The sequence below is a fragment of the Hyaloscypha bicolor genome (genome assembly GCF_002865645.1).
Source record: "Hyaloscypha bicolor E unplaced genomic scaffold K444scaffold_10, whole genome shotgun sequence".
In the NCBI taxonomy this organism is placed as follows: Eukaryota; Fungi; Ascomycota; class Leotiomycetes; order Helotiales; family Hyaloscyphaceae; genus Hyaloscypha; species Hyaloscypha bicolor.
The window spans coordinates 367,636-439,724 of NW_020194512.1; the positions used below are offsets into that span (position 1 = coordinate 367,636).

The window sequence follows — 72,089 nt, forward strand, 5'->3', positions numbered from 1 at the left end:
TATAAAAAAGTTAAATATTAAGTTTTTAATACTTATAGCTTATAATTTTATTATTATAAAGCTTTTTTTTCTTATAATTTATGTATTTTAAAGTTTAATTTTTCTTTTTAATTTTTAATTTACTTGCTTTTTCTTTACTTTATCTTCTTTTCTTATATTTCTTATTTCCTTTCTTTTAACCTTATACTTATATATATATAAATTAAAAAGAGAAGAATAAATATTTTTAAGTAATAATAAAAGTATAAGAAAAGGGGGTATAATATATAGTATATAGGCGTTTGCGACTTTTGGTGGGGTAAGTATATACCACCAGGCCTTACCGCCTTTGCTTATCAATCAAAATTGGGGACAGTCAGACTTTCAATTCGCACTGTCCGGAGACAGTTCGGAAGGACAGCGGGATCGTCCTGCCGTCAATATCCTTAATGTCCATCTGCAGACGAACCAATGTACGGAAGTCGACAATCTCGGCCAGGAACAACCAATGCCGCCGTGGTCGGTACGTAAACCCGTCACTGCTTGTATAGAACTCGGGACTAACGTCGTTCTCGTCTGGTAAGTCATCGAAACCCGGGAACGTTGCCCGGTTACGAAAGTCTGCCGGCTGGCCGGGTCGTTTTGGCTTCTCCCTCCTCCATAACCAGTCATCTAACTCTTTCGGGTCAAGTCCTTGAGGAATATCATCCACGGCAGTCTTCCACTTTATCAATATCCCATATAACTCGTACTTCGAGGGATCCTGCGTCAGGGCCTTGTATTGGAGTACGTTAGGGCTGTCGTCGCCTTCGAGGATAATCCATCCAAGTACCGCCCGCTTAACAAAAATTCGTACCCTGGCGAGGTCTCCATTGGCGATAGCGATTTGTGCGGCGTCGAGGAATGCCCTTGGCAAGCCGTTGTCATCCGGCCCTTGTTCATTGTAAAGACGGATCTGTTAATTAATATATCGAAGCTTTTGCAATGGGGCTGACAAGATCCCCATCAAGCCATCTCCCCCGATGAGACTATCCAGCTTAAGGATCTCATCCAGCCTTCTATTGCTTTCTTGACTCTGATCTGGCGGCAAGGAGCAAAGACGATACGAGCAGGTAAACGCAAATTTTCTTCGAAGAGCTTCTTGGCGGTCTTTGCGGCTATTAAGGACTCCGAGGTAGTAAATTGTAATCTCCTCACCTTTCTCGATATCTCGCAATGCATGGACGGTATACCGCTTGATACTATCGTTCCAGCTCTTCTGGGCGTTATTATCACAGGTATAATTAATACGACATGTATTAAGGAAGATACCCCCTTCCCTTACATTGTCCCCAAAGGGGAGAGCGTTCGTTCGGATGATTCCAAGGTACCGCGAGCCAGGATCGTCGGCATAAATGTTATACATAGAGAGGAAGGCTTGTCGTTGGTCCGCGGTGAGTGCATCGACTTGCCTGCGTATGGATACTGGAAGGGTCTGGCTGTCAAGTACAGCTTCGGGCACTCTGACAATGGGCTCTTCGGAGAGGATGCGTATACCCCTATGGATCTTTCGTATGGCGACGAGTCCTTTGCCCTTCCCAAGGACCTCTTGAAGGGCATATATTGGCTCACTCGCCGAGCTCGACATTTTCGTGCATTCTTCCTTCAGTCTAATTCCATATTCGAGGCGCAGTAACCTCGCATTTTATCGTATGCTGTCGAAGAAGGGGGAGAGTTGAATGACACGTTACGAAGGCGCTCTGTAAGGCTTTAATAGGTGCTTTCCCTCCCCCTCTCCCTCCACCCGCGCAATACTGGCCCTTCGCAGCCTGTAAAACATTATTAGAAGAGAGGATTGGCTAGGTAGAAGAGGATGCGTTGATACTGGACGACTGTGACACTGTTGGAGGGAGCTTACGGTACTGGTCGATGGTCTCGATTCTTGCGTTCTCAGTCAACGGTCAAATGGGACATCACTCCCCAGAATGGGCATGGAGGAAAGTATTATTACTCCACATGCCTCGCAACCACGGATTGTACTTGCCACTTTCAAATGCAACACAAGATCCTATTTTCCAAGACGACCGCAGTGCTTGGTCTCGCCTACAGCGCTGTCAACTGGCAGAGGTGGAACACTCCCCGAGACGCAGCTGCGAACTGGTATCAAAGATTTGAGTTAAGAGTCTGGCCTCGATATAAAGACTACTTGCTAATGACTTGCAGGCGAACCATAACTCTATCTTCTTCTATTGCGCCGAGAATGCTACGAATATTAATTATAACTATCCGATTTCCTGCCTCCAAAAACCAAATCCGAACTAAAGGAAACGAGAAATGATTGTCTATCCTTTTGTGCAATAGTCTCATATCATCTGCGCAACTGGCGCCCTCCATGGTACTAGTACATTGATTATCCGCGCCACTTCTGGCTCTGGCTCATCTGGCTCTGGCTTAGTACTCTTATGCTTCCGACCACGTTTTCGCCTGCCGTTTATGACCTCTTCCGCAGTATGCGCCACTTCTGGCTCTGAGTCTGGTTCTGTGTCTGGCTCTGGATTATCTGCCTCTATTGCAGTACTCTTACGCTTCCGACCACGTTTCCCCTTGCCCTTAATGACCTCCTTCGCAGTATATGCTGCTCGTACTACCTCGATATCCTCAAAGCTTATTACCTTCGCCTTCCCGAGTACGAATAACTGGATTAATCGGCGAACCTTAGCTTCGTTATTTATTCTAGTTAATATCTGCTTTTGATTATAGAGAAGGGTATATTTAGCGAAGGATATCTGGGCGGTATTAATAAGCTTCTGTATACGCCTCTCTAGGCATTATATACTCGTTCCATTAAGTATATGAGTATCCTATTTAATTAGATTATATAGTAATGCAAGACCCTCTACTAATACTGGCGTTACAGGCATTTATAGTACTTCGTCTTGATAATAAGAACCTACCCTTATCTCATTGGCCCTGGGAATAGTTAATTGAGCGGGGGGCTTCGGGATTACCCTGAGGACTCGGTCGGGGTTAAACGGAAACAAACTATAGGCCGCCTATACGGCCGTAATATTTCTCTTTATAAACGCCTTCTCCCTTATAGGGCTATATAGAGAGGTGAAATATTGCTTGCCGACTGTATTTGCCCCTCCTTGGAATAGCCTCTTAGTCTTGTTACGGTAGGCTGCCTTTAAGGGGGCAAATACTCCGATATCGCAGGACTGGAGCTTATAGGCGGTATGGGAGGGGAGGCAATACAGGATAATATTGTATTTGAAACAAAACTCTAGGGCTTCAAGGGTCTCGTATGTCCCGAAGCCGTTACAAATCAGTATCCGGGGTTTCTGGTTAGCCTATTCTCTTATTTAGGGATTAAATACATATTTGAGCCACTCTAAGCTGATTTTAGAATCGGTATATCCAGATTCGGAGTATATATAGTACTATCCAGGGATGGGGAATATAGTCCAGTTGCTTTAATAGGTTATAGCTGGCTAGATAATTATTAGTAATAAAGACCTACCGTTTATACTAATATATTCGATAGTAGTAACTATTATATACTTGATACCTGTACCTCTATAGTCTCGCGGGTTATTTCTACTTATTAAGACCTTAATAGAACCAAGTATATATAGTATAACTCTAGTCTCGTTTATATTATAGATATTTTCGGTAAGAATGGCCGGATCTTATAATACCTCTATAATTACCTTAAACCAATATATTATCTTATTATAGATATTATTCTTATAGTATTCCCAGGCCATTACCCTTACTCGTTATAATCTAAGTACTAAATAATACTTCTGGGAGCCTTGAGGCCAGTTCTTACTTAGAGGCTTGGCTGCTTTATTTATTAAATACTGGCGGGTAATACTAAAGGCGAGAGTAAGTAGGTACTTGATTTATATAGGATTCCCGAGATTAGCTATTAGTTTCAAATACTTTTCGAGGGCTTTCTCCTCCAATAGAATAAGATACTATTGGCCCTGGGCCTTCTCTTTTCTCAAGGGCCGCCTATAATTGCAATAGTAAAGAATAGTTAGAGGAACTCTACTATATTTTGATTTAGTATTATATATTTAAGGCTCTCCTGGCAGAGAGGCCTCTACCAGGGCTATACTGGTATAGTCGCTTATAAAGTATTACCTCCGTACCTTATATAGAAATGGGATGGGGATTGGAATAATTTAATAGCTTTATATAAAAGCGGATATATATGTAACTGCTTATGGAAACTTCTAGAATAATACTATATCTCATATGAGCTTTAATACTATATTTTATATAAGTTTCGTATAATATCTAATATAATATAATTAATTTAGTATAGCTATAAATGCAATATTATATAAGTACTTTCTTTACTTATTAAGATACTTAGTATATTATATACCTCCTCCTACTTTATCCGGATAAATCCGGTACTAGATTTCCTTATATTCTATATCTTTAAAACTTAGAGCTATATTCTTTCTTAATAAGAGCTTTATTCTAGGGTCCCGAAATTTGGAAATAGGCTAATAGTTATAATAAAATAGGGGGGAATAGTAGAAAGAACTTTTAATACTACTAATGGGACAATTAATAATATTACTATAATTATAGTATTTTCTTACTCTAAACTGAATTCTTATAGAGAAATAGCTAAAGAATAGGAGCAAACTAATTATAACTTTATATATTTATATAGTAGAGATTTGAGACCCCCAAATTATAAAGTCGTTCCGGTATATAGGGTTTTCTACTATATAGGAATAGATATTAGAATACTACTATGAAATTATTTAGCTAATCCCTACTAGCTAATACCTAGCTATTAATTGTCTTTAGTAACGAGATACTGGGACTAGGGCTTCGCTTATACTTTCCGTCTAATTCAAGACAGCTTTAGAGTAGATGAAATATATAGAATAGATAATATAAGTATTATAACTATAATAGTTAAAGAAGAACTTAGAGATTAGTAATTGAAAAGGTAAATAGGGAAAGATAAAGGAAGAGGGAGTAATAGAATTTACTAGCTAATATTAATAATAAGGACTTAGTATAGTATTGCCCTTTAGCTTTAGGTTAAAAAGATACTAAATAATGAAATAGATATATAGTATAAACTTTATATTACTGGCCCCTCTTATTCTTACCTGAAATTCCTGCCGGTATAAATCTGGCTAGAAAAGTTCTATATTCTCCGTTTTGGCTAAACTAGTAGACTATTTAATAAAGTATTTCTCTATTCTTAATATTATTAAAGGTAGTAGTAAAAGTACTAACTATAGGTAAGAATTCGGCTTTAGTAACTCTTATTCTTCCTAGAATATCCTTTATTTAATCCTGTATCCGAAAAATAGTCTTAGTAAAGTAGTTTCCTCTCGAGAATTATAGGGTAAGCTCAAAGGATACTAGGTCTATTTAAATAAAAATTAATTAGAATAATATCGGATTGGAATATTTATAAAAGGTCCTTATTACTTTGGCTATCTAGAGAATAATTACGAAAATATTAGCTAGGATTAAATTGCCTTTTTTAGTCCGTTTCCAAAACTTATTCCAGCTAATTACTTGAATTATACCCAAGTAGTATCTTATTTTATATAATTTTTATTTCTCAAGAATATAAGACAGTTTAAGGAATAATAGATCTATTATCTTGAGCTCTATCTGACCGGATTTGTTTTCCTTTCCTTACTTTCCTCTTCTGGTCTAGCTTACTCTTCAGATTCCTCGGGAATTATTAAAAGAGTTTATTCCTCTTTATAGCCTCCCTTTCTATTTCCGGCCGTAATAGTATTCTTGAAAACAGATATAAAGGTTAGGGCTATTATAAGATTATAGTATTTTATTATACTTTTCTAGAATATTTTTAACTAATCCTATATAAGTACCGGGTTCTTAAAAAGTTATAATAATTTTTAGTAAATAATATAAATTCCCCCAACCTGGAGCTTTATATTCGTAAATAGTTATAATAGTTCTCTATTAACTTATATATTAAGGGAATAATATATTACTAATTACTATTAGACCTCTTTATTACTAAAAGCAGCCTTTAAAGAATTTATAAATATAGAAGCAGCTTGGGAATCCTGGACTATAATAGTAGTTATATAGCTATAAAGTTCCTTACTTATTATATTAGTATTATAGAAAAGAGGTAGTAAGGCCGGCTTATTAGTTAATATATTATTATTAGATTCTGGACTAAATTAAAAGATCTCAGTAGTATTATCTTAATTAAGGAAGCTCTAGTTAAGATTCGGACTAGTATATAGAAGCGAGACCGATCTATAATTCAATAGCTTATTATTACTATAAGAAGTCGAGTCTACTTTTACTAGGATATATGAAATAGTAAAATTAGAAAATGGAATACTATATTATATAACTAGTTTATAGTCTAATATCTTAGTATTATTAGAGGTTTCTTCTAGCTACTAGAAGATATAAGGAAAAAGAATAATAAACCAAAATATCTTAAGGAAGCTCATGGTATTTATAAGTATTATAAAGTTACGGAATATAAATAGCTTATTAACCCTAGTACTTTTATAAATATTTTATAGTATATCTAGCTAACTATAATATAAGGATATAATATTCTTAATAAGAATTACTTTACTATCTAGTTAATAGACTTTATTCTTTTATTTTACTGAGAATAAGCCAGTATTAATAGAATTTTCGGTATTTAGTTCTTTATATCTAATACTTACTATAAATTATTTATATATAATATATGAAAATTTATCTTGGATTCTAATATTTAGAATTATCCGAAATTCCCTATATTTAATAAGATTTATTACCTCTTTCTTGGTATCTTTATTACTTTTATAGAGCCTTACTATATATTAGAGTAAAGTAAGGATTAGCTTCTTACTAATATTATATAGTAAAGTATTATTTCCTATTTCTGAATCTATAAAATCTATAATCTAATAGAAATCAGATTAGATAGTCTTATTTTGAATAAAAGAGATAATTCTATTCTGACTTTACTTAAGATATATATCTTAGAATATTCTTATAAAGGTCCGTATTACTCTATCTTTATTTTTATATCTTGATATTATTAAGGTAATAGATTATAATATTATTCCGGATTATATAAGTTGGTAGTACTACTATAGTTTATTAATTATAGAATATTATATTTAATAATTTAATTATATATTCTCTTATAAGTCAGGCTATAACCGGATATAAATTACTACCTCAAGAATTCCAGGTGGAAATTAGAGTAACCTATCAGGGCCCAGATTTGGAGATTTTCTCAAAGAACGGAGGCGTAAAATAGAGGCTAAGTATTAGAGGTCTGCCAGAAGTGGCTCTCTTATGGTGTCACGTGACACACCGCACAAAATGGCTTCAAAAGCAACGCTTGAGTTAAGGGATTAGTTACATAATATGATACAGTCGCTTGCAAAATTGGCTTCGCACCCTTTCGCTTAAAAAAATTGTGAGCACTGACCACCTCATCTATTTTTGGTGCTGACACCGTACTTCGTACAGGGATCTTTAAATGTTAATCAGTATTTAACTGCATATAGCAAGAAAGGCTGGAATCAAGACAGGTGATTGGTCAGACTACCCTGAGATTCTAGCTAGTTCGCCGATAAAACCCCTGTAAACAGGTGACAATTAACATTTATTCGGGCTGTAGGGAGTACCCCATTTGTCATCCCGTGTACTACTTCGTACGTACGGAAGTACGTAGTACTCTGCAGCACCTCTGTTAAAGGCTGCTACTACCCCCCCCCCCCCCGGCGCAAAGCTAAGGTCACGTTACAGGTAGTACAATTGATACCCAGCCACGTAGCCTGGATCCAACCTTCATCCCAACTTAACAAAATAACTTTGCATACAGACTTTGCGACAAATACTGTATTTATTAAGAATAACCTGCTGAAGTTCTCGAAATCTGATCTGACTGATGCGTCTTCTAGAACGCAATGGAGCTTGCCAGCTCAAGTGCGCTGGCAAAGTGTAGCCACGTGCAATTGCCTACAGAGACACATTCTTGCTACCAAGGCAATTATCTGGGGTCTAATATTAAATCTATCAATTCTTCACCTATAGTACTAATTTTTATCGAATTTAAAGAAGGTCGAACTTTTGATGGGGTAGCACGTGGGCCACGTGGCAGCAGAATCTGAAACACACGTGACTGTGGAAATGGGACACCTCGTTTACGAGTGGCCGGCGTCGCGCTCCGCATTTCGCGCGACGCCAAGCCTCCTATATGGATCGGGACATAGAAGCTTTAATGCTTTGTCTGGTACATGACAGTGGCTCTTTTCCCCGGCGAACCGCCTCATCCCGGGACAGCTTCATTCCTCATGAAGATTTCCAAACTCCTCGACCACCTCTGCGAATCGAAAACACTCCAATGACGCTTTTTCCGAGCCTGTTCAGCTGCGTATTGCAATGGTGTCTTCCCAGAAAAGTCTCTATTATTAGAGCGAAGCTTTGTTTTATCGAAAAGAAATGCTAGGGCTGTCTCTGTAAGGGAACCCTCAAGTGCAGTATAATATATGAGTAACCTCTCCTTTATATCCAGTATTTCTATATCCACGCCGAAATCTATTAAACCTCTAAAACTGCGATATTCATTTTCGAGCGACTGGCCAATAAATATGCAAGAGCCAATCCTTGGTTATTTATGGTCAAGCCATCTGACCCGCTCTGTAGTAATAGTCGACAAATGCCATTATTAATATAGAACCGTGAGTTGATTAGATAGGAAGCTAGTGGCGAATTTCCGTTAATATCTCTGTCCTTAATATTAACTCCCTTATCTAAAAGCAACCGGACTTTCTTAATATTAGTACCATAAGTCAATATATAATATAATGTATTTCTTCCCATTTTGTCTCTTAATATAGATATATTGAGACTATTAGTATCGGATATTTCAAGAATATGTAATAATATCTCCGTGTTTCTACTTGTTATGGTATAGTAGAATGCGTTTAGCCTATCTTGATTAATATATAATATGTTAGTACCGTAACTGAGAAGTACTTGCACAGATGCGGAGTCGCTACGTTAATAGGCAAGGTATAGTAGACATTATTTTTTCGAGTTCTAAGCAGAAACTTCGGTACCTTTTTCGATTAATATACTAACTATAATAGTACATTTTGGCTCTCTATACGGAATATGATATAGTACTAATGCTCCTTTATTATCTTGTATCTTGAGATTAACTTTTGGATAATGAAGTAATATATTGACTACGGTAATTCGCTTTATAATAATATTGGTATATGTTTTATTAGTATTGTTATCTTTAGGGTTAATAAAATCTAGCAAAACTTTAACTCTCTAGTGGTCTTGTTTCTAATCGTTATTATAATTTGTCCCGTATATATTCTTATATAGTATAAGATAGAGAGGTATTTCTCTATAATAAGAGACGGCATTTGGGTCTATACCATAATTAAGGAAGAACTATACTATTTGGCAATCTCTAATTAATGCTGCATAATATAAAGGCGTAAGTTCTCGAGTATAGTACCGATCGATACTTAGTATTTCATGTCTACCGTGCGGCTCATATATTGTCCTGCCCCCATAATTCTTTACTATCCATGCCTTTCTATAGATGGCAATATTTATTGGCACCCTATTTTGGATAAGTAATTCTGTAATATCCTGTCGATTAAATCTAACCGTATAATATAACGGTGTTATATTATTAATATCTACTAAATTTGTTGGCGCACCGAGCATTAGAAGCTTCTTTACGATATCAGGTATGTAATTCATATTAATAATCGCATAGTATAAAAGACCCTTTAGCCGAATATTAATAGTTGTGGGGCTGGCGCCGTATCGTAGCAAGGAATGGATTGTTTCTATTTGGGCTTCTGCGATCGCATATGACAGAGGGGTCCGGCCACCGTTATCTTTCGAATCCAGGTTAATACGGCTTGTCGCCATTAGGAGCTTAACCACAGTCTGATGTCTCCCTTCAGCTACGTAAGACAGTGGCGTCCGGACATATTTCGCGTCTTTGAAATCAGGAACTACTCTGCCAGTATCGAGCAGCAGTTTGACGACGGCGTCGTGACCGTACATCGCAGCCAATACCAGCGGTGTCTCGGAGTCATTATCTTCAGGGTCCGGGTCGACACTGTCCTGGGCAAGAAGTAACTGGACGACCGCTGCGTATCCGAACATTGCAGCTCTGGACAGTGGCGTTCGGCTGAAATTATCTCTTGAGTCTGGGTTAACGCCATCCATAGTAAGAAGGAGCTTGACGGCGGATTCGTATCCGTTTCCTGTAGCATGCGACAACGGAGTTTGGCCTGAAATGTTCTTTGAGTCGAGGTCAGCAATGCCCTGGGCAGAGAGAAGTGCGATAATGGCCTTATGCCCACTTCTTACCGCCTATGACAGCGGTATTCGAAGGTCAGAATCTTTGAGGTCTAACTTATGACCACGTATAAGTAACTTTTTTATAGCGTCCTCGAGTCCAAGGTATGCTGCTAAATGAGATCCTGTTATATATCTTAGAAATTCTTGGCTGTAATTGGCATGTGATGGGTACTGCTTGGTAGCCATAAGCGCTTGAATAGAGGCTTCCACCTTTGAGTCGCTCTCGAGAAATTCCATTATCATTTGACTTGTTAAAGGAGCCTTGCGAGCATGGTGCCCCCAATTTCGTACCGCATAGTCATAAATTGCATTATCCCGTAGTCGTGCCTCAAACTCTTCATCCGTAGGACAAAGGCCGCTTTTAAAAGTATCGAATAAGAGATAGGTAACGCAAGTGTTCGCGATGTCCGTCTCTGCATCAGGGAACCAACGTTTTTGCGTTAGCTCGAAGTATTCCTGCATTGTGTAATGGACTAATCGAATAATCCCACTCTCCTCATCGATTGTAACTAACCCCAGGCATACAGAGACCATGTCTCCGATTTCCGGGAGATTATTGTTATCGAGTTTTGCCTTACCAACTTCTACTGCAATAGCGTGTTGAAGTTCTCTTATAGTAAGCGGCCTCTTTGCGCAGGTGATCCATGAAAGTACATTCTTGGCTAGTAGCTGGAAGCCTGCCTGCTACCCATTGATTCTTTCCATTGCTTGCTCGTATGCCGAAGATAGAACTTCAAGCTTCTTGTCCTCGCTAGCTCCTGTAGATTTCTTCTGGAACTGCTTTAACGAACTCTTTATAGCCTTTGGTATTGTTTTGTCTCCAAGCGAGTCCAGATAGAGCTGTACTAAGAGAAACCTTAGGTCGCATTAGTAAAGTTACCTCGTATAGAGAGCTAGCAAGAAACCTATATTCCCTTAACGGCCTGTACAATTTGTATTATGATTTCCTCTTATAGCTCTGGTTTTCTCAAGACAAATATTGGGAGCTATAATATACGGCTATTCAAATATCTCCCTATATCTTCGTTGCTAGTAAGGATTTCAAGTGAAAGATATCCCTTAAATAACTCCTTAATATCTGGGATTGGTTACGAGATCGCAAAGAGTTTTGCTCCAGTCTTGGCTTGGAGGTTAAAGATATTCGATAGGAATATTAACCGGTATTCATTAGATAATTAGTATTCGTCTAGTATATTAATAACAATATAAACCCTTGAATAATAGGTAATAACTGAACTTAAAGTCTTCGAAATCTCGTCGAGTAAGGATTATATTCGTTTGTCTTGGTATTAGTTATATAAAGTCTTTATACTATCCGGTACGGAGGCTTGCTCCTGGATGAACTGCTTTAGGAGGCTTGCTAGCAAGTTATTGATCTTCTGCTCGTCTTTATACCGGAAGTTGTAGTATATATATATAATACTAATACCTGGATCTACTTGGTATTTGGAATAGAGATAATCGACTATAATTAATATGAGGATCGTCTTCTCTGCTCCGGGAATTCCTGGACAGAATAATATTTGCTCGTCCGTTTCTAACTATATATGGAACTTTGGTGAGTCTAGAAGCCACTGGCCGGTTCCTGGTTATCGACTCTTGAAGTAATTACTGTATTAAGGGCTATAGTTAATCTGGGTAAGCCAGTCTGTAATAGTTCGATATTCTTGACTGGCTGCTTTCCGTTAATTGGTTACTTTCACATGTATAGTATTAGTAATAAATTTAATAATAAAGCTATATAAGTTATTTGAGCAAATATTAATAACTCAATAATAAGATCGAGGAAATCCAGGTGCGGTACAGGCCTGGTATTCCGATATTCGTCCTCAAATATAATTTTCCTTTAATCTAGTGAATCGTATATAGAGCTCCTTATTATTATCTATACCCTTAACTTTCTGCTCTCGACCATTAACAGGGCTAATAATACTCAACTCACTAATCTTAAAAGCATTCTTATATAGGTCTTTAATATTGCTTCGTACTAGCTTGAAGTTGTCTTAATCCCCGAGGATTGACCCGAATTTATATACTCTACTATAGTCTGCATTCAACTTTATAACGTTCTTGCGGTCGCCAGGTATACCAAATCGTATACTCTCCGCTAGTACGATCTAATATATAATTCTGATTAGTGAATATATCAAGTTTATTATAACCCTCAACTTACGTTATCGAATGCCTCCCAAAATAAGATAATATCGTACTTTAACAACTGGTGCCTCTAATATTCTTATATAATCTCTGAGAATATGCTTCCGTTCTTGAGTGTCTCTAATACGTTATTGCCTTTCTGAAATCCTATGGCCGTTATAATCTTCGCTATTATACTCCCCAGGCTCGCTAGTATCTAGTCTCCCCTATAGTATAGTATAGCAAAGAATGCTAGCCCTGTTATAGTATCTTTAATCGGTATATATTTTGGATTATTTTATATATTAATTAATGCCTGCTTAATTAGCAGCCCGCCCATACTATATCCCAGAAGCAGAATTGGTCTTGACTCTATATAGTCTCTCTCTATTCTTATCGACTCGAGGAATTCGTTTGCTTTGCCTATAAATATATCTTTATCCTTCCCATAGACCGCCGTAGAGTTATATTTGTAGAGGAAGATATATATCTCGGGGATATATTGAGGGAGGTTATTGCGGAGCCAGAGGTATCCTTGGGGACCGGAAGGTTTGTACTATGTATCCCAGGTGTGGTTGCGGTTGTTCTTGCTTCGGGGATTCAGGCGGTAAATAGCGATAATGCTAGATATTATTAGTATGGTCGGGTGAAAATAATTATAGTATACTCGACTCTTGCTATACTGCTTACTGTACTCTCGGTATTCGGGTATGGGTATAACTGCCTCAGAGGCTATATAGCTTACGATATTAGTCAGGGATGAGTATAGAGTCCATAGACTAACCATCTTGGTATCGTTTTAGCGAATGCTTTGCGGTACACCGGAGATAGCTTGGAATTGATCAAACCGGCGATTAAAGGTTATGTGGCCTAGAGTATTGCGGACGTCTGCTGTGAAGGAGGATGAGATTGAATGGCAGAGCCTCGTACAGGTGCGGCGTTAAAGGTAGCGAAGTGACTTGTACTGTATCGAAACCAAGCCTTTTCGAGACATTAAGCATAAGCTTGAAGTTGAAATAGGGGAGGGAACACTGAAGGAAGAAGATCGCCGACCTCAAGTCGACAAACCATGTTGCCTGCGATTCAGCCGCACGAGGCTGCTTTGACGCCTTACGTAAATCGTGATGCCAAGAAGGTCTGTGCGCCAACAAAAGTACAGTCACGTGTAATAGGATCTGGCGAGTGTAAAGGCGTGCTATCCCTTCGTCTGGCAAGAAATGGTCCGTACTAGCGGCCGCATCATGCGGATAGCCTGATTGGAGGAGATGGTTGTATTCTTACTTAATAAGGGATATTCGTGTGCGGCCGCTAGTACGGACCATTTCTTGCCAGACGAAGGGATATGCTACGGCGCCAGCACCAAATATGGATGACGTGGTCTGTGCTCACAATTTTTTCTGGCGAAAGGGGACGAAGCCGATTTTGCAAGTGACTGTAGCATTTCTAAGGTCTTACCCGATGTATAGTTCCAATACCCACCCCACTGTACACAGCGGCCTATAGAACTTTGCGGCTCCCGGTACCTTGAAAATATTATATAGGTACTCGAGCTGCAGGTTTAGTAGAGTAACTCTTCTGCAATTTATTAATTAGTACAAGCCTATATATCAGAAAGTTTTATTAACTATTCTAACTCTCTGGCTTTCCTTTTCCATCTCTAAATACTAACTCTAGATAAAACTCAAGCTCAAAGAGGTAAACCTTCATTTCCAAGAGATCTTATCGTAACTTTCGAGTCTCTTTACTTGCCTTTTGGCCAATATATACTATATTATAATTAGTATAATAAATTAATAAACTCGCCAGTTTACTTAAAACTATAATACTACCTGGTACCATTTTAATAGTTAAATAGATCTCTTTTTCTATATCAAGTCTTATATTAATTAGTTATAGCTCGAGAATCTAAATTGAATTAGAATACAAATAAGATTAGAGATATCCCTACCTATACTATATAATAATAACCTATAAAGATATGAATCTATTATATTCTTATAGACTATATTATTATTAGTCTCCCAGAAGAGATATATATAATAGTAGCTAGTTCTTTATATATAATATTCTTCTAAAGCCTAATAAATATATAGTAATATTCTAGTAATTCCGATCCCGCTAGTAAAGAATAAGACTATACTATAAGTTCTAAGTTGGATTTCTTTACTATAAGGACTATTAACTAAGGCGAGTATCTCTAGGGTTTCTTTACTTGCAAGTAGTACCGTAAACCCTTCTCTCCCCCTAATTATTAGGCGGATAACTATATTACTATTAATAAACTTATATAATAAGAGGTAAAAAGGGTATTACTATATATAAGAACTCTAATTCAGGTATAGTATACAGATTTTAATATACTAGCCGGCCTTGAAATCCTAAAGCCTTAGGAGTATAATAGATATAATTATAATCTTACTATCTCTTTCTACTATTACTCATATAAGCTTGCTTCTAATCCTCAGATTCCGGTATATAATTCTAAAGAGCTAAAAATACTATATAATTATTAAGATACCGGAAATACCTAATAAATATATTATAGGAATTGTATTTCATTTTCTTATTCTTATATAGATCCAAACTATTACTATAATTACTACTACTAAGAACTAATAAGTAACTATAAAGACCTTATAATAATAACTAATAGAAATAGTAAATATTAATAAGAATATAATAATAATTATTGAGAATACCTGTAGTACTAGTTAGATTATAGTTATAATAAGAGAGGCAAAATAGACTATTTAAGTTATTATCTAAGAAATAATATCTGCCTTTTCTATTTTTAAAATAATAGTAATAACTAAATATACTAGAGCCTTAATAATTGAGATACTAGCTATCTAATAATAAATACAATTATAATCTAATAATAAAAGGCTACTACTTTTATATAAAGAGTTTATATAATATTCAAATAATAGAAATATAAAGTTTATAGTTAATACTAGCCCAGATTAATATATAAGTATCTATATACTATAAATATTAATAGTAATACAAATTGTATTTACTATTAAGATAGTAAGTATTAAGAATATTTCTAAGAATATTATTTTTTTAGAAATAGATATATATTTATAAAGGCTATATTAATATTTCTATATTAGGCTAGAGATATATTTTATAGCCTATATAATTATCGGGAGCCCAATAAGAGTACCCGAGAAAACTATATACTATTAAGTAAAGTCTATTTTTCTTTAATCTCTCAGAAATCCTTTAAAAATAGAAATAAAAATAATTATAATATTAATTAAATATTAATAATAAGAGTAAATTACTTCTATTACTATTCCGAACTATATTAGTTCTGGAATAAATATAGATATAGAAGTAGTTAATAGTTCAAATCTATAAAATTAGAAATATAATTATAATAGCTATTTAAGATTACTATATAGTATATATAAATAATTATTTATCTTCTATAATTCTCAGATTTCTTCTTTCTTAAAATAGAAAGGCTATAGAATTTACTAGTAATAAATATAATATATATTTTATTATTTTAGTTAATAAGAACCGGTTTTTGGAAATAAAAAGAGTAGAAAGAAAAAGGAAAAGGAGATTTATATATATATTTCTATTATATCTATAACCTATAATTACTATAGATAGGGAATTATTATAATAAGAGAATATTATACTACTATAATATATATCTAAAACTTTTCTACTATTTAATAAGGAAGTAATAGAATAAATAGTTAAGTATAAAGGAAAGTAGTTTAAATAAAGTAGAGGAATTAACTTAAGAAGATATCTATAAGAGGTTCTTAATTCTTTATTACTTTAATTAATATATTAAAATATTCCGTCTTTAAAATAAGAAATATATTCTAAAGTTTTAGATCTAATTCGAATATAAGATTATATCCTATAACTGATTTATATTATAATTATAAAATTAATTTTTTTAAAAAACTAATAATTTAGTTCTAGAGAAAGAATTAATACTATAAAAATAGAAATAAACTTCCAAATAACTTAATATCTATTCCTATATATTAAAAAAACTAGTATACTAAAAAATTAGATAAATTTCAAAATTCACAAATTACTATATTAATAGAAATAGTATAATAAATCTATTACTAACTTTAAATATAAAAACTTTTTATAGTAGTATAATGGGAATTTTACCCCTATTAGTCACGTGGTTCTATTATGTGACCTCCGGACTTCCGTATAGTCCGTAGTCCGCTTATATTACCCCTCTCTCTTTCTTAGTTCTTAGAAATCAATTAACCTTCACTCTCTAATTTCACACCTCACTCGTATACTGTAATCCCATACTGTGGAAGCCTATTCTTTACTTCTATATTACTCTGTATTTTATATCCCTATTATAGTAATTGGTTTAAAGAAGATATTATAGAGAAAAATCCGTAATACTTGTAATTTTATTAGTTATTTTTAGTATACCGGGTTTTTTACTATATAGGAATAGATATTAGAGTTATTATAGCTATATCTATTATATATCTACTACCTATATCTCTAAAGAGTTCTATTTTCTTTAGATCTATCTCTAGAAAGCTATAATCTCTAAAGAGCTATATTTGCTTTAGTATAATTACTATAGAACTACTTATTCTTTAGTATAATTATTCCGGAGCTATAGCCTCTATAGAACTATAATTTCTTTAATATAATCTCTATAGACTTTTTGTCTTTAGAAAGCTATATAATATAATTTCTAAGAAGTTATTTCTTACTTAAACCGGTTCTAGCTATCCCGATTTTAAAGGAGCTAATTCTTATCCCTGAGAGGTAACTACCTAATAGGAAGCATTTCTGGTATTTAATTATTAAGTTAATTATAGTTATCTATTAAGAAGCTATATCTAGTACCTTAGTTTATAATAGCTATATTTAGTTATATATTATTTTAGTTATATATATATATTATTCAGGAGAAAATTCCTGGAAGTATAGGATTAATAGAAGGCTATAGGCTTCTAGTAGAAAATTTATAGGAGATTATAGGCTACTAGGAGAAAATTCATAGAAGTATATAGTTTATGGGAGGCTATAGGCTTCTAATAGAAAATTTATAGGAGTATATAGCTCTTAGAAATACTAGTTTAATAAGAGCCGGAAAAAAGAATAACTAAATAATTATTAGATATATAGCTAAAAAGAATTCCAAACTTTTAATCTATTAATTTCAATAATTCTTGGGATATTACTAGTTAACTATATTTTGTATTTTAAAAAGAATATTTGAGATTTTAATAAGTTTACTAAATACTTCATTTCTACTTTTAGGCTTTTATATCTATTTACCTTAGTATTTTGGGCTATATATAATTACTAGGGCTATTATTTGGTATTATTATAGTATTAAAAGAAATTCGGTTATATATATAAATAAGAATAGAGTATTTCTATTAAGTTTTATAAATAAGTTATATTTATATTATCTTTTTAGCTTATTCTAATAATACTAACTAATCCTTTCATACTTTTTTATAGTTTCTAATAAATACTCTTATTATATATAAATCCGATATTTCTCTATTATCTTCTTTATATACTATATTCCCAAAAGTACTAGCTTCCTCTATAAGTAATTATTTAGTCTCTATATAACTATTTTATTAGATATCTCGAATAAGTTAGATATAGCTTAATAAGATTTAAGGTATTATAGTTTAAGATACTTATTACTACTTTAGCTACCTCTCTATTTATAGCTATTTAGTCTAAGAAAAAAATCTTTCTTTTCTTATATACTTAATATTAACTTTATAAATATAGAAAAAGTATTTCTGGATAAACTATATAATTAACTATATATTATATATACTATATTTACTATTTAAGGTTAGTAAAGAACTTTACTAAAGAGACTTTATTATAATTCGAGAATAAAGATTACTATTAGCTTATAAATATAGCTAGTATAATTCTATAAAATATATTATAAAAAAGTTTTTAATCTATAGATATTAGAGATTCTAGTAGAACTATATAGACTAGTACTAATAGTAAAGGTATTTTTTAAGTAAAAAATAAAGTTTGCCTTCTTATAAAGTTACTTATTAATAAAAAGAAGCTATTTAAATCTTTTCCTATATCTTAGTTTTCTATTACTATTATAATTCCAGATATATTTAACTAGTAAACTATATATTTTAATATTATAAGATGAAATAAGAATTATAGAATAGAAAATATTACATAACTCAATTAGAAGTAAGAAGAAAGTAGCTATACTATACTATAAATTAAAGAGATTATATTATTATTATATCTGAGATTTATAAGTTTTCTAATAAATATAATTTACTAATTTAAAATAATAGATCTATATAAAATAAGGAACTATAAATAGAGGTATAAAACTTCAGATACTAGTTCCTTTTCCGGATATTAAGATTAAGTAAGGGGCGTTTCCTAATCCTCTAGTATAAATATATAGCTATTTTTAAGAACTAGTACCTTTAGAAATTACTACCTATAGAAATGAGTTATTAATACTAGATTCGATATAATAGTATATATATCTGTTTTCGTCTATTAAAGACTTGAATAATATCTTATTTTTACTACTTATAATTATTATCTCTAATAACTATAGGCTTAGTAAAAATACTAGAAATTTTAGTATTAATACTATATTACTAAATTTATACGAAAATTTAGGAGCCTCTAGCCTATAAATTTAGGAATATTAAAAAATTAGTAATAAGTTTATTAGAATTATAAAACTTATAAAATTATAATTTTAATAAATATTAATATTTTTATTAAAGATTTAACTTAGTTATTTTATATATTTATTTAAACCAAATTATTAGTATTCTTAATACTTATAAATTATTAATTTTTAAGTTATATAAAATAATAGTAAATAAGAATAATTAAATAATAATTAAAATAATATCTGTTCCTAAATAATAAAAAACCTAGTATACCGGAAAATTAAACAAATTTCAATATTTATAAGTTACTATATAAATAGAACTTATATAATAAGCCTATTACTAACTTCAAATATAATTTTTTTTTATAATTAGTTTAAAGAGGATATTATAGTAAAAAATCCGTAATTCTTATAATCTTATTAGTTATTTCCGGTTTACCGGGTTTTCTACTATTTAGAAACAGATATTATAGGGCAAGTATAAATATATATTAATACTGGTATTTTTACTAAACTTACTAATAAGAATATAGGAAGTTATATTAAATAAATATAAACTAATAGAAAATAATATTAGTAAACAAGTTCATTTAACTAAGTTATTTAATATATATATAGTTAAAAAGTAAACTACTAGTATTTCTTAAGATTCCCTAATTAATAACTTTATTAACTTATTATTTCTATAAATAATAAATATTACTGGCCAGAAAGCCTTATAGAATTAGAAGAAGGCTTATAAAATAATTAAAAAGATATTCAAGTATTAGATATAGCTAGGTAAATAATATATAGTACTAATTAGCCGATTTGGATTAGGTATCCTAGTTATTTTATCTAAAGATATAACTAATAATAAGTAAATAATATATTCTTTTATAATTATAGGTATTTCTATTAATTATAGTATTAGCTAATATTAAATAGCTCTAGTCTAGTAAACCTAATAAAACTCTAATTTAAAGAATTACTAGAAGTTATAGAAACTTCTTATTTATTCTTTAAAAATTAGTTATATATACTTTTATTAAATATCCTTCCCGATTTAATTAAATATAAGTACTTCCTAAATCTTTAACTATTACTATAGATATAATAACAGATTTTATTTTATAATTTAGTAAATATTAAATTAATATAAAATAAAAGAAGAATTATAAGATAAAATATTTAACCCGTTCCGAGAAATAATTAATTAAGGTATTTAATATTATTATTAATTAAACCCAAGGTAATTAAGCTTTCCAAAGATCTATTATATATAGAGAATAAGATATATAATATATAAAAGCGAGAATAATATAAAGAAAAAGTAAAACTTTTAAATCTCTGGCTTATTTAAGAATAATTACTAGTATCTTATAATAGAAATACTATAAGTATTCAAATAAAATATTTATCTTCTCGTCTGTAATTATTATTAGTATTCTCTTAATAGCTTTAATTAAAATATTATTCTTTAATCCAAAATCGAGTATTATATAAATATTAGAAATAGTAATTAGATATTCTTATTCTATAAAGCTAGAAATAGTTCTTTTAATCTAAAGGTTTAGAAAATACAAAAATTATATTACTTCCCTATTAAACCTTTCTATTATCTATTTAAATAATAACCTATATACCCTTATAAAATGGATATCTAAAATAGGTAATTTGTATTAGTACTTTCTTATAAGAATTAGAACTGGATTAAATAATATTAAGATTAATATTCGAACTGGGTTAAAAGAATTTATAATATAAAGGAACTTATTATATAAGAATAATTCTTAAAGGATATTAGTTATAAGAATTATATAATAGTAATAGAGTCTACTAATAGTCGGAGTTCTATTAGATATCTTAGAATACTAGTTATAAGTATTAGATATCCCGATTTTTTAGTCTCGAATATCTTTATTTTTAAAAGCTATTTTATACTAATTTATTTCTTCTAGATATTTAATCCAAGTATCTATAAATATTAGTATTATTTTATAAAATAGTACTATTATTAAGTATAATAGATAAAGAAAGTCTAGTATAAAATCTAAAGAAGTAAATAAATAATACTATAAGACTTTAAAAAAGATATAAATACTATAAAGCCATATTCTAGTTAGTATATTATATTTTAATATAAGCTATTATAGAACTGGATCTATAGACAAATATTATAATACGAATAGGAAATCGTAGTATTTATATAAAAGGATATAGTAGAGAATAATTAAAGTTTACTATTACTAACTATTAAGCTTTACTTAAGTAAATGAGGCTAGTAGCCTCTAATTTACTTTAATATACTTGGCCTCAACTATTATAAGTCTAGTATAAATGCTTTTTACTTTAGTAGCTAATAGTTCTAGTAATATAGGTCTGATTTCGGGTTATAAAATTATATTATATAAATTATCTTTTATAACTTCCGGTATTACTTTAGGGGAACTAGATAGATCTCGAATTAGAGTTTGGAAATAGAACTTTATATTATTAGAACTTTAAATTCGGGTTACTAAAGTACTATTAGTTTTTATATATAAAGCAGATAAATCTTAGATAGAGAGATTCAGGTATTTACCTAGTTTATCTAGTTATATTATTTATAAGCCCGAATTAGTTTAATTTATAATAGAATAATAAAGCTAAACTATTAATAGTATTAAGATATAATATTATTTAAGTATTTGAATATTATTTGAATATTTGAATATTATTTAAGTATTTGAATATTATTTAAGTATTTGAATATTATTTAAGTATTTGAATATTATTTGAGTATTTGAATATTATTTAAGTATTTGAATATTGAATTGGATTCGGATATAACTAGTATTAAGGTATAGTAATTAGTATAGATTATAGTAGATTTTAAATATAGGAACTATTAGAAGTCTAAAGTTAAGAACTTGGAATTTAAACTAAAGAGTAGACTAGAAATAGTAAATTCTTGTATTAGATATAGAACTGGGAGAAGGATTAAAGTAGATCAAATTTTACTATATAAAATTGAGATAGAGATTTAAAATATTAGCCCGGGGGAGGGGGAAGTGAGTACGGTCACGTGATAATACAGCCAAAACTGGTAGCAAAAGCTGAAATAGCTAAAGAAGTCAGAAATAGCTATTGAATTATACTTCTTTAAATAATATTATAGAGAGGCCTATAGTAATTAGTAAAAGTATTATATTTTAGAAATAATATTCTTTTATTTCCTAATAATAGTTTAAAATTATAATTCCTAAACTTCAAAACCTTAGCTAATAGTACTATTTATATAAGAGGCTAAACTATTAGGTAACTATAGAATAATAATAAACGAGTTTATATAGTAAAATAGTTATATGGATATAGAGAACCAAATACTATTTTAAGCTTATAGAAATAAAAAATTCAAATCTATAAAAAATAAATCCATTTATTCTAAGAAAATATAAACTATTATAAGTAGTAATAAGAATTAAAATACTTATTTGAGACTAGAAAAGAAGTAATTATCTCTAATTATAAAAGATATTATTATTTCATTTTATTATTTATATAAAACTCTAATCTTAGATAGCCTTTTATACTTCTTCTTAGAAAAAGATTATATCTTAAATACTGGCCTATTATATTTCTTTACCTTAGAAGGAGATTATATTAGTAAAGTCGGTCTACTATATTTCTTTAATAGTTTAGTAAATAAATAGTAATAATTAAAAGTATACTAATAGTATCTAATAATACTAGCTTGTAATATTTTAGTATTACCCGAGAACTATTTATACTTAAGAGACTTAAGAGGCTCTTAGAAGTATTATTTAATCTTATAGCCTATTAGATATACTATCTTATATAAAATATCGAGAATTATTTATTTTATAAATATAATAAGAAATCTAGTTTATCCGAAAACTTATTTTATATAAGTGGGGTTCTTATAATAAGCTACTTCTTTAATAGCCTCCTATACTAATATAAAGGCTATAATTCATATATTAAGATTATATATTTTATTAAAGGAAGACTTCTATTCTAAACTTATTAAAATTCATTTTTTAGAATCTAAAAATAATAGAATTGAATTCCTGAACCTATAATATTAATTCTTATTATTCTAAACGGACTCCAGGTTATTATTATAATTACTATTATAACTATTTAAATTGTGATTTTCCTGGCTATTATCTAGCCTATCTTTCTTAAGAATAGTAGGTTTATCTATATATTATTAGATTTATATCCGGTAAAATATAACTAGTAACTTGCCTTTATTACCCAGACTATTACTTAATATTAACTATATAGAACCGGTAAGATTATTACTTATATTGAGAATAAAGTTATGGGAATTCTGGTAATTATATAAATTCAGGTACCCTATTAAGGCCTCTTTATATATACTATAATCTAGGGATTCGGTAATTAGTAGATTATTATTTACTTTATTACTTTTATTAAAGCTATAGTTATTTTCTATTATTTCTCTAAATATTAGACTAATTCATTTTATTATATAATTAGTAGCTATATCTGGAACTCTATATATATTATTTTCTAATCCCAAATAATTCTTTTTATTAGGAACTAGAACTAAAGATTTGAAATAGTCGAAAGATATAGCTATATCTCTAATATTATATAATAATAGTTCCTAGATCCAAGAACTAGTTATATTAACTATTCTAATATTACTATATAATAGAACCGGGTAAGTTCCTGGAAGTAATTAATTCTAGTAATAGGAAATACTTAATTAGTTAGAATTCATTTTAATACTAGCTATTATAGAAGAATTCAAATATAATAGAGAATAAACTTTAGGAATACTAGTTTTTAAATAGTATACTAAAGGAACTTTATATATAACCTGAGAGTATAATTTTATAAGAAATAGAACTAGTTTCATATAATAGAATTTCTTCTATTTACTATTTATAACTACTATTCTATTATTACAGACCAAAATAGGAACTGAACTAAACTGCCTAGTATATAAATCCCCAATTCTCTATTTTTTCCAAGTTCCAAGAATATATATATTTACTAGAACTAATAAGTTTATTAATCTAGTAGTAATTAGTATTATAAGATTTTTAATACTAATTATTAATTCCTTCTTTTTATTATTTCCTGGATTCTATCCTATTCTATAAAGCTAAACTTATATAATTTAGTAATAGGCTATATAATATAGGCTTTCCCTACTTCTCTGGCTATTTCTTTTATCCTACTATTTTAAAGAATTATCTCTATTAGGAGATATAATCTGAGTATTAATATATATTCTATAACCTTAAACCCAAAAATATCTTATATCTAGTCTATCCCATATATATTTCTCCTTTATTATTTTTTTTACAAGAATTCCTTAGTAATATTTTGCCTTATATTAACTCGAATATAATTACAGGATATTATATCTATTCCTGTATTATATAAGAGTTATATTAATACTTTCTATTATATCTGCCTAGAATCCAAAAAAGAACCGGATAGTATTATATCCGAGGTTATATAATATATTCTCTTTATAATTTCTAATACCTTCTTTCTAGCTTCTTTTAGCTATATCGAGAATCGAGAAATAGTACTATAATTAATAAATTCTTCTATATAGCTGAGATTAAATTATAGCCGGAATATAATCCCGAATAATATAATCCTTTATCCTAGGAAGTACTATTAATTAGCTCTTAACTTGAAGTAATACTAATAGTATAATATCCGGATTAAAATAAGTATATAATATTCCTTTTTATAAAGTACTAGCTATTCTTCTACTAATTCCTGGTTTATATATAAGATAAATCTCGACCTAATATATTATATAGAGCTAATAATAATACTAGAAACTATAGCTTATAGAAAAACTCATTACTAGTTTCCGGATTATACTATTACTATAGTATAGTAAGATAGAACGGATTCCTGCTATTCTGAACTATTTTTCTTATTAGTCTTATTTTATAAATATATATCTTAAATAAATATACCTTACTCTTATAATCTCTGGCTAATAAATAGAGATAGTAGTAAATATATAAAGGTTAAACTAAAACTAATAATATTTGGGACTAGAATATAGAGAATAGCTATATCCGAATTAATAATATAATTTAAAGAAAGATAATTAGAAGGATACTAAAGATATGCCTTCTAGATTAAAGAACTCGAAATAAGTATTAAATTATTCTTAACTAGTATTATTATAGGTAATATAGCTATTATAAAAGAGGTAAGATAATTATAGGAGTTATAAGTATATAAATAAGGCCGAATAGCAGATTAGATAAGTTAGAAGAGAATAATAATAGAGAGAGGGCAAAGTAGTTAGGATAAAGAGATATTTATATTATAGTAGAAACTATAGCCAAAGCCATATTAGTACTACTTGCCCCTATTTAGGTATACTTGGTTAGCTACCTAAATAAAGTAGTTATACTTATTTATTAGAATAGAGGAAGAATTGAGTAATACTAGTTTTAAGGTAAGTATAATAGATATATTATTAAATTATATTTAATATAGAATATATATTATTAGTAATTCTAATATTTCGAGACCTATTCTTATATAGACTAAAGTATTCTCTATTCTAGAATACTTAAATAATATTAGTTTGAGGCTTATATTTTATTATTCTTAATATAAAGAAATACTTATTAAAGTTTTAGAACCAGATAATTTTACTATATTTATTTCTAAAAATAATTATACTAGAAAATACTTATTAAGACTATTCTATAAATATTTCTATTCTAATATATATTATTTTATATCTTTATATAATATAGTTTATTATTTTAAATATTATTCAAAAATAAAGAAAGATTATAAATATAAGTATTCGAGACCTTATAGAGATCTATATAAGCCAAAATACCAAGTTATATTATTTAATATCTTTTTATTATATAGATATATTACTAGATAGCTAAGATATTATAAGATATAAATATTAGAAGAGATTTGTTATTTAATCTAGATAAAACAAATTATATAATATTATAAATATAAATTCCGAGTCTATTATTATAAACTATTTTTAGATATTAATTACTCTTATTTAGTAACCTATAAAATAGTACTAACTTATAAATATAATTATATATATATTTATAAAGATTATAATACTAGAATTAATAATATAATTATTAAAAAAATATATAAAGTTTATAATACCTAATATAAAAAACTATATATAACTTATAATTATAGCTATAAAGTTCTATACTATAATAATATATCTTATCTTCTTTATATAGAACCCTGTAAAATTAGCTATATAGTAGAACCTCGATATAATAATATTAATTTTAGTGCCTTTTTCTAATAATCCACCGAGGTATTATTAAATTAAGGATCACGTATATATATAATAAATAAGGAAGGACCTCCGTAGCACTCGTTAATTAGCTTCTATCATGCCTCCGTCTCTTTTTGGGCTATTTAGGGGCTAGAGAACGAGTAGTAAGATTAAGGAGCTGTGATTTAGTAAGATTAATAGCCTAAGAGATTATACTACTAGTGCCAGAGGGCCCTGAAGTATTAATAAATTGCTCCTTCTCTTAATAAATTAGAATAATATACTACTAAAAATTAAAGGTTGGGACCGAAAAACCTTATAATAATCATAATACCAAGAATATTATAAGCCTAAGGCTAAAAAAGTGCGGGACCTTAAGGCCATATTATATTACTAAGAATATTGCTATATTAGGGATCGTTATATCGAGGTTCTATTATAATTATTTGAAATATAGTAAACTATATTATAAGCCTTATATATTATATATTAAGAATTATTCTTAGTTTTATTTATACTATAAATAATCCTTATTATTATATATAATATCCTATAAACTACTACTATATTTAGAATACTATATAAAGATATTAGCTTATAAATATTAATATTTATTTATTTATAGAGAGATTTATCTAGGTATTATATATTATTAGACTTATATATATTTAATAATTAAAAAAATAATTATTAATTTTATTTTATTATTTATTTTCGAAAAGATTAATCTTAATAAAAATTCTTATATTATACTATCCTATAGATATATTCTTATTTTAGAAAGTATAAAAAGATATATAAATATATTAGATTTCTATATTATAAATAATAAAGAATTAATTATAGACCTAAAAAATAGTACTAAACTATTTTCTATTTCTGGAATAAAAAGCTACCTAACTTGCTATAGCCCTTTATAAAACCTTAATTACTATAGTTATATTATTTATTAAGTATTAATTAATAAGGTAATAAAGAAGTTTATTATCTGAATTAATATAGAATTTATTTCTCTAGTTACTAAAATGCAAATAATTGAAATAAACAGGCAGGTCAATAAGCCAGTCAGTCAGCCATTAGCTCAGGTTTTTTAACAGCTAATTAGCTTATATAAAGTGGGTTAGCTGACTTACTTAGCTAATTCGGCTAATTAGCTGCTGATTAGTTGAAGATATAAATCTCAGAAAATTATATTTAAACTAGCTTCAAAATAATAGTATCCCCAAACGTTTCCATTATAATTACCCCCCTCCTCTGCCAGTTTTTTAAGTATTCGTAATGCCATAAGCTCTTTCCTAATAGTCTAGAACTCTCAGAAGTAGTTAGTTTCGTATAAGACGAAAATACTCGCTTGTACTCAGAGCTTATAGCTGGAATACTAAGAAAATTATATGCTATTTTAGTAAGATGAGACCATTTAGACTCCCGTGCTTTCCAGTACTCTATAACTCCCAAAAGATTAGTAGGGGGTTTAGCTAAATATAGGTAAAACTCGTCTTTTGTATAAGTAGGCCTCTTAGGACGTAATAAATTAGAAGGCACTATCTGATTTAGTATATTCTCTAGGTAAGATATCGTTTTTTCAGGCTCTGGGAACTGATTCGTTCGACCTAAAATACTATTATCCCTATACTATTTCTCCCAAAGCTTACATTTCTTCGTCTTTGCCAAATTAAAAGTATACGCTTTCCCTAGTAATATCTAGTATTAATTAAATCAAGTAAACTTAAACCGAGAATATAAGACTATTAAAGCTATTTATACAAGAGAGTAATCTGTCTTCTTATACTATAATATTATAGTATTTTAAGCTAAAGTAATTAAGCTTTAAATACCGGGATATTTATTAAAATCTCTAGCTTTTGCCTTTTTTTCAAGCTTCTCAAAATAACTAAAAAGGAACTCAAAGACAGAAAATACCTCCTATAAAGTACTATATAAAGCCTTTCATACTTCGTCTTTTAGATTATAATTACCTTCCAAGTTCTTAGTTAATCAGAAAAGAGATTCAAGCTAATCTCTAATAATCTCAAAAGCCCTCTATTTAGCTATAGTAATATAGTCTTCTAAATAGATCTCTTAATTATCAGAATTATTAGAATCTCTCAAATTATTAGTATAGATATTTAGGGCCTTTTTAAGTTTAAGGGCTTTTCTAATTATCTAATATATTGAATTCTAATATATTCCCCTATCTAAAACAAGCTTCTATTACTTGCTTAAAGCGATTCCGGTATTAGTATTAATTTATAACTTAGTAAAGATATCTATCCGCTTTCCTAAATTTATAATATATACTACCAAGTTATATAGCTTCCTAAGCTTTTCCCGCTATCTCTAAAGCTTTTAACGCTCTCCTGTACCTGCTTCCTTAAAGTCTTCTTTCTAGCTTGACTCGTCTTATCCAAATAAATAGGCTTCTATAATAAAGTTAAGAATATATCTTATATAGTATAGTCTTTTCTAAATTAGATTAAAATCCATTTATTAGCTAAGCTCCTATAATATTATATTATTATTTTGGGTATTATTAAGTACAAAATAGCCCAAATTATCTTTATTAATACCAAAATGTTAAAATAATAGCAAGATTACTATAGCTTAATCTAATAAAAGAAGTTAGTTATATAATCTCGGAAGGAAATTAAGGTCTGGCCAAAGCTCTCCTATTAGCTAGAAACGCTCGGGAACGCCCGAATCACGCTATACTACTTTTGTAAATTATTAATACTACTATATAAAAATCTATTTATAGTAATAGTAAAAATCCAGACTTACTAATACTACGTTTCCTATAATTAGGGAGCTCTAGTAACCTAATTAGGCGTATTACATTCTCTCCTTTATAATTTACTATATATATAATAATACCCAAAATACTAATTTTCTTATACTTTAAGCCCTAGCTATTAAAAGTATAATATATTCGTAATTTTACTATTTTAATCTCTTCTTTAATTTCTGGCTTAAAATAATAAAATATCTCATTAATCCAGAACTTTATTATATTATAGGAAGATAATAGAGTATTTATAGCTTGCATATTAGCAATTTTGAAGGCATATTTTAGTCAGGGAGAAGCTATTTTATAAGACTTAATATTATTTATTATAATCTATTTAATAAATATATTTATAAATTCCTACTAACAGAACGGGATTGCCTGCTTATAGCCTCTATTAACCGGCCCTGAAGCTTATAGGCCATTATTTCCATACTATGCTCTCTATATATCTCCTTAGTAATCAAGAAAGTAATAGGTAAGGAGATAATTTTTAGTATTTTTGAGAAAGTTACTATTATAATACCATTCTCGGCTTCTGGAAAATTCGGGATTATAGTAGCCTAAAAAACTAATAAGTATATAATTACTATATAATAATAAAAAGTCATATAAAACTTATATACCTATATAGTAGGCTTATCTTTTTTACTTATATTAGTAAGAGTATAACCAAGCTACCAAACCCATACTATTCTCTTCCGCTTAGTAGTACCTGTAATAATATGTTTTTTCAGAAGCCGTATAATTATAACTGCGTAATCATTATATAAAGGCTCTTCTGAAGTATATGGAGAGTAATTAGGGCGTTAATCTTCGGGGGAAGGCTTGTAAGGGTTATAGTTTTGATTATAAGTTAGTACCGGCTAATTATACCGATCTCGTATGTCCTTCCTTTGCTCCCTAGGCGTACTGCCCATTATCTGGCTAAATACATTCGGAAGATTTGATAATGATTCAGAAGGTCTAATTAAGAGATTACAAGAGACTCGACTAGTAGGGGTGGATGCGGTATTCATTTTGATATTGATTAAGGAATTAAATACCAAGTATACGAGCTAAGGAGATTTTCAAGGCTAGAAGGCCTAGTAATTAAGGCTATAATTACCTAATTATCCTACTAATCCTCCCAAAAACTCCAATTATTATATATTTAAATGACTCCAAAATCGCAAAATTAGTATGACTTAGCTAATCAGCCGCTTTTAAGCTAGTAGATTTTTAGCTGACTGACTGATATAAAAATTAAAGCCTAACTAAATAGCTTAATAAACTAGCTTATAAGCTAGCTAATAAGCCGGCTGGCTTATTAACCAGCCTGGAAATAAAGCTTTATAAAACTACTAGAGGTAGCTAAAAGGCTTCTAATAAGATATTACCAGAAACTTCTTTATTAGGACCTCTTTAATTAAAAAAGAATTATAATTACTAAATCTCTCAGATTAAAATACTTATATAAAAAAAGAACTAATATAAAATAATTATTAGGCTTTAAAGAAAGATTAAGAAATTTCTATAATAGGCTAATAAGAAAGAATAACTCTTTAGCTATATTTATAACCTTATTTAAGATACTAGTAGATATTATAAAATTAATATTAATTTATATTCTAAAGTCGATATTTTTTAGGTATATAACCGACTTCTAATTATAGTACTACTTATTAGATATAACTATACTATTCTCCTGACTTTCCTTAATAATTAGAAAGGCAAAACTAGTATTTAGGTTAATTTAAATATTAATAGAAAGAAATACAAAAAATTAATAATAGAATTTTACTTAAGAAATTAACTAGGAAATTATATTAAGGGCCTCTTATACTAGATACGGTTTCTTGCTCTCGAGCAGAGCCTTATAGAGCCTGAATTAGAGCTTATATAGCTCTTGGATAAGGCTAGGGAATATCTTTAGCTTATATATAAAATATATAATAAATATCCCGGCCAAATATAATATATTAAATAAATAGAATAAAATAGAATAATAGCTATTACTTATATTCTATTTAAGTATAAATCCCGTTACTTATATTTTATTTATATATTACTTAAGTTATTTATAAATATTTATAAATAACTTGAATAATACACGTGATTATTATATGTAATGGGGCTAGCCTAGTCAGGTAAGGCTTCCGGGGGGGCCGCACCTAGTACTACTTTACTACCTAATTAGGTAATAGTAATACTTAGTAAGTAAATTGAACCTTAGTAATACTTCAAGTTTATTATTAAAGAAAATTAGTATTTAAGAACCCTTATATAAGCCTGCTTAATAAGTATCTTAGTTCTTTTTTTAAAATTAAAATATATATTAATTTATAATAATCCCGTGACTTACACGCGACTATTTATAGTTATTCATATTATTTATATTATTTATAAATAATTATTCTATTTTACTCAAGTTTTTTAAGCTATTCGTTATTTATATTTTATTTAAGTTATTTATAAATATTTATAAATAACTTAAATAACTTGAATAATCCTTTAATATACTAGCCAAATAGCAGGTATAAGAAACAAAGTTAAGAATATTAAGAAGATATTATATAATTCAATATTCTATATACTAGTAAGTAATAAGGAAAAAGCAGCTATATATATAGCTATAGTATATAACTTTAAAGGTACTAGGTATTAGTATTACTATAAGAATAACTACCTATTTATAATTAGAGAATATAGTATACCGATAGAAACCTCTCAATATCTATAGTATAGTTCTCCGGTTAGTAGTTATAATTATTAGGCTATTAGTAATATCAGACCTATAACGGACTTAGAATATTAATTCGGCAGAGTCAGAATTTGATATTAGAGACATGGAGTTTAATAAGAAGAGTAATAGGAATAATAAAGACGAATACGGGAATGTTATCGAGACTAGAAGTTTATTACTTGGATATTGCACATTATTTATTTAATAGAGGCAATTGGCGTTAGAGATTTTTTTGCTCGATATATATAGTCAATAGCCCCCCTAATATCGGACCCTTTAATAACTTATTATTGTACTTGACCTAGCAAAAAGAACGTTGAGAGAACCGTAAATTCAATGGCCTATAACCCTTCCTTACTAGTCTCTCGTACTCGAAGACTCGTAATAAATACCCGCCAAATACGTATATTTAGCCTCCAGGTTACTTCCTGGGTCTCAAACGGTGTGCCCACCCTTGAGGCTTTGCAGCCTCGACTAATATTGACTTCTTGGGTGATAGGTGGTTGCGAGGGGCTATAGAGTTCCGCTTGTACGTCAAACGACTTGGCTCTGTAAACATGCCATGTTAGACTGGTTTATAAGCGATTCTTCGACTTGCTCGCTTCGTTGCGGGTACCTTTCGTTATTCTCTCTTCTTATCTACCAGAGCTTCTGCAAGTATTAATGCGGATCGTTTGGATCGGTTACTACTGCCAACTTTTTGGTCTCGGGTAGTACTCTTTACGATTCTCGTACGGCGGGGCTTCTGAAGATAGGAGCGTAATTGCGACAATTCCATGCTCTCCGTACGAGTATTAGTTTGCTTATCTATAGTTATAGCTTCAAGAAACGCCTCGGCGAGTCTTTATATCCTAAGATTATATGCCTTCATTTAACGATTATACTCCTAAGGATCCTTGTTAATAAGCTTCCTTATTACATCCACTTTCTCCTTATTAATTCTTTTGTATTCCTTCTCTTTATCTCGTGCAATCTGTATAGCCTTACGGCGAGCTATTATGTCTTTATACTAATCCTTCCCCATAGAGCCCTGACCCTATCCTCGCCACTCGTCTATATCATCTGGTACCGTCGCCCCCTCTTCATTATGGTTATTACTGAATTCGCTACTATCCGGTGGCTAGTAATACCTGGGAGAGGGCTCATATTTATAATATTTGGGAAGGTACAGCCAGCCAGTCCCCTGTAAGCAGCCCGTACTTGGCTAAGAATCCTATAGCTATATTTAGTATATGGAGCCCATTTGAGCCCTCTGGTGGATGGAAAAAGTGCGATCAGCGGCTAAATTCAGCCACTACCTAAACCCAACCAAAGCCGTATCTAATAGGCTAGATGGGAGTCAATAACAAATCCCGGTGCGGAGGCCCAAAAAGGATCCTGGATTTGAGAATAAGATATTGGAAGTAAAATATTTCCAGAGGACACCCGCGCTTGTGGGGTAGAATGAATGTAGGGGACATATGTTGAAATCCAATACGCGTATACTTCCGCCGTATTATTTAACCCTATTTCGCAATACTTTATTCCTCTACTTGTTTATATAAGTATATATAAAGCTTAAATTAAGTTTATAAAAGTCTTTTAATAAATAATTATAAATTAAATAATTAATATTTATACTTTAATTAGCTAGTTAGTTATATAATATTCTTATAATTATAAACTTTAAGAAAACCTTAAGTAAAATAATACTTCTTATCTTATTAATTATATTATACTAATTGAACTTAGTAACTCTATATAAGGCCTACTTATAGAGTAGTCCCCTGGCCAGAGAGAACTGATATAGTCGCCTTGAATATACTATCTAGCGACTGTGTGACTCTTCCATGTCTAGTGTTTGTAGCGAGTAGTTATGAGGTTCCTGCCTTCGTGGCGTAAAGCCCCAAAAGTCATCTTCCCATGATTTCCGTACCTGCAACGTCTTCTTGAGCATTGATTTCTCTTCGTCTACCATTGCCCTAATATTGGGCGTATTGACCAACAAATGACGAATTTTGTCAACAATCATCTCTGACATCCGCATCAACCCAAAGATTTCCTCAAGAGATCTACTTTCTGCATCACTAGGCTCCCAGAGACTTGGGCTTCTGGTACCGTGTCCCAGGCGATCGTAATCAAAGGATATGTCTTCCGCCTCACTATGGAGCTTCTCGTATGTCTGGTGATAGAGACTATCGTAAAAGTACATGAACGTAGACATGACTTGGATCTCAAATCGTAATTCTGGGGGTCTGCTCATTGAGGATTCAGGGTCGCGCGATCTTACCGCAAAATGGAGTGCGGTGTAAACAGGAAAGCCACTGGTGCTGCCCACTGGGTTCGAACGCGACATTGGATGTTGTTTGGTATCCAGGACGTCAAATGTCTGGGTAATTAATTTTTTGACCATCTTGAAGTCATTTTCACTACGCCATGCCAGGATAATTCTTGCGCCAACTAGATCCTTGATATCCGCGAAGATAGAAGCGTTATCTGTGTAGGGTCTATGCACAGGCGTGTCAGCTTTCATCTAGCAAAGATCGACGATGATGAGAGCGTGTAGTCGAGTTGGTTATTTCAAACAGACGATTATATTTAGTAGAGACTAATCAGTTCGTCTTGTGTGAGAGTTTCAATTATGAATCATTCTATAACTCACTTTGTCTTCGCCCTGTGATTCAACTTCCTCTCCAGTGACTCTGCCGTTTTAGTTCGACATTCCCAGAAATATTTGATGTTATCATGCGGCTTAAGCATGCCATCACATTCTCTCCTCAACTCTTCGCCGAGACGGTCGTAATATGGCTTGTCTCCCTCGAAGCCACGCACGAATCGCGTGATCAGATCCATCCCTAGGAGCTGTCAACGCGAATGAACTGACTATTTTCTAAGTGTCTAGTACTTAGGGCGACTCAACAGAAAAGTTCCGTTAAAGCTCACCAACTTTGACAGACTCAAGTTATCGATGAAGCAAAGTTTTAAAAGGGTGTAGCTGCAATTAGAAATCGTGCTGTATAGGTGCTAGCGAGGCCGGAGAGGTGACGAGGTCAAGCTAAAGAGCGTCTAAGAATGTAGTAGGAAGTCTTATAGAGAACATGCAGTGTGGACAATCATATCTCTGCGTATGCCACACCTGGTGAGAAATGTGCGGTACAGAACTGACGCCTAGAAAAAGTGACGAGAAGAAAAGGTGAACAAGCGAGTTGTGGCGTTAAATTGTGGGACTTTGCTGAGAAGGCATCACCCACCAACCGCCCACACCCCCTTCCCGCTCAACTTGGATTTTGGATACCTTAACGCGCTAAATTCGAAATATTAATACAATATTCGCAATATTTCGAGTATTCTCTATAATCTGGAAAGTTTTTAGAATTTTCTAAAGACTTTGAAAAATCGAGAAAATTTTGGTGGGGTAGGCGTGGGCGGGAAGGGGGTTTGGGCGGTTGGTGGGTGATCCCTTCTATATGCACACGTGAACTGGCTAGAACTATGCACACGCACAGGCCACCACCTCCAAATTCGAGGTGTCTGTAGGTGTCACGACTCAATCGAACCTTAAATACTTCTAAAAGTGAAGCTGTTAATGTTGTTTCTATATGACCGACTAATATCCTACGCTCTTAATCTCTACCCAGCTCGCCCTCGCTATCCATTCCTCTATATCATCATTCTCATCATCGCTGTCTCTTAAGGCGTGGATTTTTTGCGACTCTAAAGCCCTCAAGCCGTACCTCAGGTCTTATTTAGGCAACTGTGATGGTCAAGTTTCTCCTCTCAGCTGAGAGTTGGTGTTCGGGTAGGCAATGGATGCCAGGAATTGTGTCTGGTAAGGAGCCTCCGGTACTCACCTAAGACACGCAGCCTGATCTTTCGGTGAGCGGAATAGGAAATGATGGTGGTGGCTGTGAATTTGACTCCCTGCTCGTGTGCGATGATTGCAGCCAGTCATACATCGAATAGGAAGTACGCAGAGGCAGCACTCAGTTCTGATTCGCAAGTATGCAATCACTTCCAGCCGCAATAAGCAATAAAGAGAAAACTCTGCACCGCTTTACATATGCATGATGCTGAAAGCGATCCATGACAGCGGTCAATTTAAGGTCCGGACCAGTAGAGTTGCTAGTAGTCCTCAGTCTATTTTAGGACCTCATTCCATATATGTAACATTTCAGGCGGCTTGTGCAGCCTATCTCTCACCGGCGGGAGCCACCACCCCTGAGTTCGCGTCTCAGAGCCGCTGCGTGGCCCCGGTGTGCTTGCTATAACCATAGTTCAGGAGCCAAATTCAAAACCCCTTGGTAAGCCTCATACACATCTAGCATAACCATGGATCATACTACTACTGATAGTACTATTACTTATGCCCAATGGGTCTCTGAGCAAACCAAACGAATTCCTAGCCTGTCAACCGTAGCCGACTTTTTCGAGCGTGATTCCAGTCGGTCTGCCCCAAATAATTGTCAGATAGTATGCCATCTGGCTTTCTCTGATCCCAAAGGCAAGGGTCCAGTCCCTCTGGGGCGCCCACTGAATGCAGCAAATCTTCAAACCTTCCTGACAACACCTGGGAATTTCGTGAACCCTAGACCCGACGGCACCGTCGCAGGAAGGATATTAACCATCGAAGATCCGTCCAAAGATGTTGTAGAGATCCTTGGACGTACGCTAAATATCGATCCATCGTTTTTCGGAGGGCACATTGAAACAGCCCGCGTGGACATTGAGAGATCAAGGACATCTATGGCCACTTTACCCTCAAATGCAGCGAAACAGGACTTCGTCAATATCACTTATCAAAAGGCGCTGGTATTTCCTGAGTCAGGTCCTGACAAACCACCAGTGCGATACACCGGAACACTCCTTCGCTCCACGAACGTCCCGCGGAAACTGGCGATACTCCCTAGGAATAAGGAGAGTTTTATCGGTCTCGTGAAGCATTGCTGCTCGGTTCTGAAAATCAAGAGTAAGACTAAGAATGGGCCTTGGCTTGGTAAGAAGACATGCAGTTGTGAAGATAGGATGTATGTAAGCTGATCAGTCACAGCCATAGTGCTTGTTGATGCTGCGATTGAGCCGACGGAAAAATATCTCGACGGAATCACTGGGTGGGATTTGACATCACACCCATTCCAAGGCGGGTTTGCCGACTACGATGATACCCCTCGGTATACCACAAGTACCTCCAACAATCCATCCATCAATTTGAATCGAAACTCGATGCTCGATGCAGTCAGCCTGTACTGGGAAAAAGGATACCCCCCGGCGTTCAATACAGCCGATCCGACTTTACTTTCGTTATGTTACCATCCACTGAAGATTGTAGCCTCCGAGTGGATGACGTATCTCGAGGTCATGTTTCACGCCATTAAGAAATATGAATATTCGCCGGATAAACTTAAAGGGAAGGATTCCATCGAAAAGGAGGTCCAAAAAATGCATGGCGACCTCAAGAGTGTTCAAGCATGGTGCCGTCGCAGCGAACAATCATACGCCAAGGTCAAAGCTGTGGTTGAATTCCTGGAGTCTCACAACCACACAGCTACTGTTCCAGATAAAGACGAGCCAGCAAGCAGCTCAGCAAGCAGCTCAACCGGCAAGTCATCGGCCGCACCAGATTCGGAAATCAAATCAGCACTTCTAATGGACTTTCAATACATCGCTGGTAAAATAGCGGTGTACGGACGCACGCTCGAGAATTCTGTGACAATCGTCACTTCGCTGATTCAGATAGCTGATAACAGACTCTCTTTTGCGGAGACACTGAACGTCAACCGTTTGACAAATATTGCCTTGATATTCGTACCGCTGTCATACGTCTCAGGTCTGTTTGCTATGTCTGATAAGGTAGCGCCTAGTCGCGAGGTTATTTGGGTTTATATCACTGTGGCGTTACCGATCTTGTTGATTGTGCTCTTTCTTTCACAGAAATCGAAGTTGGCTAAGTGGTTTGATGAGAAGTTTCCTAAATCTTCAAAATGGCTTGCTGAGTTGCCTGGGAAGTTCACTAAGTTTCCTAGAAAGTTTACTGAGTTGTCTAAAAAATTCTCTGGTTGGCGTAAGAAGTGTCGACGCAGACCGACTGGTGAAGAAAATCCGGCAGTCTCTGATGCAACTTCTACACCAACTATCAACCAAAAGCAAGTTGATACCGCTGTACCCTAGGTAGAACAGAAATTAATGTAAAGAAAAAGAGAAACTTGTGCTTCTGCTTCGTGCTCTTTTAAGATTCTCACACTTGTCAAGCTCGAGAAATAGAAGTAGATGTATTCTCCGCCAGTTATCTATAAATATCGCACGTCGGGCATATCTTCCCGATATCTGTCTAATGCTGTTCCCACCACTACCTCTGATCAGCAAGGCTTACTTTATTCTTTCGTCCTCTCAATCGTGGCTCATTGGCCTTTTGGCCAGCTACCTCCAAGTCTACAGTAGGCTGCGCAACTGACAACCAACACATTCTAGCGCGACCTGTGTTCGCATCAGCACTATATTGGCGATGGCTGGATGTGTCGGGTTTCTGGTCTTGCTCGTGGATGGCTTTGGATATCTATCCTGGAGGTATTGATGACAATAACTTCGATGGCTTCTGCTTCTTTGTTTGAGGTTTGGCAGAATCACTCACCGGAGGTCACTCATGGTTGCCATCCCCAGGACTCTTATTGACACACGGAGTGCACCGGAGCTACTAGCAGGAGCACCGTTCATCTTAATTGCAGTTGACAATGACGGTTTTCTGGAGCTACCCGGAATGCCACTGGATATGGACTGGGATAGGCAAAGGATCAGACATCGACCGAGCTTGAAGTACTTGGAAGCCTTACTGCCGCATGGAGCAGATCCCTGCGAAGAGTATGGAGGCTCAACAGCTTGGAACCATGTCATAGACAGGTTTTCGGAAATTCTGCATGACCCCGAAGTCCTCGAAGCCTGTCAAGGTTCCCCAATTTGGCAGTCAGTGAGTAGCTGGACGTCGCCCAGATCTTCATTAATAACGGGGCAGGTACTTCTTTGCTTCACAGCAAGACGGCGCACTTAGTGCATAATTTTGCGAGACGATTTGGACGAGATTATAGGGAATCAGTCGAGCTAGAACGTCTGTGTCAAATTTTAGAAGTCGGTTATGAAAATCTGGAGATTTCGGATGACAGTGAAGATGAGAGCAAGGATGAGAGTGTGGACGCATCCCAAGACACCGGTTATCATCAGCACAGCCGAAAGAGGAAATGGACAGACTAGATAGATTACGACTCAAAGCACTGGGGAGTCCGCTGACAAGGGCAGCAACTCCAGCAACGAAGACGACGAGTATGCAGACGAAGAGCAAGAGTATCCGGGTCAAGACAAGGCCGACCGCAAGAGAAATTTGGCGGCTTGGCTCACTGACCTGGTTGGCCTGGTTGCTTCTTAGCCGTATAATGACAGCAATTCAATACAGCCTCGCAGAAGTCAAGGGGTCGTCATCCACTATAGCACGATTACTTCAGGTAATCAAACTATGCAAGACGGCGTTACTAGAGACAGGCTAAGCTCAGAGCTCGGCGGCATCCTTTACTTCGAGATAGAAGCGGCGGGACTAATAAATAGTTTTAGTTATCTTATTATCCGAGGTATTTATAACTATATAGATTCATGTAAGAATAAGACGTAGTAGCCTTATATAGCTGCAATAGTAGCTGTATATATAATGGCGTTCTTATTAGTTATATTTATAAATAAAGTAGCTAGGATATATATTATAGATAAAGCTATTAATAAAGTATAGTAATACTAATTTATTATATCTTAACTCTAGAAAATAAAGATAGAAGTTTATTAATAGAAATCTACTATATAGAAATATAATATACTATATAAATTAAGCTTGTATCCATACTACTAGCTAGGCCAAAAGACTATAGTATTCGTAACCAAGTCGCAAATACGCTTAATACTATATATATGCTAGTACTGCACGTCACGTGCTCTATAGTTCACGTGCTGCTTATTATAAGAAATCCCTATCCCCTTCTTTTACTTTATAATAAGTAACCGAGTCTCTTATTACTATTATTAGTTTAATAAGTTAGTAAGTACTTTTAAGGATAATATACTTTCCTTTTTTACTTTTATTTATTATTAAAAGACTATTTAATCTTTTAAATATAATATAATAAGAGATAAAATATTATTTATATTATAAATATAAATTAGGTAAACCTATATTAAAACTATAACGTGTGTCTGGCATATATATATGGCAATCACGTGACTGTACTCTAGCCATTTAACCGTAATCAGGCATGTTCACCTTACGGGGTGAATACTATAGTCTTTTGGCCCAGCGGGCTATAGTGCGAGCCTAATTCTTATACGTTACAAGAACTATAGAATTCAGGGCTCCGAGTACTTTAAATAATTTATTAAAGTTAGTGTATTTCCCTTAGTATATTAATACGAGAGGTGTAACGGCGCTGGCTGGGGGCCAAAGGGGGGTGGCTATCACATGACTGGTTTCACCTAGCTAGCCGGCGTTTCAGTGGTTTTAGCTAGTATTTCCCTCCTTTTATCCCCTTTCCTTCTCTCTCTCCTTCTTCTCCTTAGCTTAGTATTCTCAATATATGGGATTTTCCTGGATCTTTGAGCCTTTATACCATTGCCTTGATCCCGCCGTTACAAGAGGTTAATTAATGGACTAATTTCGAAGTAAGGAGCCTAATTACTTAATTACTTATTTATTTAAGCGAACTCCGGTTTATAAATATGAAGTCGAATACAAGTGAATTTTTAAAATATTATAATATAATAAAAACCTCATCTCTAATTAGCTTATAATCAGGCCTTCTATAAGACGAATAAATAAATAAATTATAATAGTTTTTTATATAGTAAATTAAAATTAAAGGAAAGCTAGATTTTTTGGTATTCCTCTACTTTAGGTTAGTCTGGCCCTCAATTGACACCCCTAATTGCTACCGGGGGGGGGGCTCGTTTCACAATTTCTCTTTATTCCTATTCCAAACATTTCGGTAAAGCTGCGGAAAACCAGATATAACCATACCCTCGGTTATCTTCCCACAATTTTGAAAACCCGAAACCGAATTTCTATTATATTTATTCTCCGGTAGCGGATCTGACATGGCAAAAAACGATGCGGTCCGATCGATGGTAGGAATACCCGGCCCGGCCCAGGATTTGAAGTATATACTAAAGGCAAAGTATTATATATATAGTAGCAGGGATCGTACCCGAGTTACTGGGTCAGTAACTCGGCAGTAGCAAGTAAACTAGTGACTACTTTAAGTCTAACTTTAAAAGAGGATAGGAGAAATACGAGTTTGGAAAGAGAGGTTTTGAGATTTCAAGTTCTAGTAGTTTATAACTTAAAATCTTCTATAGTAGGGAAAAGAGTTTCAGTATGGGAGTTCTTGTAAAATTGATAAGGGAATTTGCTGGCACTAGCTAGGCAAAGGTACTAGTAAGGCTAAAAAACAAAAGTGGATTTGTGAAACGTGGGGTACTATAACTACTATTACTTGTTTCCATATTCCAATTACTATTATTTACGACTGGTGTAGTAGACATGCCTTGGGCAACTAAAGGTATAATCGAGTATAATATTAAAACCGGAGTGGTATATTCTTCCAATAATTAGCTATAATATATTAAATCTCCTGATATAATATATAAGATTACCGGCTTCTTGTTCTTTCCCTTTACTCAAATCTAGTTTTCCCAAAGCTGCTATAGTATCTTCGTAGATACTAGTTATATAATTAGGGGTAGTAATAGGGGATACGCTAAAAGCGGCTTAATTCGGCTCGTTATATATTGCATTATAGGTTAGGGTATAGCATAGAGTTTCTAAACTTCTAAAGTTTTGGTAATCCGAAGCTACTATATATTTGTTTGTTTCCGGTACCTCGTAATTATAATTATACTTATAATTTTTGTAGAAACGTTAAAACGCTCCCTAAAGCAGAAGAAAGAAGCAAAATACTTTTCTATATTTATCCAAATAATAGCGATAATAATAACCTCTATCCTCCTTCTATTCCCACCCACTTTACTATATAGGAATATACTTGTTCTTGCATTCCTTGTACTTGTCCTTGGAATGCTTCTTCTTTTTAGAGTATCTTGAAGATATGGGAATAATACGCAAAAGTCAGATATATACTTCCTTCCAAAAGATTGTACCCGTACTCCTTATATCCGTATATTATTATGCGGCTCTTTGTTTTAGTATAAAATGTTGCTTTCTCCCACAAATTTAATACCCTGGTGGATATTATATACTTGGATTAAACGGCGCAATTTTGGGATCTGGGGTTATATAGTATGGGAATTTGCATTAAACGATTGGTCGAAGCAGCGGGTCACCCCAGAGTCACCTTACTCGTTACTTCTTGCGGCGGGTGCAGGGGTTTTCGGAGGGTGTCGTGAAGCAACCCTTTCCAGCGCCGCCCTGTTGCCTTGAAAAGCAATTTCAGAGCACTGCCCAGTCCGGGAGAGGCGTTATTGCCATACGTTGTACAGAACACATTCTGAGATATATTTAAAAAGACCTCACCCATCGTCAGACAATGTGAAAAATCAACATCAGGCCGTCTGCCCTCTGATGTGTCTGCCAGACCGAAGCCTTCAACTCACCCCGACCTCCGGCGCTTCTTTGTATTCTTGGACGTCTCCGAACGAGGCTTTAACTTGGTACTGTAATGTACTTGCAATGTCCCCTTGCTCCTCTCCGGGAAGCGTTCTGAAATCTCATCCCACGATAAACCGTCTCCTTTTAGTTGCAGTAGAAGTTCATCGTCTTCGGACGAAAATCGCGAATTCCTGACGGGTCTGCTTATAGCTTGCTCTTGAACAGACAATCGTTCCGAGTCTCTCCTGTCACTACTGCTAGAGACGCTCCTGGCAATGCCTCGTCTCTGGGATGTTCCCCTAGGTTTTGGTAGTAGGTCTTGAGAAAATGTGAGACAGTATACGACTTTCGATTCGATAGTTTTTAGTATCAAGTATCCACGGATAGGAATCTCTTCGCTCTCCTGGATACTGCCAGAGGCGCTGAGGGAATGAGTGGAAGTAGTTTCTATATCGTTATATCCTGTATCCTTCGCCCGCCTGGCCCGTTTCCGAAAATATGGTCGGTCTCGTATCTCAGAGGCAGCGGTGTTGCTCATATCGCTATAATCTTCGTCGTTATTATCGGCACCTCCATCATCAACCATTTCCTGGTCAATGTCGCGGATCTCTCGTTCCTGGCCCGGAGCCGCGAGTAGAGCGACGGACTTGGGATCTTCGAGGTCGGTGGATCCGAGTGAGGCAGAAACGGTGCTAGCTATGCTAGCTAGTCCGGTGGGAGCTGGCGTACGGGATCACTTTCTGCGGACATCTCTAGTGGCGCCTCGTCGGCGGAGCTACTTTGGCAAGTGGTCGATTTCCTAGACCGACTGGTGGAGAGACGTCGCTGCTGGGCCCGGCTGTGGGGATTGAGTATTGTCAGGCTGGTCATCCCACAGCTTAGACATATTGCCGTCGAAGGTTGGAATGCCGCCGGAAACAGCGGACAACTTTGATCTCTTCGTAGAGTGGGTGTCGTCACCGCCCTCATCGCGTTCCTCAGTGGAGACGCTACACTCCCCATCCTCCAACTCCTTGGTAACATCGAGATTGACGTAGCTCGTGCATCCCTGCGTCATGTCGGTGTTTACCCGCAGTTTGCTGGCTCGGTGTGTGGCGGATTTATGGCCAAGGGAGGCCGATCCGGGACGATTAGCGGAGAGCCGAAGCTGGGCGTCATTGACTACGTCGTCGTTGCTCGTATTGCCGTCGTCTGGGTGGTCGGCGGCAAGACCACCACTTTCCTGACGGGTCTGCTCATAGCCCGTTCTTGCACAGGTAATCGTTCCGAGTCTCTCCTGTCACTGCTGCTAGAGACGCCCAGCTTCATCTTTCTTTATGGCTAGGCCTAAAAGAAACGTGCCTGCGCAAGACTATGCCAATATCGAAAGGCCCCAATTCAACCCAATTCTCCTCTAAATTCCGTATCTTATTATCCTTCCTCGCGGTCACATATATTGTAAGAACATATCCCAATACAGGCAGTGGCAGGCTAGCAACCCCAAGGTATGCCAGATTATGGTTTTTTTGGCCAAACCTCCGGCAATACCAATAGCACATAACGCAGCGACAAGGAAAAAGACTGAGATTTCCCAGGATATTTTGAAACCTTCTTCGACATAAATTCCCCATCCTTTCAAGGGTGCACGATGCGTTTCCAAGAGTTCGAACTTCCTATTGACCTTTTTTGGCGTACTGTCAAATGCCCAATGTGGAATACACACATTTTTTGTTGTCCACCGCTGGCTGGAATAGTAGATGCTCCTCGAAAGCGCTCTCGTAAGATCCGAATTGTACACAGATACCAAGGGCGTGATTTATTGCCAGTTATCTGACTTTCGACCTCCACCAGGGACATAGAATGGCCATTCCACCAGTGATCCATTAACATTTCAGACATAATTTCTGGGCCTTCTGGTTTCGGGACACTTGGAGAGTTGTAGCTCCATATTTGAGGTACTTGAGTTGGTGGTGGCCACTCCCATTCGTGGATCACTCCTTTCTCAGTCTCATGACTTCGGAACTGATATCTGTCAGGACACAACATAGATGATACGAGGCGGTAGACTTACATGGACAATGCGTATCTTTGTGACTGCTCTTAAACGTAGCTTCAGCAGCCATGGAGGTCTCTTCTGCTCATACTTTCTTCTCAGAGCATGAAACAGCTCTTTGTCTGTCAATCTTCTGGGAAGTTCCATGTGGGAAATAGACACAGTTGTTTTCTGGGCTGTACAGAGAAGCATCCAGCCACCTGTGAACATATGGGGGACTGGTCTTCGAATAACCGATGGCGAGCTCGAGCTCCCAAGACTACTTGCTGTGCGACTTACTTGGACGAAGTAAATGCCTTTCAACCTTGTGAATACTGTTATTCTCCTCTCGCGCGCTTTGAGATACCTTTTCTTTATCTCCCTGAATAGCTGCTGATCGCAATTGATGGTTTTGGCCGGTGCACTTTTGGGATCTATCATAACAGGGTCCATATGAGAGAGGGGGGGGTTCCATGTGGATACAGAGGTGGAGAAATCTAACTTTGTCCTTGACCTCCTTAATCGGCTCTCCATCAGTGGATTCAAGTCCCACCTGGGAAATATCTTGGGTGTCATCCTGTCCACCTTGGCTCGAATTACGTGCAGCGGCACTCAAGTTCATACCTGCTTGTAAATTGCCTGGTGCACTTCGGGTTAATTCTCGATGATTTCCGGCATATCTTCTATGCCTACTCAAAGCTATGCTCTTCAATATTGAAAGTAACGTGCTTATCCCGCTTTCACGCCACGTGACAATTTCTGCCTTAATACCACTTGAGATCATTCGATCTGCAATAGTCTTGACAACTCTGCGTTCCGAGATAAAATCATCATGAGACTGGCGACCGCAATGACAAGTCCATCGGATCCTAGAAACGTGTGGTGGCAACCAGTGTGTCAAATGAGTAGAGTAGAGTAGAGTAGTGGGTGCTACTCATACTCCACTCAACCAATTAGTACGCTACTTATACTCTACTCAATACTCAATGAGTAGGTACTTAAGTAACTTAAGTAGTCAGTCACGTGATCACACACGTGATCGGAAAATTGTCGGACCGTGTGTGGCGTGGATTTAAGGTTAAGGCTAGCCTAATTAGGAGGGTGCTTTACCTAATTAGGTAGTACTATACTTGCTAAGTGAGCCGAAGCTATAAGAACTTACTCGATTTTCCATATTACTTCTCTATATTATTAATTTAATTATTACTAATAATATACTTATAAATTAAGTTAAATTAGAAATTAGTACTATAGAGCTAAGAGAATATTTATAATTAATAGAATAGTAAGAAATATACTAGAAAATAAGAACTTTCTATAAAAAAGAGTAAATCTCCTTGATTTTCTACTCTTACTATACTTCAGAAATATATAATAAATTAACTATATACTCTATTAAAAAATATTCTATTATATATTTACTCTTCTATATTAATTATATCTAATAATATCCCAATTATCTCAATATATATTTAATATTTAATAAAATCAGGCCGATTTTACTTTAGAGCCTTTAAATAAGTAACCTTCTTTCTTTAAGTTTCAATACTTATTAAAGATCTTAGATTCTCCTAAGTCTAATCCCAAAGATCTCTCGGGCTATTAAACCATTACTATTTATTACTTATATTAAGGATATATATAAGTTATATAAATCTTAATTTAATAATATTAAAACTAATAATTTAATAATAAAAAGTAATATAATTAAAGAGTTTATAAACCTACTAGTAATTATAATATATACTTTCGAAACTCATATAAAAATATTAATTTAAAGCTCTTAAAAGAAGAAATAGACCCTAGTAAGTTATTTATTTTTAAAAAGATTTAATAATATTATAAGGTATTTATTAGTAGGTAATAAGATAATAGAATAAATTAGTATATTATAAAACTATAGTATTAAATTCAGTATAGAACTAATCTCTATCTCTCTTATAAGGTCCAGGAAAGCCCCCTCTAAATAGGAGGCCCTAATAACATATATATAATTAGTAATTTATAAGCCTAATATATATAATATAAGTAGTAGTTAGTTATAGTATTAAAGGGCCGCCGATCTCCCTAATTAATATTCGTAATATCCGAGGTTTGTTATATGCTTTTAAGTTACATATAACCCTATATATATTATAACTATACTTCCCTTTATAGATCTTATTCCCAAGATCTATTAATTTATTCTAGTAAATATTTAATTAATTATTTATTTAATTAAGATAAACTTCTAGTATCTTGGGAGGTGGTTTTACTAATATAATCTGGATAATAGATATAAAAATTATCTAATTAGATTAGGACTAAGTAAGTAAGAAAAAAGGGTAATTATATCCCAGATATAGGAACTAGCTAATAATTGCAATTTCGTTTGGGATCTGAGTATTTTAATTAGCTTAATCCAAAGTACTAAAATACTATTCTATAAAATTAATACTACCTATTAGATCTCGTATTAGAATAATCTAAATAGCTATATAGAAAGAATTTAATAAATATTTATATAAGAAACTTATATAAATATTTCTGAGATCCTAAAGATTATTTATAGGCTCCTGGAAGTATATATTAATTAGTTATACTAAATTCTAATTAGGACTAGTACAAAAACTAGTAATTAATCTAGATAGTTCTCTATTTTTATAAAAGAACCTCTTTATATTACTATATACTCTTTTCCTTTCTAATAACTATATATATAATAACTTTTCTTATTATTACTTTCTAATCTCTTTTTCTGCCCTTTTCCAAGTCTTCTTTAATTACCTTTAATTAATTCTATAATATTTTCTTCTGGTTTTATTATTTACTAATATAATAATAAATATAAAAGTAACTTTACTATTTTCTTTCCTATTACTAGTAAATACTTGAAATATTTCAAGTATTTATTTATTAATTCCTTTATCTTATATATTATAATACCTAGTAAGAAAAATTATAACTATTATAATAAGAGTTCTAAATCTTATATATTAGTAAGTTCTTTAGTTTTAATATCTATTAAAGCTAATATAATTTCAGATTCCTTATTACTTATTAGAGGCTTATTAGTTCTAGGAAGATACTATTATAATCTTTAAGAAATTTCTTGAAATATATTCTAAATAGTATTATACTAATAAGAATAATACTATTAATTGGGTTTTTAAAAACTAAAAGAATACTAATAAGCTTCGAAATTCTTCTTCCCGTTTTAATAAGGCAAAGAATAATATTATTTAAATTAGTATTCCAAAGATAAGTTCTTTCTAATATATTTAGATATTTACTAATTTCTTAAAGAAATACTATAAAGTCTATTTTTAAGATATTAATTTTATTACTAAGATTATTATTAAGATTACTAAATAGTTTATTACTAGTATTTCAAGTACTAATAATATAATACTTATAGCTATTTAGAACCTGATTTTAGAAGTTCGGGCTTTTTATAAGATATATATAATAGTTATAAGTTCTTTATTTACTTCTTTTAATATCCTTAATACTAATATTATTATAGTATAACTATATTTTATTAAAAGATAAATAGATTCCGGAAAGTATTAACTAATTCTTTACTAAGTCCTAAATAGAACCGGTATTTAATATTCTTATTTTAGGAATTAGGAATTTATAAGAATTAGAGTTTATTTATTTAAGATATCTATAACTAATTTACTTATAATAAATCTTTCTTAATCCTAAACCTTTTTTTAATAATTTAAATATAATTCTTATAAGCCTTAATAAAACTCTAGAAAACCTTTATAAGTAAAAAAAATCCTAGAAAAAGAATATTTCTATTATTATTCCGGGCCTTTTTTAGCTATTTAGGTTCTTTCTTTCTTTTAAATAGTCTTTTTCTTAGTAATTCAGAATTCTTTTTAATCTTAAGAAATTATTAAAAGATAGTTTCGGATTCTAAACTATAGTTTTAGTTATATAATTTCAGAAGTTTCTTGGAATTTTTAAGATTAGAAAAAATAGATAATTAGATATTATAATTTTTAGGCCAGGCTTTCTATTTAATTAAATATTATTATTCTTTACTTCTATTATTTTATTAGTAATTAATAATAGCTTCTATTTCCTATTCTTATTCTTTATTATTATTTACTAATTCCGGAAGTTCTCTAAAGAAATATAAATATAACTCTTAATTCTTTTTTATTATATATTTTTTAAAGAAGAAAATATAGAAAGTTAAATATAAATAATTATATATATTTAGTAATTTTAATTTATATATTAAATTACTAATATATTTAAGAATCCTAAATAGACCTATAAATTTTAGTTTAAGTTTTCCTATCTTAAGCTTAATATTTTTTATTAATAGTATTATCCAGATTTCTTTAGAATAGTATTTAGTTAACTAGTATTTATTATAATAGGTTTCCTAGTTATTTTATATATAATATTATAAATCCTTAAGCTTTTTCTATTTTATTTTAAGGGTTTCTAGTCTCTTATATATAGCTAATACCTTTCCTATAATTCTATTTTCAGGATTCTATAGAAGCTAAAAATAGTATTTATAATATATATAGAAAGATATATTCTATAAAACCTAATATTTTAAGTTATTATATATAAATTCTATAAAAAACAATTTCTTAAACTAGTTATTTTTTTGAATATTATAATAATATCTTAGATAGTATTCTAGAATCTAATTTTGTCTTTCTATTTAATTATCTATTTAAGAATAGTAAGTTATATTTAAATACTATTTATATATTAAATAGAAATAGAAAATAAACTAAAACTAGCTAATAAATACTATTTCTTAATTAGAAATAATTCTATTAGGGAAACTAAAGATTAAAAAAATATATTCCTATATAATCTTAGTAAATTCTAGAGAATTAATAGTCTTATAATATATAATATATCTTATTATTTTAGAATACCAGTTAATAATTATAAAAATTATATTAAAATCGGGACTTTCTATCGGGTTCTTATATAGTAATAGACCTATAATAAAATTTATAGAAATCTCACTTTAGGATCTCTTAAACTATAATAAACTATTAAATAAACTATATAGTAAATGCCTCTTTATCTTAATTCTTTAGTAAATATTATATTCTTAATAATAATTATAAATATTTCCTTCTATATTCTTCTAATATTAAGATTTTCTAAGAAGCTCGAGAGTTTTCTCTATTTTATAGTATTTAATTATTAAGTTATTATAATAAAGCTTTATAACTTCTTAATATAAAGCGGAATTATTAGGTATAATAATTCTAGAATAGTATCTAAATAAGCCCGAATTATTTTTCCAGATTTCTTTTCCTTTAGTATTTTTCTTACTAAACCTCTATTTTATAATATTCTAATATCGAGAATTATTTCTCTAAATTACCTAAATAATATCCAGAAGGGATTCAAATAAAGGAGCTAGTACTATAGCTCTTTTAGTAGCTATATATATCTATATATAGGGAATTAGATATTTATAACTATTTAATTCAAAAACTCGAGAAACTAAAAAGTCTTTAGTTCTATTAAGTAATATAATTATAAATACCCCTATTACTTTAGCTATAGTAATAGAGCTTTTAAAATATTTCCTTATATCTTATTTCTTAACTAATTCTATAATTAAAAGATCTATAAGATAATCTATTTATTTATTTTATAATAAATATTTCTCTTTAGCTATTATAGATATAATAAATATTAAATAATACTTATTTTAAAGAGGGAACTTTTTAGATATTTATAAGGACCTCTAAATTATAATTATAAAAGCTTCTTTTAATTTATTTTAAAAGATTAAAAGCCAAGTTATATTAATAGGATCTTTTTTATAATTAAGTCTTTTACTAGGTTTATTTACTAGATTTGAGGCGCCTCTATAATAAATAATATTAAAATTATATATTATAAGATATATTACCTAATATATTTAATAGCTTTCTAGATACTTTATTTCTATAAAATATTAGAGATTATTATAGTCTATAATAACCTCGATTATAAACCTGGATTTTTTAAGGTAATAGTACTAATACTTAAAGGCTTTAATAATTATAAATAGCTTTCTATTATAGGTACTATAGTTATATTTAGTTCCAAAGAGTTTCCGGAACCAGAATATTACTAGATACTAGTATTTTTTCGGGCTATTACTAGAATTAACTTATTATAAAATAGTACTAGTAATTACGAATTTTAATATATTAGTTTTAATATAAATCTTCTTAGAAGAATTAAAATAAACCAGAATAGATATTATAATAAAAGCTTTTAGCTACTTTATTTATCTATATAAAGGAACCGGATTTCCGGCCCTTTTCTATTTCTTTTAAAAGATCTATTAAGCCTATAGTTATCTGAGAGTAATAGTAAATAAACCTATAATAGAAATTAGTAAATCCAAGAAATACTTAAATATTATAAAATAATTCTGGTTCTAGCTATTTAATAATATTATAAACCCGTTTAGAATCTATATAAATACCTTCTATTCTAATAAGAAAGCCTAAAAATTCGATTTCTTTAATATTAAACTTATATTTATTAAGTTTATAAAACAGGTTATTTTTATATAATCTAGTAAATACCTAGTAAATATAATTATAATATTTACTTTTATTTCGGAAATAAATAAGGATATTATCTAAATAAATAACTATAAAATAATTCAGGAGTTCTATAAGTATAATATTAATATATATTTGAAATATAACTAGTATATTAGCTAGCCTAAAAAATATTATAAGATATTTAAAATAGCTATAATAGGTCCTAAAAGCCGTTTTCTATTTATATTCTTTATAAATTCTTACTTAATAATATATATCTTTAAGATCTAGCTTTATAAAAATCTTGGTTTCTTAAAGCTAATTAAGGGTCTTATTAATAAGAGGAAATAAATACCAATTCTTAATTATAACTTAATTAAATCTATAATAATTAATATAAAAGTATAGTTTTCTATTCTTCTTAGGAATAAAAAAGATAGGTATTTTTACTAGACTTTTATTAGACCTTATTTAATATTTATAAAGTATATCCTATAAATATAGATATAATACTTCTAGTTAGGTCTCTAATAGATTATATAAAGGCCTATACGAGACCGTACTATTTGTATTAATAGAGTATTTAATACTACTAAGATTAGGAAGTTCCAAAGCTTTATTAGAGTTAAAAACCTCTAAGAAGTCTTTATATTTATTATTTAGAAGATAGATAGATATCTCTAAAGCCCCTTTCCGGAGGGTATTAATTTACTATATTAAAAACTCCTATTTAGTATTACTAGAACTATATAATAAAGTAGAAACCTAGTAACTATTATAAATATATAAAGCCTATTATCTAGGGCAGTTATATTTACTTTTAGTTAAGAATAAGACTTGAAATACTAGTTTAAGATACCGGTTAAGCTTCTTACTAAACTCTTTTAATATTAGGATTTTAATATTATTAGGCTATATAAGTATATATACTTATTATTTCTTAATATAGTCTATATATTATATAAGAATTACTTTATAGAATTTTATACCAAAAATAAGACTATAAGAGCCAATATTCTTATACTTATAGAACCGGAACTTAAAAGAATATATTTTACTATAATTATCTATAATAAATACCTTAAGATTATAAGTTTAATAGACCTTAAATCTATTTCTATAAAAGGTTATAAACTCTTAATTATATTTAGTTAAGGTAATAAAGTTCCGGCTTTAAATCCAATTATTATTAAGGAAATTATAATCTAATCCAATATTATTAAATCCTCTATATATCTCTAAGATATCTATTTCTAACTATATTAATCTTATATAAATAGTTATATAAAGTAATATACCTTTTTTATTATAGCTAAAATTATTAATATTCAAGATTTGGCGTTTTCTTTTCTTTATTTCTTAGGAAAGTCTTCTCTAGAATACTTTTCTATAATAATAATATTAATCTACTTCTATAAATACCTTAACTTTTCTATAGTTTTAGCCTTATTAGAGTTCTATTAAATTCATTTAATATATTTGAAATACTTTATATTTTCTAAGAAGTATTCTTTTTATTTATAAGTTTAATAAACTATACCTAAAATAGAACTAGTATTTTATTAAGGCCTTAAAAAAGCCGAAATACTATCTAAGGGTTTCTTATATAATTTTCAGAACTTATTCTTTCTTTTTTAATAGTTTTATAAATTAGAATTTACTAAATCAGAGTTCTTGGAAGTAAAATTACCCTTACTAGATTCTTCTGCCTTTACTTTCCTTAATTTGGAGTAAATAATATATTCTACTTTCTGAGTTTTCTTAAGCTACTCGGAAATAAATACTGCCTTATTTCCTAAGAGAATAAATATAAGTATCTAATAAGTCTTATAGTTAGATAAAATAGTATTAAGAGTCCGGATCCGGTTCTTTTTAGGATATAGGTCCTAGTTAACTTCGAAACTAATTATCTAAATATATAATTCGGTAATTATCTTACTATTCTTCTAATAAAGATCTCAGAGCTCCTTAAAAGCATTTTATTAGTAGATTTGAGGTATTTAAAGTATATTAGCTAAATAGGCCTTAAATTACTTCTAATAGACCTTATATAATAGTAAACTTTACTTTATTATAGCCTCCTAAGTATTATAAGGTTCGTCCCTAAAGGTACTTATAATAGAGTTAATTCTAAAAAAGTATCTATTATAAGTCTAAGATTAGGTCCTAAAAACCGCTTTCTAGAAAGATATAAATATTTTCTATTTTTTAAGAGATTTTCTATAATATAAGTCAGGTATCCGGATCTTAAAAAGCTTCTTTTAGTCTAAATATATTTTCAGGATATTATATAATAGCTCCTAATAAATAGTATCGAGACTATTCTTAAAGCTTATTATATTAGGAAAGAAAGTGAATTCTAATTCCATTTCAGGAAGTTCCCTAATAGGAATTACTAAAGAAGATAAAATAGATTTATAAATAGAATTTTTATAAGATATAATAAACTATAAGATATTCCTAAGGGTACCCTTATATTACTCTAATTATAGGATATATTAGTTAATTATATCTACTAATTCTTGCTTTTATTAGAGTACTTTAATATTAGTATATAATCTCTATTCTATAGTTTAAGTAATAGTAATTTAAATATTAATTTCGGTATCTTAATTATTACCAGAATTATTTCTATTATTATTACTGGCTTTCTGAGGCTCCTAAGGAGCCCTATTAAAAGTATTAGACAAGCCTTTACTATTACTTATATTGGGATTAATCTAGTTAATTTCCTCTATAGGAATAGCTCCGGTAAGAGATTATATATTTTACAGATTTCGAAATATAATTATTTATTAAACTACCTCCTTTAAAGATAGAGAGATTAGTTTATAAGGTATTTATTAGTAGGTAATAAGATAATAGAATAAATTAGTATATTATAAAACTATAGTATTAAATTTAGTATAGAACTAATCTCTATCTCTCTTATAAGGTCCAGGAAAGCCCCCTCTAAATAGGAGGCCCTAATAATATATATATAATTAGTAATTTATAAGCCTAATATATATAATATAAGTAGTAATTAGTTATAGTATTAAAGGGCCGCCGATCTCTCTAATTAATACCTGTAATATCCGAGGTTTATTATATGCCTTTAAGTTATATATAACTCTATATATATTACAAATATATTAATTTCTAATTTTAGGAACTTTAGAAGACTCAAGTTAATAAACTATAATTAATGTCTTTAATAGAGGTTCTAGTAATCCTATAAAGGAATTTAATATTAATTATTTTGAGAGAGTATTATTAGCTTTTATTATAGCTAATAATATTTCTTTTTAAGCTATTACTATTTCGAGTTTTAAAAAGCTATTAAATTATTTATATTAGTAAGTTTTTATTAAAATTAAGGGTTTTTATATTAAACTAATATATATATATATAGTAAAATACTATTTTTATATTTAAAGGTTCTTATAAATAAACTTACTTTAATTTATAATAATAATATTATTATAAAAAAAGAAGATTTATCTAAAAATATAACTTCTTAAGGAATGTTCTCTTTAATTCCAGATACTTAGATAACTATAAATTCAGACGCTTACCTTAGAATTATATTATAAGTTAATAAGTTATTAATTAATAATTTTTAAAACTTAGCTAATTTATTTTTAGGTATTATAACGGCAGGAATAAAGTAATAGAATAATACTTAAAGATTAATAATTTCTAATGTCCTATAGAATCTAAAGCTAAGGAGAGAAGAAGTGAGGTATAGTAGTGGATAAGTAGGTATAGCCAAGACTACTAAAACGCCGAGCTTTGGAAGCGAGCTTGGTTTGAACTATAGCTTGAAACCTTAGCTAAAACTAATCCCTTAGCTGAAACTATATCTGTATTAATTATATAATACTAGCCGTTACAGGCATTTTATAAATAAAGATTTTAAATTAAAATCTTATTTATTAGCTATAAAAGATTTATTAGATATATATTCTAGGGTATATATGAATTCGGTTTTAATAGAAGCTTTAAAATAATATAATATTAAATATAATATTACTAAATAAGTAACTTTAATTTATTTTTATAAATAATTACTAATATATTTTATTTAGTATTACTCAAGATAATAATAGCTTAAATAATAGCTTATTATAAGCTTTTATAAAGTATTATAATAAGGAAGGCATTAAATTTCAAGGAGATATTCCTTATATAGCTTATATATTAAATCTAGTAATTCAAGATATTTTAAAAGCTCTTATTAAGAATAATTATAATATCTCTTATTCTACGAATTTATATAAGTAAGAAATAGAAGAACTCGAAAATAGAGAAAAAGAAGAAGAAATAGAATAAGTAATAAGTAAGTTTCTTATATAATTTATAAGAGATTTATTAATAAATTATAGATTTATTAATTTAGAGAAAGATTAGAAAGACTATTATAGGCCTTAAATATAACCAAGAAAACCGGAGATTATTAGAAGCTTAAATTAAAGCTTTTAATATAGAAAATGCTCGATTTCCTTAACTTAGTAAGTAATTAATTAATACTAATTATTTATAGATTAAAAAACCTAATAGTCTTTAACTTATTATATATTAAAAGACTTTTTATATATATATAAAGCTATTAGGGTAGTTATTAATAGCTCGAAATCTAAAGCTTTTAAAAACAAAAGTTTAGTTTTAACTAATATTGAAATTATTTATTTAAATAATATTTTAAATATAATTTCAATATTTATTAAAGCTACTACTAAGCTATAAGCCGAAAAATATCCTACTATATATTATATTATACCTGAAGTATATAAAATATATAATAAACTTAAAAACTTTAAAAAGGAATTTAAAATAAGTTTATTTTTTAATTTTTTTTAATTATATTATTAATAAATATTATACTAATTTTTATTAGGACAAAACCTTCGAAAATGCTATTAATAAGGATATAGCTAAGCTTAGAAAATATTATCCTAAAATAGGTATTTTAGATAATAAAAGTAAAGCTTTATATTTAGCTCTTATTCTCAATTCTCGAATTAAAAGAGAAGAACTAGCCGGAATTAGCTTAGATTCCGGTATAATAGCCGATATATATAATAGGCTTAAAACAGATTATAATATATAAGTATATACTTTTATTTAATTTTTAAATAAATTACTAACTTTTAATTTTTAGTTATAAATATAATTATTTACTAGCTAATCCTTCCTCTAATAATACTAGTAGTAAGGATAGCGAAAGAGACAAAGATAAAATGGATATTTATATAAGTAATAATAAGGATAAAATAGAGAATGAATTAATTACTTATTTAGAAAAAAAGAAAATAGATAAAAAGTAAGTAAAATTTACTTTTAAATTTATTCAAGAAATACTTATTATTCCTTTATTATTTCTTTATTATTATTTTATATATAAGTACTAACTTAAGTAAAGACTAGGCCCCTTAAGTATTAGAAGTCAAATAAAGCTAGATTTCCTATTTTAGCTTTAATAGCTAGAAAATACTTAGGAATTCTAGCTTCTTTGACTTCTAGTAAGAGATTCTTTTCTCAAGGGAACCTTATTATATCTAAACTAAGGAATAGACTTAATAAGGAAACCTTTGAGAAGATTATATGCCTTAAGAACTAGGGGTTATTTAAAGACAAGGAAGAGAAAGCAGAATACAAATTTATTAAAAGGATTTTAAGCGAGGAAAATCAGTTTTATATTAAAGAGAAGGCTTAGAATTAAGAATCAAGTTAATATATATAGTACCTTAGTATAGATCTCCTTAAATATATTAATAGTTATTTATTATTTATTAAATAAAGTTAATTTTTATTCTTACACGTGATTTTCACGTGATGAGTAATTAAACTACTTAAGTAGTCTACTCTACTCTACTTAAGCTTAGTCATAGAGGGGCTACTTATACTTTACTCAATACTCAATGAGTATCTACTTAAGTAACTTAAGTAGTTTGAGTATTCCTTTGACATACTAGTAGCAACTCTGAAGATAGGAATAATAATCGTATACTTTGAAATACATATACTAAAGAATTTCTGAGGCTAGAGATAATTGAAGAATTCCTAAGGATAGATCTTGCATCTGAAACAGAGACGTTAGTTAATAGAGTACTATTATTAAACGAAGGACCTGGTGGCTTCTTGACGACAATATCGTTTGAGCTAAGTGGCAATTCGCTGCTTAGGATCACAAGCAACTTAACTACTGATTCGTATCCGGCTTTAGTGGCCAGGTGCAACGGGGTCTTGCCGTTATTATTAGCCAAATTGACTGACTCTGCAGCTCCTTTTTTTAAGAGCAACTTGACTATTAATTCGTGTCCAGCTTCAGTAGCCAGGTGCAATGGGGTCTTGCCATCATTATTAGCTGAGTTGACTTTCCCACTCTCATTATTCCCAGCTACTGCCTTATCAGGAGCCGTCCGCCTATCCTTGTCTTGCGCCTGGATATTTGCCCCGCGGTCAAGGAGCTCTCGAATAGCTTCGGGCGAGTCTGATTATACTACTACGTGTAGTAAAGTTTGTCCTTCTAGGAGATAAATATTAATCAGACATCTGTATTCCAAGGTTTTGTTGAATTCGTTCTAGTCTCCAGTCAGTATATGTTTTCTTAGATCCGATTGGAGTATATGATAATCTTCTAGCACCTCCTTTAAGAATGCCCCAAGTTCTTTACCAATCTATTACTTTGCCTTTTCTAATAGCGACTTTCCTCCAGCGTCGTGTTTCATTATACTTGTACCATTAAAGCCCAGAAGCCTTATTACCGGTTTCTACTGTCTCCAAATAGCCAAATGCAAAGGCGTATCTCCATACTCATTTGTTTTATTGACATTTTCACTAACTTCGAGTAAGCGCTCTATGCGTTCGACATCTCCCTCCTTTGCGGCAATATGTAACCTTCGCTGTTCGTCGAAACGTATGTTTGCGGGAGGCATTATTTGAAGTGGATTCGGACTCTCTGTATGATTAGGATGCAGTATTGGGTGATTGTTGGCGTATAACTTACGGCTGCTAAGCTAGGCTTGATGTATGAACGGGAATAACGCTCTAGGAAGCAGGCTGAGGTTATTTGTAACTGCTATTGACTTGGATTTTTCTCGAACCGAATTAGACTGCGTGCTTTTAGCTACTAATGTATCTCATTACATCTTTGACCAAATGAAAGAGGTAACTTAAAAAGATAACAGCAAACACGGCTAGACCTCGGAGCGGGACACATCGGAGAAACCTACCCTTGTACTGCCCACGGAGATTAAACGAGTTCGGCAACACACTCACAATACCCGCTCCATTGAGCACCGTACTCAACACGTCTAACCGAAACTACCAAGCGATACTCACGACGGAACCACTCGACACCGCCAATATCGTCGACGTCCCTACCGACTTATCCACTCCCTTCGACTACCTGACGAACAGCGACACCGACGCGGGACAACACCGACCTGTGCAGCGCCCGTCAGTGGGCATAGTACTGCAAGGATACCGCATGCCCCAAGTACTGGAGCGCCTGGTCCTGCATCTGTACGAGACGGCTGGTACACCGCGCGAATGTACGGACACACACACGGGTGGGACGTCGCGAGCTGGCGAGGGAGTGGAGAGCCAAGACGGATTAGGAGAAAAAAGAACCGAAGGAGCCCAAGCCTGCTCTGGGACAGAATGGTATTGCGTCGAGCAACGAGTAGGCTGTGGGGGTATAGAGTTTTCAGACGAGATATGCTATCGTCTTGTTCGCGAGATCGTTACGTTTGGTAACAGCGGAATCGAAGGCGGGAATGCCTTCATGCGCGCGAAAGACTACTCGTGGACAATTGGCAGGAGGTGATTCATTGCTACTTCCCTTCCATTACGCCGAGAATATGACGAAAACTAACTCTAACGATAGTAAGCCTCAAGAGACCCATTCGAACTGAAGAACAGAGCAAAGATTTTCAATTCCCCTTGCAGCAATCTATTCTCCGCAACCTGCGCTTCGATCATTCACTTCTGGCTCTGGCTCTGGCTCTGGCTCTGGCTCTAACTCTGGCTCGTCTGCCTCCAGCGCAGAACTCTTACGCTTCAGACCACGTTTCCCCTTGCCCTTGATGACCTCCTTCGCAGCACGCGCTGCTCGTGCCACCTCGATGTCCTCAAAGCTCATTACCTTCGCCTTCCCTAGTACGACTGACCTGGTTGATCGGCGAACTTTGGCTTCGTTATTCATTCTGGTCAACATCTGGAAACTTATTTTTAGATTCGGAGTACTACAACTACGAGTAGATCGGGTTGAAAGACTGCACCTCAGAGTGATTTCGTCTGAAGTATTGTACCTTGATATACTGTAAGATGACGTACGCGGTTTATTTATACTTCAAGCCCGAGTACTCTCAGCTGTAGTACTATAACTGAGAGTACGTCAGCTAGCAAGACTGCACCTGAGAGTACTATAGGATAACGTATACCGTTTATTTATACTTTAAGCCCGAGTACTCTCAGCTGTAGTACTATAACTGAGAGTACGTCAGCTAGCAAGACTGCACCTGAGAGTACTATAGGATAACGTATACCGTTTATTTATACTTTAAGCCCGAGTACTCTCAGCTGTAGTACTATAACTGAGAGTACGTCAGCTTGCAAGACTGCACCTCCGGTTTTCTCTATGAACCTTGCTTTTCAGTTACATAGGTAATTAAGATATACTCGGAACAATTATCTTTATACGTAGTGTGATATTCTTGTTAATCTATACTAATAATTCCGGCGATAGTCTTCTACGGTAGTAGTATAGGCGTCTCTGTCACGCCATGTAACGTCAATAATGGTGGAGTAAGCTCCCTTAAAGAAGCTGTTCGGCTGGGCGACTTTTCCTTGTTTCTTCTTATGGTTTTCCGTATAGTGGTTCGTTCTCTATGGAACTGCCAGTATATTTTCTCTACAGTTCTCCAAGGAAGCTATAGTTTTACTCACAGGGTGGTTCGTGGAATCGTTGCACCGCATTTTGTGTGATTTCCAGGTTTGCCCGTCTGGGAGGTCGTGCTTGAGGGGCCGAATTGGGTCCCAAGGCGCTGGCGCTTGAACCCTGGCATTGGGAATAGAGCAAGATTTGGCTCCCTGACGCCGGAAGGGAGCAAAAATGGCTCCCTAACGCTGGCGCATCTATTGCGATGGCGCTTAAGGAACGCCGGCGTTGAAAAGGGAGCAGAAATTGGCTCCCTGACGTTGGCGCATCCGTTTCGCTAGCGCTTGACGAACGCCGGCGTTGGAAATAGAGCAAAATTCGGCTCCCTAACGCCGGCGCATCCTGCTCTGGACGCTGGGAAGCGCTAGCGAAACGGATGCGCCAGCCTCAGGCCGAAATATTTTTGACATTCAATAATCTGACCAAGAGGGCCAGAACATCAGCCACAGGGAGCCGAATTTTGCTCCATTCCCAACGACGGAATCACGTGCATCCTGGTAGGCTCCTAACGTCTATCCCTGCGTGCCGAGACGCACCCTGTAACGAGACAAATCGTAATAGCCGGTTCCCCTCCCACTGCGCTTCGCTTGTGGTCGGAATAAGCAAGTGTCTCGTTCAAGCAAGTGTCCCAGCGAGATTTTGTATGCGAAAACCCCACCAAATAATTTGTTCGCGAATTTGGGCGTTTTCGCCTACACTTTTGCGCATAAAAACCCCGCAAAACCATCGCAATTTAGTTATAAATCAACGAATAAACCCATATAAAGACTTAAATTTTTATTTTAACTTTCTAGAATTACTTCTTTATATATGTAAATATATTTTAAAAATTATTAGACCGGGTATTAAGGAGGGGGCTGAGTTATTCTTATTTTAAAACGATTTTTTAAGGCGAAAATCTGTGGTTTTCCCTACCAAAATCTCGCTGGGACACTTGCTTGAACGAGACACTTGCTTATCCCGACCACAAGCAAAGCGCAGTGGGAGGGGAACCGGCTATTATATCAAAATTTTAATATATTTTTATTTTAGTTACGTTGTATGCCTCTCCGGAACACTCCTAACTTATTTAATTCCGAAAATTTTAATCGCGTCATCGCTGCCCATCTAAATTATAAAGAGCCTCTTATTATAGTGTAATAGGACCCCTCGACCCACGACACTACCATTAAGCTCTTTTCGCCTTTTAAACTTATAGAACGATTAGATATAGATCTCCGAGATTTATTACAGTGCTCAAAAGTTATTCTCAGTGTTGTGGCGGCCAGAGTGCGCCATGTCATACGCCATTGCCACATAGACTGATACCTCCTCCAATCAAGCGATCAAGGATCGTAGTCAGTGGCGGTGTGGTTATAGTAACCTCGGTAAAATTCTAATAAAATTTGTGGCTGCTAAACGTGTGGCCGCGACGTTTGTGGCTGTGCGTACCTTGGCAGAAAATTCCTGTCGGGACAAAAAGTGGCCCTGTGCGCAGCCAACAAAATCGGCATTTCCCCTTCTTGGGGAAATGCTTCTGCACGACAAGCTTCCCCCTCACCTTTTCATTCCGGCTTTCACTTCTTCTCTTGCGCTCTACGACGAAATTGGTGTCCTGTCCAATTAACGTCCATCCCTACGTAACGAGAAACCCACCGTGCCGAGAAAAAATCAGGGTACTTCATCTTTAAATTTCATAAAATCTATATATACATAGGCAGCCCCTATATTTTTTGTATTAGTTTTGCTCTACAGCCAATTCTAAACACATTGAGATCTTCCTACGAAGAATTTCTATTGTAATAATCTTTCCCGAGCTTGATTTGCAGGATGCCTTCGTTTATAGTATAACAGAGTTCCTTCGCTATATCTCTACCACAGTACATTTTTCACTTCTAATATTTACAAAAGGGTGTCACCCTAGTTACATACATCCAATACCATACCAGAAATCATTTTCAAGCTTTGTGGCTGTTATGGCATACAGATTCATCTAAACTCGCCACATGGATTAGTACTTCTAATAAAGTTACTAACCGACTTTAGATTGGTATACTGAAAGCTATACCCTACTATACGAGAGTACCAGCCTACGGCTCGCACGAAGCCTTCGTACTATAGTCGCTAATGAAATCGGCTTCCCTTCAAGCTTACTATAAAAGTTTTAGCTCCTGTCTACTAAATAGGAATACCTAGAAGTACTATACTAAAAGAGGCTATATACTATAGAAGAGATTATTAGCAAGCGAAAGCTCGTTTTTATAATACAGTTACTACTATACTAGAAAACTTGTTTATTATAAATATGTAATTAGATTGGCTAATCTAACTATCTGGATAAGTAATACCAATATTATATAAGAGTGTGAGGCTCCTAATATAGCAGGGTGCTACGCAAGTAGTCAAGGTAAAGGGGTAGAATATAGGGTAAAGTATGGAGTGAAGCGTGGAAGTATAATTAATTCCAAGAACTGGTTCTCAGTAATAAACTAATCGATGCCCATTTCCAAAGCTCGCATGCCTCCATATATAGAATCTAGTGTTCCGCTGGATGTACGGAAGTACTAGTCCCAATTAGGGAGTGCGATCCCATATAAGTACTAGCCTAATTAGGCTACCAAATCCAGCTGAATGCTCGCTGTCAATGTGCGCATCACAAAGAGTAAAGAAATACTTCTACTAGGAGCCAAAAAACTACTCGATACTAGAGATACTAATAGCTCCAATTCCAATCCGCTTAATTCCCCAAGATCTAGTAGATTTCTATACTAATAAAGTTTTCTTATTTATTATAATACGAGAAAGTAATATAAATTAATAGGTTAAACTAATTACTTATTCTTATAAAATACCTTCCAGGAATTCTCAAATATCTAATCTATAATAATAATATAATAGTAATCTATAGATACTTCGAAATTAAAGTTTACTATATAAGAAAGTTCTATATTAGTATCTTTAAGCCGTCTCTATAAAATATTAGCCTTAAATAGTCTAGTAACAGATACTAAAACATTGTTTTTATCCAATTTCTGAGCCTCACTTTATAGAGTCTGAGAAAGATAATTATAATAAGTATACGTAATAGTATATAGACAGGTATTAGATATTATAGATCTAGTTTCCTATTTTGGGTATAGCTTGCAATCGGAATTATATGAATTATATAGGATTTCCTAATTAAGTAAAAGGCTTCGTATACCTGGCTAAGTACTAGGGAATATATAAAGAGACGCTCCTAGCTTTGGAAAAGAGTATTAATTAGTCTCTTATTAGAATTAATTCTTGGAATTAGTTATACTTATAAGTATTACTCCGTAGCTTACTTACCTTGACTACTTATATATTACCCTACTATTATATATCTTATATTCTAATTAATCTAATTTTCGGGAAGTAGTTCGTTATAAGATAGTTAAGCTATTAATAGACAAACTATTAATGGCTAGAGTATTAATTAGGAGAAGCGCCTCTACTATTACCGGGGTAACCCAGTCAGGTACCCAGGGGAGTACCCAGTTAGCTATTCTAGCTACTGCCTAATTAGAAGAAGGAAATAGAACTCAGATACTCCCAGAACTAGCTAGCAGGATAAAGATAATAGAGAAGCTAGCGGCGGCTTATTATTATATTACTAAATTAGAAGTAGAAATATAATAGAGAAAGGATCTAGAGAAGCTAGAAGCTTAGATTTACTATCTTAAGGATATTTAGATATCTATTATAGAACCTATTATACTACTAGTAGTATATTTAGTTTATAGGGCTTTAAAAACCCGAGAATTACTAACTTATAAAGAGAAAAGTATTAAGAAAGTCCAGGACTTCTTTTATTAGATAGAACTAAAATAGTATAAAGATAATAGAATTACCTAGGCTATAAATATAGTAAAGGTTATATATTATATTTCCTATTTTAAGAATATAGTCAGGAATATCTAGAAATATAAAAAGTAATTAATAAGTATTAATACTATAAATTAAGAAACCTTTATTAAGTTTATAAAAAATTCTATTTTAGATCCGGAAAACTATAGTAATAATATTCTTACTAAATTCAAAGATATAAAATAATAGCTAGGTTAGAATATCTAAAGCTTTATATTCTATTTAGATAGTCTATTAGATAACTTAGGATATATAGATTTATTATAAGAATAGAATAACTTATTTAATAGCTTAAAATAAGAGATTCGAAATAAGATTAATTATTAAGGAAATACTTTATAAGAAAGAAAGAAGCTTATTTCTATAGCTATAAGAATTAAGAATAACTTAAATCTATCTATTTAATAAAAATATAATAATAAACTAATAAATTAATAAAAGAAAGGAAATTAGAGAAAGAAAAAAAAGATAATAAAGAGAAATAGAAAAGAAATATATTTCTATTATAAGATTTATATAACCGGAATAATAAAGATATAATAATAAAGTCTAATATAATACTTATATTAGAATCTATAAAACCGGATATAACTTGCTTTATTTACTAGAAAAAGAATTACTATATTACTATTTATCTAAATCGGGAAAAACTAACTTACTATAATTATAATAAGTCTAGCTATAAGATATATAAATACCCAGAATTAAAAAAGCCGGGAAATAAGTATATGCTATAATAGTTATATTTATTTATATTATAGAAAATAAAGTTTCTAAACCGAGAATAGTAATTAAGATTACTATTAAAATAAGAAAAAATAGATAAAGAATTAGAATACTAGTTAACTTAAATATAGAAACTAATTATATAAAGAGGAAATTAGTTTTAGATATAGGTATTTTATTAATATTAAAGGCAACTTTCTTATTTTTACTAGAAAAAAGAAAGATTTATTTATATAGAAATTATATTTTTGGAATTACTACTAAAAATGTACTAAAGAACTAAAAAGAAGCTAATATATATTTTATATTATATAATTTTAATCTAAACTATATTAATATAATACTTGGATTTTTATAGTTTTACTAGATTAACTCTCTAATTTCTTTTAGAAAAGTAATATAAAAATACTAGATTTAATTATAAAAGATTAAAGTTCTAAATACTAGAAAGTTTACTAAAATAATAAAATATAAAATATATATTTTTCTATTAATTATCTATCTTATAATAAATAGTTAAAAGATTATTACTATTACTATAAACGGGATAGTAATATTTCCTAGAAAGTATTAGAACCTTTTCTAAATATTCTTTATAAAGGCTATAGATATATTATCTAACTATTATATAATAGAATATTATATAGATCTAAAACTAGGATCCTAACTATTATATAGTTCTATATATACTTTATTAGAAAAGGAACTTAAAGTCTTTTAGAAATATCTTAATACTAGTTTAGAAAGAAATAGATCTATTATTTTACTAATTTAGCTAATACTCTAATTATATTTATTTTAAAGAAAGAAAATAGCCTATATTTATATATTAATTACCGGAATCTAAATAGAATTACTATTAAAAACCGAATACTATTATTATTTATTAGTAAGATAATAAATAGGCTTTATAAAATAAAAGTATATATAAAACTAGATTTAAAGAATACTTATTATTAATTATAAATCCGGAAAAGTAATAAATAGAAAATAGTATTTTAAATACTATATTATATTCTTTAGACTTTCTAATATTCTAGTAATATTCCAGGTATATATTAACTATATACTAGTAGGTTTTATAAATATTATTTATATAGTCTATCTAAATAATATTTTAATTTATTTAGAGAATCCAGAATAATATATAATAGTAATCTAATATATATTTAAATAATTATAGTAATATTAGCTTTTTATAAACTTAGTAAAATACGAATTTAATATAGAAAAAATAAAGTTTCTAGGATTTGTAATTAGTTTAGATAATATAGAAATAGAGGCTAGCCGGATTATAATTATTAGGAAATAGCTAATTCTAAAAAATAATATCTAAAAAATCTAAATATTTCTGAGTTTTACTAACTTTTACTAGAAGTTTATTTATAGATATTTCAGAATAATAAAAGAATTAATTAATTTACTAAAAACTAATAGAAAACTACTATATTAGTTTAGCTAAACGGATAAAATAGATAAGGCTTTTAGGGAACTATAAATTATATTTATAATAATATTAATTCTTTATTATTTTAATTTAGTCTTAAAGATTTATATAGAAATAAATACTTTAGGATTTATAATTATAAATATAATTTCCTAGTTCTTTAGTAAGAAAATAGAAGCCAGATAATACTCTATTACTTTCTATTTAAAAAAGATAATTATAATTAAAAACAGGTATAAAATATATAACTCTAAACTTTTAGCTATTATTCTAGTATTCTATACTTAATAGTATTACCTAATATATATCCGGTATACTATTATTATTAAAATAGATTATAATAACTTGAAATACTTTATAATTAAAAGAAAACTAAATAGTTAATAAATAAGATAAATAAAAGAACTAATTACTTTTAACTTTATTTTAGAATACTAGCTAAAATATAGTAATTCTATTAATAAGCTATTAAAGAGGCCAGACTTTATAATAGGTATAAATAAAAATACTTTATTATTTATATTTTATAATAAGCTATAGAATATAGAATAGAGAACCCTATAAGTAATAATAATAGGATATTATACTATTCTTATAATACTATAATATAAGATTTAGGAAAGAGGAAATAGATATTCTTTAATTAGTAAGATACTAAAGAATTCCGAAAAGAAAATCTATTTTAGTAATAGAATAATACTAGAAATATTACTATTTAAATCTATTACTAATATAGCTAGTTATAAATAATATATATTATAAATTCTAGCTATATAGATAACTAGATCCGAAATAGTATATAAGGAAAACAGAAAGATATTACTTAAACTATTATTATAATACTAAAGATTTAATCTATTAATATAATACTAGTAATATAAATAGTTCTTAAAAGAAATCTTTATTAGAACTATTAAGATTTGAGAACTTAATATATCTGGGTTATTAAGATATTAGAATATTATTTATATATTAAATAAACCGGCTTTTAAAAAAGAATTACTATAAACTAATTATAATAATCTTATAAGTAGGTATTTTAGTACTAGTAAGATACTAGAAATTCTTTAGAGAAAGTACTTCTAGTAAAATATAAGAAAAAATATAAAAGACTATATTAAAACTTATTTTATATATTAATAAACTAAAATAAAAAAATATCTATTATATAATATATTTAGTTTATTTCCTCTTTTCTCTAAATTATAATAAGAAATTACTTGTGATGGGCACACGTGATGGCGCATGGACAGGTGTCAGATGTCGTGGATCTAGTTTCCTATTTTGGGTACAGCTTGCGATCGGAATCGTATGGATCGCATGGGATTTCCTAATTAAGTAAAGGGCTTCGCATGCCTGGCTAAGCACTAGGGAATATATAGGGAGACGCTCCTAGCTTTGGAAGGGGCATCGATTAGTCTCTTGTTGGAATCAATTCTTGGAATCAGTTACACTTGCAAGCGTCACTCCGCAGCTTACTTACCTTGACTACTTGTGCATTACCCTGCTATTACGTGCCTTACATTACTATAGACTTTATTATAGAATTATTCTCTTTTAGGTTTTATAATAAAATATATAATTCTATACTTATTATTATTAATAGATATATAAAAATAATATAATATATTTTAATTATTAAAAATATCTTAATTCCTAAATTAATAGAACTATTTATATATTATATTATTAAAAACTTTAGTATATCTATAAATATAACTTTTAATAAAGAATCTGTTTTTATAAATAAGTTCTAATTAAGTTTATACTTTTATTTAAAGGTTTAATAATAGCTAAATATAGTATTCTATTTATAAACTAATAAATAAATAAAGAATCTAAACTAAACTCTAGAATAATATTTAAGGTATTTATAAAATATATAATAATAAGATAATATATAAGTAATTAAGGTAAGTAAATTATAAAATAATACTTATAAGTATAACTAATTTCAAGAATTAATTCTAATAAGAAACTAATTAATATTCTTTTTAAAGCTAGAAATATTTCCTTATATATTCCCTAATATTTAGCCAGGTATATAAAGCCCTTTACTTAATTAGGAAATCCCATATAATTTATATAATTCTAATTATAAGCTATATCTAAAATAGAAAACTAAATCTATAATATTTAATATTTATTTATATATTATTATATATATTTATTATATTAATTCTTTTTTTAGGCTCTTATTTCCAAAAAATCTAGAAAAACTATAAATAGCTTTATAAATATTTCCCTAAAACTTTCCTAGCTACTAGCTTTCCCTAAAAACTTCCTATAATTATTTTATTATTATATTAGATAATAAAATTAAAAATATAGTTTACTAATTCTTTCTAGCTAGTTTATAAATTATTTCTAGTAATTCCCTCTTATAAAAATAATATAAATATAATATATACTATTAGATATAAAGCTTATTTAATTTCCTAATTAGTTTATAAATCCTAATTTAGTTTCTATTTATAAATAAATTATTACTTTATAGGTTTAAGAGCTTAAAAAAGTTAATTTAATCTTCTAATTTATTTATAAATTTCTTTTTTAGAATTTTCTAGATATTTCTAATATAGAACTAGTTCCGAATTTATAATTACTATTTAGGAAAAAAATATTATAAAAAGGCTTTCTTTTTCTTACTAACTAATTTTTCTTTTCTTTAATTATAATATTATATCTAGCTTCTTCTTATTTCTTATTCTTTTTTTTAAGCTTTCTTTAAGCTTTTTTAAGCTTCTTTAAGCCTTATTTAAGCTTTATTTAAGTCTTTTTCTAATTCTCTTTTTTATTTCTTTATTTATTAAAATAAATACTTTTCTTAATATTTATTAGCCTATTATTATTTATTTAGCTAATACTCTTATATTCTTAATTTGCTTTTATTATTTTTAATATTTTAAGAATATTACTAAGTTTTCTAATCTTATTTATATTAAAAGTAATAATTACTTAATATATAATTATTATTATTTTAAAAATAAAAAATATAATTTTATAAGTTATAAATTTCTTCTTTTATTTCTTATTCTAATATTATTTAAAGTTCCTTAAATATATATAATATAATTAAATTACTTTTTTTAAGCTATTAATATATATAAATATCTTTCTTATTTTTTATTTAAAAGAAAAAAAGCTATTATTACTTTTTTTCTATACTAAATTATATATACTTCTTATATTAAAACTATTATTTAAGACTAATAAATTCTCCTAATAATTCAAGAAATAAATTAAGTAATTCTTACTAATTTAGTATAAGTATAAAATACTCTTAATAATATAATTAATATTATTTAATATTAAGTAAGCTTATTTCTTTCTTATTTCTTACTAATAGCTAATAGCTTTATAGGCTAATTTACTATTTATTTCTCGAGAGAATTCTAATAAGAATAATAATAAGAATAATAGAAAGTAGTTATAAAAATAAAATATTTATAGAATATAGAAATTAGAGTTTTTAATAATTTTTATATAGTTTTTTTAAGAATAAATATATAGTTTTTTAATAGTTTCCTAATAAAAGTATTTATTTTTTATATTTCTATTTAACTAATAGTATTATAATATTACTCTTTTTCAAGTATTCTTATAATTCTTGAATTATATTCTCTAGATTACTTAATAATTCTTATATATTATTTACTAGTAAGTAGTTTTTCTAATAAATAAAATATTTCTTTTCTTTTTTATCTTTTTTATAAACTATAATAAATTCTATCTCGAATTTCTCTTTATCTTTAATTTTAACTAGCTCTAGTTCTATTATAGTACTAGCTTATAAGTACTATAGTTCTAAAAAAGAAATATAGAAAATATTATAAATCTAATATAATAATAGTAATTTCAAGTAATATACTTATTTATATATTTCTATAATTTCTAGAACTTTAAAGAAACTAAAATATCTATCTATTAGCTTTATACTAGATTATAGCTATTAAATATTCTTTATATAAAATATAACTTTATTATATATCTTAAATTCCTTATTAATATATTTCTTATTATAATACTTTTTCTATATATTTATTATTTCTTATTATTATTTCTCTAATATCTTTTATTCTATTTAAATCTTTTATACTTTTTCCTATATTATTAGTACTTTTTCTTCTGAAATATTATTCTTAATATATAGTTTAATACTAGAATAAAATTCATATAAAATATAAAATAAAAATATTTCTATTATTAAATATATAAAATTATTATATATGAATTCTATAAGAATAAGCTTTATTATTTAGTTATCTTACTAGTAGCTAGTATAGTACCTCAAGTATTATTCTAGAATTTAGTTTAGATTCTTCATTTATTTATTAGTTTATAAATAGAATACTATATTTAGCTATTATTAAATCTTTAAATAGAAATATAAACTTAACTAGAACTTACTTATAAAAACAGATTCTTTATTAAAGATTATATTTATAAGTATACCAAAATCTTTAATAATATAGTATATAAATAGTTCTATTAGCTCAGGAACCGAGACTTCCTTAATAATCGAAATATATTATATTATTTTTATATATTTATTAATAATAATAAATATAGAATTATATATTTTATTATAAAACCTAGAAGAAAGTAATTCTATAATAAAGTCTATAGTAATTTCTTATTATAGTTTAGAAAGAAAAGAAAATAAACTAAGTATATTATATAATAGATATTTCTTTATCTTAGTTTATTAATATATAAGACAAGTTCTAATATAGTTTTTTATATTCTTTCTTATATTTTACTAAAAGTACTTTCTCTAGAAAATCTCTAGTATCTTACTAGTAATAAAATACCTATTTATAGGATTATTATAGTTAGCTTATAGTAATTCTTCTTTAAGAGCCGGCTTATTTAGTATATAGATAATATCCTAATATCTTAATAATCCAGATATATTAAGTTCCCAAATCTTAATAGCTCTAATAAAGATTTCTTTTAAAAACTATTTATATTACTAGTATTATACTAATAAATTAAGCCTTTAGTACTATAATAGTAGTTTAAATAATATCTCTCTACTTTCCTTATATATTATTTCGGATCCAGTTACCTATATAGCTAGAATTTATAATATATATTATTTATAACTAGCTATACTAGTAATAGGCTCAAATAGTAATATCTCTAATACTATTCTATTACTAAAATAGATTTTCTTTTCGGAATTCCTTAGTATCTTACTAATTAAAAAATACCTATTTCCTCTTTCCTAAGCCTTATATTATAGTATTATAGAAATAGTATAATATCCTATTACTATTACTTATAGAATTCTCTATTTTATATTTTATAGCTTATTATAAAATATAAATAATAAAGTATCTTTATTTATACTTATTATAAAATCTGGCCTCTTTAATAGCCTATTAATAAAATTACTATATTTTAGCTAGTATTCTAAGACGAAATTAAAGACAGCTAGTTCCTTTATTTATTTTATCTATTAACTATTTAGTTTTCTCTTAATTATAAAATATTTTAAGTTATTATAATCTGTTTTAATAATAATAATATACCGGATATATACTAGATAATACTACTAAGTACGAAATACTAGAATAATAATTAAGAGTTTAGAGTTATATATTTTATATCTATTTTTAATTATAATTATCTTTTTAAATAAAAAGTAATAGAATATTATCTGATTTCTGCTTTTTTACTAAAAAGCTAGGAAATTATACCTATAATTATAAATCCTGAAATATCTATTTTTATATAAATTTTTAAGGCTAAATTAAAATAATAAAGAATTAGTACTATTATAAATATAATTTATAGTTCCCTAAAAGCCTTATCTATTTTATCCGTTTAGCTAAACTAATATAATAGTTTTTTACTAGTTTTTAGTAAATTAGTTAATTCTTTTATTATTCTAGAATATCTATAAATAAACCTCTAGTAAAAGTTAGTAAAACCCAGGAATACTTAAACTTTTCAGATATTATTTTTTAGAACTAGCTATTCCCTAATAGCTATAATCCGACTAGCCTCTATTTCTATACTATCTAGACTAATTATAAATTCCAGGAATTCTATTTTC

The 72,089-nt window shown here is 30.6% G+C and overlaps 10 protein-coding genes across 10 annotated transcripts; 3 read left to right on the forward strand and 7 right to left on the reverse strand.

Moving 5' to 3' along the window:
* Positions 1-355: 355 nt before the first annotated feature.
* K444DRAFT_689202 (uncharacterized protein) lies at positions 356-1,657 on the reverse strand (the record flags this gene model as incomplete). The annotated part of the gene is made up of 2 exons (XM_024887731.1): positions 975-1,657; positions 356-887 (listed from the first exon to the last, which is right to left on the reverse strand). Exons 1-2 carry the CDS (start codon positions 1,604-1,606, stop codon positions 356-358), a joined length of 1,164 nt encoding a protein of 387 aa, XP_024743805.1. The 5' UTR covers positions 1,607-1,657.
* Positions 1,658-9,837: 8,180 nt separating this feature from the next.
* On the reverse strand, positions 9,838-10,251 carry K444DRAFT_485669 (ankyrin; the record flags this gene model as incomplete). The annotated part of the gene is made up of 1 exon (XM_024873101.1): positions 9,838-10,251. A coding segment is annotated over one exon (414 nt), but the record flags the coding sequence as incomplete, so codon positions are not given.
* Positions 10,252-10,533: 282 nt separating this feature from the next.
* On the reverse strand, positions 10,534-10,767 carry K444DRAFT_510770 (uncharacterized protein; the record flags this gene model as incomplete). The annotated part of the gene is made up of 1 exon (XM_024873449.1): positions 10,534-10,767. A coding segment is annotated over one exon (234 nt), but the record flags the coding sequence as incomplete, so codon positions are not given.
* A 16,799-nt stretch (positions 10,768-27,566) lies between these two features.
* Positions 27,567-27,857, reverse strand: K444DRAFT_689211 (uncharacterized protein; the record flags this gene model as incomplete). Its single annotated transcript, XM_024887732.1, has 1 exon — positions 27,567-27,857. A coding segment is annotated over one exon (252 nt), but the record flags the coding sequence as incomplete, so codon positions are not given.
* A 5,868-nt stretch (positions 27,858-33,725) lies between these two features.
* On the reverse strand, positions 33,726-34,750 carry K444DRAFT_623156 (uncharacterized protein; the record flags this gene model as incomplete). The annotated part of the gene is made up of 2 exons (XM_024882245.1): positions 33,726-34,404; positions 34,560-34,750. The coding sequence occupies 2 exons, from the start codon at positions 34,748-34,750 to the stop codon at positions 33,726-33,728; spliced, it is 870 nt and encodes a 289-aa protein (XP_024743809.1).
* A 1,356-nt stretch (positions 34,751-36,106) lies between these two features.
* K444DRAFT_605887 (uncharacterized protein) lies at positions 36,107-38,201 on the forward strand. The gene is made up of 2 exons (XM_024878892.1): positions 36,107-36,890; positions 36,945-38,201. Exons 1-2 carry the CDS (start codon positions 36,227-36,229, stop codon positions 38,060-38,062), a joined length of 1,782 nt encoding a protein of 593 aa, XP_024743810.1. The 5' UTR covers positions 36,107-36,226; the 3' UTR covers positions 38,063-38,201.
* A 333-nt stretch (positions 38,202-38,534) lies between these two features.
* K444DRAFT_658108 (uncharacterized protein) lies at positions 38,535-39,312 on the forward strand (the record flags this gene model as incomplete). The annotated part of the gene is made up of 2 exons (XM_024886219.1): positions 38,535-38,851; positions 38,920-39,312. 2 exons carry the CDS (start codon positions 38,535-38,537, stop codon positions 39,134-39,136), a joined length of 534 nt encoding a protein of 177 aa, XP_024743811.1. The 3' UTR covers positions 39,137-39,312.
* A 3,132-nt stretch (positions 39,313-42,444) lies between these two features.
* K444DRAFT_689215 (uncharacterized protein) lies at positions 42,445-45,157 on the reverse strand (the record flags this gene model as incomplete). Its single annotated transcript, XM_024887733.1, has 5 exons — positions 42,445-43,216; positions 43,334-43,771; positions 44,227-44,525; positions 44,575-44,732; positions 44,836-45,157. 5 exons carry the CDS (start codon positions 45,155-45,157, stop codon positions 42,526-42,528), a joined length of 1,908 nt encoding a protein of 635 aa, XP_024743812.1. The 3' UTR covers positions 42,445-42,525.
* Positions 45,158-57,214: 12,057 nt separating this feature from the next.
* K444DRAFT_499465 (ankyrin) lies at positions 57,215-57,418 on the reverse strand (the record flags this gene model as incomplete). The annotated part of the gene is made up of 1 exon (XM_024873327.1): positions 57,215-57,418. A coding segment is annotated over one exon (204 nt), but the record flags the coding sequence as incomplete, so codon positions are not given.
* Positions 57,419-57,902: 484 nt separating this feature from the next.
* Positions 57,903-58,872, forward strand: K444DRAFT_623160 (uncharacterized protein; the record flags this gene model as incomplete). The annotated part of the gene is made up of 2 exons (XM_024882246.1): positions 57,903-57,960; positions 58,232-58,872. The coding sequence occupies 2 exons, from the start codon at positions 57,903-57,905 to the stop codon at positions 58,870-58,872; spliced, it is 699 nt and encodes a 232-aa protein (XP_024743814.1).
* Between the last annotated feature and the right edge of the window lie 13,217 nt (positions 58,873-72,089).

Coding starts and splice junctions, on each gene's coding strand:
- K444DRAFT_605887 (XM_024878892.1), top strand. CDS start 36,227: ATGGATCATACTACTACTGATAGTACTATTACTTATGCCCAATGGGTC. Junction 36,891..36,944: donor TAAGAATGGGCCTTGGCTTG/GTAAGAAGACAT, acceptor GATCAGTCACAG/CCATAGTGCTTGTTGATGCT.